Genomic DNA, 68,789 nt, shown 5'->3' with positions numbered 1-68,789 from the left:
CTGGAGGAAAAGATTGATAATTTTCAGCAAACATCGAGCAAAGAAATACAAGATTTAAAACTTAAGAAAGCAGAGATGCAAAATGCAGTAACTGAAATAAAAAATTAATTAGAAGAAATCAATAGCAGAATACAGAAGGCAGAAGTACGGATAAGCAAGGGGGAGGACAGGTTAGCGGAAATCACTGATGCAGAACAAAAAAGAGAAAAGGTTGAAAAGAAATGAAGACAGTCTCAGAGAACTCTGGGACAATGTTAAGCATACCAACATGCATGTTATAGGGGTGTCGAAGGAGAAGAGAGAGAGAAAGGGTCAGAAAAAATATTTTAAAATAGCTGAAAACTTCCCTAACACGGGAAAGGAATCACTCACTCAAATCCAGGAAGCACAATGAGTACCATATAAAATAAACTGAAGGAGAAAAACCCTGAAACATATTAATCAAACTGACCAAAATTAAAGACAGGAAAATATTGAAAGCAGCTAGGGAAAAGAAACAAATAACATACAAGGGAACCCCAATAAGGTTATCAGCAGATTTATCAACAGATACTCTGCCATCCAGAGGGGAGTGGCATGATATACTTAACATGATGAAAGGAAAAAACCTCCAACCAAGATTATGTTACCCAGCAAGACTTTTATTCAGATTTGAAGGAAACATCAAAAGCTTTACAGACAAGCAAAAACTAAGAGAATTCAGCACCATTAAACCAGCTTTACAACAAATATTAAAGGACTTTCTCTAGGCAGAAAAGAAAAGGCCACAGCTAGAAACAAAAATAAAATGGCAAAGGTCACCAGTAAAGGCATATGCACAATAAATGTAGGAAGTCATCCATACATAAATAATGCTACCAAAATCAGAAATCGTGATGAGGTTACCAATGCAGGATACTGAAGATGCACTTGCAATTAAGACACCGACAACTTTAAATAATCTCACGTGTATGTGTATATATATATATATATATATATATATATAGGCTCTTATATCAAAACTTCAGGTTAACTGCAAGCCAAAAATCTACAATAGATACACACAAATAAAAATAAACTCAAATACAACACTAAAGATAGTCATCAAACCACAAGAGGAGAGAAGAGAAGGGAAGGAATAAAGACCAACAAAAACGAATCCAAAATAGTTAATAAAATGGCAATAAGAACATACATATCGATAATTACCTTAAGTCTTAATGGACTAAATGTCCCAACCAAAAGACGTAGACTGGCTGATTGGATACAAAAACAAGACCCATATATATGCTGTCTTCAAGAGACCCATTTCACTTTAGGGACACATACAAATTGAAAGTGAGAGGATGGAAGGAAATATTCCATGCAAACGGGAATCAAAAGAAAGCTGGAGTAGCAATACTCATATCAGGCAAAACAGACCTTAAAATGAAGAATATTTTAAGTGACAAGGAAGGACATTATATGATGATGAAAGGATCAATCCAAGAAGAAGATATAACAATTTTAAATATCTATGCACCCAACATAGGATCACCTCAATATATAAGACAACTGCTAACAACCTTAAAAGGAGAAATGGACAATAACACAATAATAGTGGGGGACTTAACACCCCACTTACGGCAATGGACAGATCATCCAGACAGAAAATCAATAAGGAAACACAGGCCCTGAATGAAGCATTAGATCAGATGGACTTGATATTTATAGGACATTCCATCCAAAAGCAACAGAATACACATTCTTCTCAAGTGCACATGGAACATTCTTTAGGCTTGATCACATTCTGGGCCACAAATCAAGCCCTGGTAACTTTGAGAAAATTGAAATCATATCACACATCTTTTCCAACCACATCGCTATATGACTGGAAATCAACAACAAGAAAAAAGCTGCAAAATACACAAATACTTGGAGACTAAACCATATGCTACTAAACAACCAATGGATCACTGAAGAAATCAAAGAGAAAATTAACAAATATCTAGAGGCAAAAGACAACAAAAATACAACACTCCAAAACCTATGGGATGCAGCAAAAGCAGTTCTAAGAGGAAAGTTTATAGCAATACAAGCCTACCTCAGGAAACAAGAAAAAGCTCAAATAAACAACTCAACTTTACATCTAAAGCAGCTAGAGAGAGAAGAACAGACAAGATATAAAGTTATCAGAAGGAAAGAAATCATGAAGATCAGATCAATGAAATAGAAACAAAGAAAACCATAGAAAAGATCAATGAAACTGAAAGCTTGTTCTTTGAAAAGGTCAACAAAATTGAAAAACCCTTAGCCAGACTACATAGACACAATGGAGTATTACTCAGCCATTGAAAGGAAATAATGGCATTTCAGCAACATGGATAGACCTAGAAATTGTCATGTTAAGTGAAGTTAGTCAGACAGTTAGACACCAGCATCATATGCTATCATTTACATGTGGAATCTAAAAAAAGGACACAATGAACTTCTTTGCATAACAGATAGTGACTCACAGACTTCAAAAGACTTAATGGTTTCCAAATGAGACAGGTTGGGGGTGGGGGATGGGCTGGGGTTTTGGGATGGAAATGCTATAAAACCAAGTTGCGATAATCATTGTACAACCATAAATGTAATAAAATTCATTGAGCAATAATAATAAAAAAAAGCCTAAGAGGTTGTGCTAAAGGAGACAATAGTGGACAGCATGGAAGTGGGGTACGTTGAAGATGATTTTGGTCTATAGATCAACTCTCTGATGCCAAAGTTTTTTGTGGACACTGTTGAGGCATTTATTAGATCTTTGTCCCCTCTTGCCACTTTCCTACCCTTTCTTGTTGGTTTGATAGTCTCTTTCAGGGTTCTGCTCACCCCATTCCTCTCAGGCTGGTGAGGGCCTCCAGTTTATCCTTGTAATGGTTGGCTTTAGCACAGGCTTGCTACAGTCCACAGGCTCAGTGGTGCTCTGTTCACATGTTCCATCCTCCACATCCCATGATGAGACAAGTATCCAGTGTTAAGTGAGCTGTGTTCAGGAAGCACTGCAGTAGCTGGGAGGATTTAGCATATGAACAAGTCCAGTGGCAACTGGATGGAGGTCCAGGAATCAGAGCAGTGCAGAGTTTGAGCCCTTCATACATAGTACATGTGTTGCTTCTCTTTATAAGACTAACCTATGTATCTACACTGTTTTTGTTGTTGTTGTTGTTGTTGTTTTTAAGGCCCGCACCCACAGCACATGGAGGTTCCTGGTCTAGGGGTTGAATCAGAACTGTAGCCTCCGGCCTATACCATAGCCATAGCAACACCAGATCCTAACCGTTACTGCGACCTACAGGGCAACATGGGATCTTTAACCCACTGAGCGAGTCTGGGGATTGAACCCACATCCTCATGGATCCTAGTTGGGTTCGTTATTGCTGAGCCCAAGGGGAACTCCTACACTGTAATTTTTTGGTCACACTCACGGCATGTGGAAGTTCCTGGGCCAGGGATCCAAGCCAGCCACAGCATTTACCTGAGCTGCTGCAGTGACAATGATGGATCGTTAACTTGCTGTGCCACAAGGGAACTACTACACTGTATTTTATTTTCTTGTTTTTTTTGGGGGGGGGGAACCACACCTGTGGCATATGGAAATTCCCAGGCTAGGGGTCAAATTGGAGCTGCAGCTGCCAGCCTACACCACAGCTACAGCAGCCAGATGCAAGCCGAGTCTGCGACCTCTACCACAGCTCACAGCAACACCAAATCCTTAACCCACTGAGCAAGGCCAGGGATTGAACCTGATTCCTCATGGATTCTATTTGGGTTCTTAACCCACTGAGCCACAGAGGAACTCCTTTTTTCATTTTTTTTAGAGAATACCTCTGATAAGATATAATTCACATACCAAAAATTCACCCTTTTAAAGTATAGAATTAAGTGGGGTTTTTTTTAGCATATTCAGAGTTGTCCAATCATTGCTACTAATTCCAAAACATTTTCGTCACCCTGAAAAATAACCTATGCCCCAAACAGTTACTCCCCATTCCCTGCTGACTCTGGAAACTACTTAACTATTTCTAGGTATTTTCCTATTCTGAGCACTCCATATAAATCAAATCATAAAATATGTGGCCTTTTGTGCCTGGTTTCTTTCAATTAACATGTTTTCAAGGTTCATCCATGTTCTAGCATATATCAATAGTTCACTATTATGGCTGAATGATATTCCACTGTATGGATATATCACATTTTATGTATTTATTCAGCAGTGATAGACATTTGGGTTTTCACTTTTTGGCTATTATAAATAATGCTGCAATGAAGGTTCATATCGAAGATTTTGTGTACATAGGTTTTCAGTCCTCTCGGATGTACATACCTGGGAGTAGCATTAGTCGGTCATATAATAAATCTGTAGGGTGTTCCCATTGTGGCGCAGCAGAAATTAATCCAACTAAGTATCCATGAGGATATGGGTTCGATCCCTGGCCTTGCTCAGTGGGTCAGGGATCCAGCATTGCTGTGAGGGGCTGTGTGGATTGCAGATTTGGCTCAGATCTGGCATGACTGAGGCTGTGGTGTAGGCCAGCAGCTGTAGCTCTGATTCAACCCCTAGCCTGGGAACTTCCATATGCTGTGGGTGAGGCCCTAAAAAGCAAAAAAAAAAAAAAAAAGAATTAAATACGTAAATAAATCTGTAAACTTTGAGGAACTGCCAAACTCCTCCAAAGTGATTGCACAGTTTTACAGTCCCAGGAGCAGTGCGTGAGAGTTCCAATTTTACCACATTCTCACCACACTTGTACTGTGTTTGTGGTGTTTATCTATCCTAGTGGGTATGAACTGGTATCTCATTGTTTTGATTTGCACTTCCATAATGACTGATGTAAGATGTTGAATATCTTTTCCTGTGTTCATTGGCCATTTGTTTTATTTTCTTTGAAGAATTGTCTGCTAGATTCTTTGTCCATGTTTTGTCTTTTTATTTACTTTTAAGAGTTCTCTATAATTCTGGATATAGGCCCCTCAACAGATACATGATTTACAAATATTTTCTCCCATTCAGTGGATTATCTTTTCACTTTTTTTTTTTTTTTTTTTTTTTTTTGGTCTTTTTGTCTTTTTAGGGCCGCAGTGGTGACATATGGAGGTTCCCAGGCTAGGGTCAAATCGGAGCTGTAGCAGCTGACCTAAACCATAGCCACAGCAACGTGGGATCCGAGCCGTGTGTGCGACCTATACCACAGCTCACAGCAACACTAGATCCTTAACCCACTGGATGAGGCCAGGGATGGAACCTGCAACCCCATGGTTCCTAGTTGGGTTTGTTTCTGCTGTGCCACAATGGGAACTCCTTTTTCACTTTCTTGATGGTGTTCTCATTTGATGCACACAAGTATTTACTTGTAATGAAGTCCAATTTTTCTGTTTTTTCCCTTATATTTGCTTGTGGTTTTAGTGTTTTCTAAGAAAACACTGCTTAATCCAGGGTTATGAATATTTAGTGCTTTGTTTTCTTTTTCTTTTTAGGGCTGCACCCACAGCATATGGAGGTTCCCAGGCTAGGGGGCTGAATTGGAGCTGTAGCTGCTGGCCTATGCCACAGTGACAGCAACACCAGATCTGAGCCACGTCTGCAATCTGCCCCACAGCTCATGGCAATGCTGGATCCTTAACCCACTGAACGAGGCCAGGGATCAAACCTGCGTCCTCAGGGATACTAGTCAGATTTGTTTCTGCTGAGCCACAATGGGGACTCTAGTACTTTGTTTTCTAAGAGTTTTATGCCCACGCTATAATTTTAACATTCTCTTTAGAGATGCCCAAAGACTTTCCTGCCAAGAAGAAACTCAAGAATCCATCGTATTCTTCATTTGCAGCTAGAATAATGTAACTCCCCACCTCAGAGTTCCTACTTTTACTATTTTTTTTATCTACTTCCTGGTGGAAAAAGTGGGCTAAGAAATTCAAATTTAAGTGTAGTAGCTTAGGAAAATATGCAGAGCTTGTGCTATGTGCTGGGGGCACAAGTGAGATCCCCAGTGCCTGCAAAGAGCCTGCAGGGAGTTGGGGGGCACAATCAGAAACAGGAAACTACACAGTCATCAGCACTGTCATGAGTGGTCCCTGTTAATGCAATGGGGTTGGACTGGAGGGGAGACTCCAAAACCCAAAGCAAAGGCCCAAAGTTGACAAGAAAATATGTTCTGAGAACTACAAATATCTCACTGCGACTAGGTGTTGATCAGGGGGAGGAGTAAGTGAACAGAAAAACAAGAAATGTTCAAGATAAACAGATGTTCCAGTGAAAAGTTAGCCAGAAAGTTAAAAGCACCTCCCATGTCCAAAGCACTGTGCTAGATGCTCTGGACACAAAGGGAAAGCCCTGTTCCTATAGCCTGTGGCTCAGACTGAAGAAGTTCAGAATGATGACGCTTGCCATCCCTGTTTGATGTTAGTGTAATTTCACTTCCCACAACTATAAGACCAACTCTTTGATAAACTTGGCCTTTCAGTTTATCAAGCCCTAATAGAAGAAAAATATATTTTTGCTTGTTTGTTTGCTTTCTCTATTTATTTGAGATAGCATTGATTTATAACATTGTGTAGGTTTCATGTGTATAGCATTATGTTTCTACTTCTGTAATAACTACCATTTTTTATAAATAACTACATATTTTTCCTGTTTGGTTTGTTCATTATAAGTTTTTTATATTCCACATGAGTGAAATTGTAGTATTTGTCCTTCTTGTGACTTATTTCATGCAGCATTATACCAAGGTCCATCCATGTTGTCACAGATGGCAAGATTTCATCTTAATAATGGCTGAGTAGTAGTCTTTTGTATATATGTACCCCATCTTTCTTTTATTTCTTGCTTTTTAGGGCCACGCCTGTGGCATGTGGGAATTCCCAGGCTAGGAGTCAAACTGGAGTACCACATCTTTATCCTCATCTTTGATGGACATTTAAATTGTTTCCATATCTTGGCTACTTTAAATAATGCCACACTGAGCATGGGGGGTTGGTTTAGTGTTTTTGTATTCTTTGGATAAATACTGAGAAGTAGCATAGATGGATCTTGTGGTGGTTCACTTCCTAACTTTTTGAGAAATCTCTATACTGTCTTTCACAGTGGCTATACCAATTTACATTCCTACTAACAGTGTATAAGGGTTCCCTTTTCTCCACATCCTTGCCAACACTGTTATTTCTTGCCTTTGCTAAAAGCCATTCTGACAGATGTGAAGTGATAGCTCATTGTGGTTGATTTATATTTCCCTAATAACTAGTGATGCTGAACATCTTTCCATGTGTCTGTTTGCCATCTGTGAGTTGTCTTTGGAAAGATGTCTATTCAGCTCCTCTGCCTATTTTTTAATGGGTTATTTGTTTTTTCTTTTAATTGAGTTATACAATCAGAAACAGGAAACTACAGGGTCATCAGCACTGTGATGAGTGGTCCCTCTTTATATATTAACCCCTTGTCAGATATATCATTTGCCAGTATCTTCTCCCATTCAGTAGGTTGTCTTTCATTGATGGTTTCTGTTGCTGTGTAGAAGCTTCCTAGTTTGATATGTAATCCTATTTATTTTTGCTTTTGTTTCCCTTGCCTGAGGAGACATATTTAGAAAAATATTGCTAAGACTGACTTAAAAGAGTATATTACCTATGTCTTCTAGTTTTATGGTTTCAGGTTTTAAACATTCATATCTTTAACCCATGTTGAGTTAATTTTTGTGTATGATGTGAGATGGTGCTAGTTTCATTTTTTGCACGTAGCTGTCCAGTTTTCCCAGCACCATTTACTGGAGACATTATGTTCTTAAGAAAATTTAAGTTTAACTTTTTAAGCAGCAAAGAGGCTTGGAAACATTATGAAGTATCTAAGTTACTTATTTAAAGGGTTTCTAAAAGACAGGTTGAATCCAAGTCTATCATTAAAAAAAAAAAAAAAAAAAGTATATCCATGTTCCAGGAAAGATTTAAGATAGCTAAACTGTTACTATTTTATGTTCTTTTTTTAAAATTCTTTTTTGGTTGTGCCCACAGCATATGGAAGTTCCTGGGCCAGGCACTGTATCTGAGCTGCAGCTGTGGCAACTCCAGATCCTTAATCTACTGTGGCAGGCTGGGGATTGAACCCGTGCCATCTTAGAGACAATGCTAGATCCTTATCCTGCTGCACCATAGCAGGAACTCCAAAGGAATGGTGACTTTTATTTTTGACCATGTCCATGCATGTGGAACTTCCTGGGCCAGGGATTGAATCTGTGCCACAGCAGCAACAGCGCCAGATCCTTAAACTTTAGGCCACCAGGGAACTCCACTATGTTAAGTTCTGATGTAAATTTTAGACCAAAAAAATAAGTCTTCATCAGAGCAAAAGAAATGCCTCTTATGGTCAAATATTATGAAAGGAAAATAAAAAGTTATAGAAATGAAAATTTTGGTATCTGAATCATCTATAAGCAAGAGTGTACCAGAGGTCCTGTTGTGGCTCAGTGGCAGCGAACCAGACTAGTATCCATGAGTTTGCGGGTTAATCCCTGGTCTCACTCAAAGGTTAAGGATCTGGTGTTGCCGTGAGCTGCAGTGCAGGTTGCAGACACGGCTCAGATACTGCATTGCTGTGGCTGTGGTATAAGCCGGCGGCTACAGCTCCCATTTGACCTCTAGCCTGGGAACTTCCATGTGCTGCAGGTTCAGCCCTAAAAAGAAAAGAGTGTACCTTACTTCTGCATGGAAAATAGAAATTATGTTTAGATTTTACTAATATAATTATGCAAATGATTATAGGAATACAAGGACACACATTCTTTATTCTTTTTCTGAATTAGTGTTAAGGCTGTAGACACCTAGAAAGGAGTGAGTGGACCCTCTTATAAAGGCCTCAAATTTCTTATGAAAGAAAATTATGTAAATAATGAAAACTTAATTAAAGGAGGAGAAAATAATCATATAACCACTCAATGTCCATATATATCTTTACTACATACAAGGACCATTTTTACATTTTTGATCCTCACAATCACCCTACAAGGCAGCCAGGTTTCAGTTTTTCATTCTAATGAAGTATTTTCTCCATAAACACTGAAGAATGCCAAGAAAATTTTGCTCTTGGACCCTAGATTCTGTGTATTTTAAGAATAAACAGAAGTTTTTTAAAAAGCTGTTTTTCTGAGTTAGTTTCAGAAACTGTATTGAACTTTTTTTTTTTTCATAGTCCATCCTTTACAAAGAAGATAAGAAATTTCTGAAGTCCACCTTTGGATTCTTTTCGGATTCACTCTGACTAAGCAACATTTTTAGTTGAGAGAAGCGTTTCTTTGTTTTGTTCACATTCTTTGAGGAACTAATAGGTGTTGACTGTCCAGATGTAGGTGTTCTGAAAAGAAACATAAAGCCACATTTAGGGGTGCTAACAAATGACAGTTCTTCCTGCTTAGCCTAGGTGCCTGCTGCTAGAATCATTTTCCACTCTTCAATAATAATTATGGCCATATATGAGCAGTGGCTGTACCCAGCACAGTCATTCCCATTCTGTAAAAAAAATCTCCTCACTAAACAGGCTACAGGCAACATTTAGGAGATATAATGGGTTGGTTTTATCACACCTGAAAGAGAAAGCTGAAGACAAAGTGTCATAGGTCTGAATTCCCTATAATTCTGACATCAAAATTCATGACAATTCTAAGCAAAGACTTTAAAAACATATTTCTTCACAGCTCAAGACCACGTACGTCCCTTCTCAAACGTGAAGAACCTCAACCTACACGTACAGGTACCGTTCCATTCTATCTTACCCCTCTTGAACAGGGCAGATATTTTGTATGACTGATTGTATATTTCAATGCTTTTTACCAGTGCTAAGCACAGAGGAGGCCTTCTAAAAATATCTACTGAATAAATGATGCTCCATCTGGTGTGTGTGTATTTATGCCTCATTCTATTTCATTCCCTCCAATTGTGTGCTATCCCCCCAAACAATATTTGGGGCTTGTCAGTCTCATCCTTCTTCTGACTCCCCATCTGTACAAAAAATGCGAAATGTTTTTCTCATTCCTGCATAAATCTAAGAAGCAGTCTGGTCTAAATGTAAGTGAATTATTTTAAATATGCCATGTTTTCTTTTGTCTGCATGTGTCTAATAAAGTGGAAACTTCCATGATGAATTCCTATCATACCAAGAATCAAAAATAATTAAGAATATAGAGAAAAGTGGACTTGAAATTTTAAATGTCAAACCCAATATAAAAACCTCATTTTGGTAAGCAGAAATAATTTAGTCCTTACTGAATTTTGTTATTTTCACTAAAACTGCCAGACTCTTTTGTAACAAAATGTTTAAAAATTCCTTTCACAGTTTCTATGGAGTTAAATTTACTGATTAGCATAGTGAATAAAATATTGAGGATTACTAAAAATAAAACATGTGCCTAGTCACAGCATTAACTTAGTATCATTTCACAAATCCCTATTCAGTTAGAATTCCATAGGAATTTCTGGTAGAGGAAATGGGCAAGAACAAAGGTTTAGAGCAAGAAAGTAAACTGTGAGTGGTTCAGTTTTGTTGATACATAGGATGAATTAGGGCAAGTAAGACAGGTAGACAGATTGGTGCCAGGTAGTGGGGGCTGGAAATCCATTCTGGAGCATTTGTTCCATATGCTACAGAGTGAGGTGCTAAAGGCTTCTAATCAGAACTGTGCTTATAAAAAATATCACACTAGCAGGGCTTGACACTAGAAGCAGGAAGACCCAGAAAATGATTGTAGTAGTCCTGGCAAAGGTGAATAAAGACCAGAACAGATAGCAGCAACAAGGAGAAAAAGGAAAGAACACAGACACCCTGGAATTAGGATGCATAGAAACTGGAGACTAGGTGGACCAGGACTGAGGGAGTGGGACTGTCAACTCCACACACTGCTTCAGGTCAGGATGTCTAGAAGGGAATGTTCATTTACAGAGTAAGGAATAAGGAGGATGGGCAGGTCTGTGTAGTTGGTTACGGGAACAGGTTGGGGGGCTGAAATGGATATATTTAACAGGTTGCTGGGAACAGGCCCAGGGAGAGGTTGGAAGTAGAGGAAGACCCTGGAAGTCACATGCAGAGATGACTTCCGCAACTGCATGGTAATTTCAGGGAATGCATATTAAACAGAGAAATCAGAACTCAAAGGTTAACACTGGCAATTTAAATAGCTTAATGGATTGAGATACCTGAAATTCAAAGCTGGGCTCTTGCCTTTGGAACCAGACATAACAGGATTTAGATTTGCAGAGCTTAGAGTCTTTCTCTCTGGGGTCTTCAGGCTGAGTTTACTTGCAGGAGTGGAAGGATTGCTCTTGAATGCTGATAGAGAGCTTCTACTTTTACCATGATGCTTGACTGTTCTGTTGCATGTTTTACAAGTAATCAGCTGCCATAAAAAAGAAAGAGTGGTGGGTCTAATTTCTCTTATAATTTAACCTGAAATAGTCTGAGTTCTTATAAATTTTTTTTTTTTTTTTTGTCTTTTTTTTGTTGTTGTTGTTGTTGTTGTTATTGTTGCTATTTCTTGGGCCGCTCCCACGGCATATGGAGGTTCCCAGGCTAGGGGTTGAATCGGAGCTGTAGCCACCAGCCTACGCCAGAGCCACAGCAACGCGGGATCCGAGCCGCGTCTGCAACCTACACCACAGCTCACGGCAACGCCGGATCGTTAACCCACTGAGCAAGGGCAGGGATCGAACCCGCAACCTCATGGTTCCTAGTCGGATTCGTTAACCACTGCGCCACGACGGGAACTCCTGAGTTCTTATAAATTTAATCCAATAAACTGCATATTCATTAAATTCATATAACATAAGGGACTAAACCAGGGAGCTTACAATCTAGGAGCAGGAATGAAAAAAGACAAAATTTTAAAGAAAATCTTCAATAGAAAGTTAATGACTAGAGTTCCCACTGTGGCATAGTGAGATCAGCAGCAACTCTGCAATGCCAGGATGCAGGTTTGAGCCTCAGCCGAGCAGAGTGGGTTAAAGGAACCAGTGTTGCCACAGCTGTGACATAGGTTGCAACTACAGCTCAGATCTGACCCTTGACCCAGGAACTTCACTTGCCACAGGGTAGCCAAAAAAAAAAAGGGTTAACAACTTTTTTAGGAGTTTCCTGGTAGCCTACCAGGTCAAAGATCCAGTGTTGTCACTACTGTGGCATGGGTTCAATTCCTGGTCCAGGGACTTTTGCATGCCACAAGTGCAGCCAAAAAAAAAAAAAAAGTTAATGTCTAAACATTTGTAAAATGTAGAATTCTGGATCCTTAACCCACTGAGCGAGGCCAGGGATCAAACCTGAGTCCTCATGGATACTAGTTGGGTTTGTTACTGCTGAGCCACGATGGGAACTCCTAAAACACCTTTTAAAAGATGACAGAGTCTCTACTTTCTTGATGTGAAACTGTGTTCAGGGGAATGGAGGAGACTGGGGATGATAACCCTTTAACATCTGGGAGGATGTTCTTTATAACAGCAGCAGACATTTCATACTCTTTGTAGACAAACTCCAAGCCTTTTCCCTATAAAATATGGCAAAATATCACTGAAACTTAATCGACTCCTTCAAACCCTTAGTGATTCTGTAAATACAGGTCTAAAGTAATTTATAAAACCAATTAAATGAATGCTTACATTCTCATACCTCTTCACTTCATTAACTATAAAAATTGACTTACTTTTTGGGATTCATTTTTACAGACATTTTATAGCTAAGTGCTATCTTCTACAAACCCGACTCCATGCACAGGATTCAGCCCAGGCCTCAAACTAGTTTAGCTGAGAATACTCTGTATTCATGAGAGGGTAAAGACGCATTTATAGAGGTCCATGTAAGTTACTTCATATTTTATATAGATGAAACAGTCAATTTTATGAAAAAAGCAAAATCCACTTACCTGCCCAATACTGATAAACTCCTAAATATGGCAGTTCTAATCCAGGTTATTACTGATTATAGTCTTGGGCCATACATAATCTGCCATAATGTCTAGTGTGCCAAGCACAGTGCCTGGTAGTAAGTAAGCACTTGAATAGCTGATAAATGTTAACATGTATTCGATTTTGGTTGTTTTATTCCACTTTACATCCCCGGTACATAGGATTGTTTGGCATAAGATAGATCCTCAGTAAATGTTTGATGAAGGAACATAAGATGCAATTACCTTTGTTGGGCATAAATTTAAATACATACTCTGACATGGAGGTGGGTGCCTGAGTAAGTGACACTAGTACCTAATACATAAAGCTCTTGCCTTATGTATACCTAATACATACTGCTATTTCAAGAAAAGGACCATCACCTGAGAAAACTTAGCGGTAACTGCAATTCAGGTGACATCACACTGGTGAGCCTAAGAGATCCTCAAATTTGTGAAAATATAATTGTGTTCAACAATAATATTTGGGGAGTTCCCATCGTGGCGCAGAGGAAATGAATCCATTTAGGACATGAGGTTTCAGGTTCAATTCCTTGCCTCGCTCAGTGGGTTGAGGATCTGGTGTTACCATGAGCTATGGTGTAGGTTGCAGATGTGGCTTGGACCCCACATTGCTGTGGCTGTGGCAGCCGTAGCTCCAATTCAACCCCTAGCCTGGGAACCTCCATATGCCTTGGGTGTGGCCCTAAAAAGCAAAAACAAAACAAAACAAGGGCAACAGAAAGTTCATGAAGTTTGGTTTTAGGTAACTGTGAAAAACAAAAATAAGCTATACTCTTTATGTAACAGTAATCAAAGAAATCTTATGGGAGTTCCAGCTGTGGCATGGTAGGTTAAGAATCCAAATGCAGTGACTCAGGTTGCTGTAAAGGCTTGGGTTTGATTCCTGGCCCAGCACAGTGGGTTAAAGGATTTGGTGTTGCCACATCTGTGGCGTAGGTCACAGCTGGGGCTCGGAGTCAGTCCCTGGCCTATGAACTTCCATATGTCTCAGGTGCAGCTGTTAAAAAAACACAAACCTTGGAGTTCCTCTTATGGCTCAGTGGTTAAAGAACCCGAGCAGGATCCATGAGGACACGGGTTCCATCCCTGGCCTCACTCAGTGGGTTAAGGATCTGGCATTGCTGTGACCTGTGGTATAGGTTGCAGATGTGGCTCAGATCCTGCATTGCTGCACCTATGCTGTAAGCCGGCAGCTGTACCTCTGATTTGACCCCCAAACCGGGAATTTCCATATGCCATGGGTGCAGCCCTTAAAAAAAAAAAATCTTATGTATATATTTTGACAGTCTAAATATACTACTGTAAACCTCTGAGTTATATTCAGGCTAATTCTTAACCTCACCTTAAGTGAAAGAAAATTCACTTCATTTATACATAATGGAATTGAAATCTTACCAATACACTTTTGGATTCTTTGTACTTTTCCAGAATTTTTGCTTCTTTAAAACTGAGTGTATAATTTCTTGCTTCTCGATTAAGAAGTTTCTGTATTTTGGGTGTCAGTTTGGGCTTGGGCTTGAGGCGCACTCTAGACTTATCTGGAACCAGCAACTGGAAACAGTATGGACATGTTCCTTCAAAAGTGCTTTTATCATCTAAAATTATACAAATGAAATTCATGATTCAGCAAATCAGAATATTCTGTTACCTCAGTCAATGTTATAAATGCAAACAAGTACATTATTTAACATGAGAAAATGTACATTTTCCTTAAGCTAACTCAAAAATGAGTTTATAAAGATGAATGGGCAATAATTCATTTTACAAAACATAATTCTGTTCATTCACTCCTTTGAGCAACAGATAGGTAAGTCCTCACTCATTGCTACATGTTTTATTACTTGCTACCAAGTTAAAAAAAGGCAGTATGTCTTGGAGTTTCCGTCATGGCTCAGCCATAACAAACCCGAGTAGTATGCCAGTTTGATCCCTGGTCTTGCTTGGTGGGTTAATAATCTGGCGTTGCCAAACACTGTGGTATAGGTTGAAGATGCAGCTTGGATCTGGCATTGCTGTGGCTGTGGTGTAGGCTGGCAGCTATAGCTCTGATTTGACCCCTAGCCTGGGAACTTCCATATGCCTTGAGTGAGGCCCTAAAAAAATTAAAAAAAAAAAAAAAAGGTGGTATCTTACCAACTATACAGACACATTTATCACAAAAATAACAAAATATACTTTCACTTTTCTTTTTTAAACAATTAGCACAAGAGTTCCTGTCGTGGCTCAGCAGAAACAAATCTGACTAGCATCCATGAGGATGCAGTTTCCATCCCTGGCCTCGCTTGGTGGGTTAAGGATCTGGCGAAGCTGTGAGCTGTGGTGTAGGTCGTAGACAGGGCTTGGATCTGGTGTTGCTGTGGCTGTGGTGTAGGCCAGCAGCTACAGCTCTGAGTAGACACCTACCCTGGGAACCTCCATATGCCACGGATGCGGCCCTAAAAAGGCAAAAAAAAAAAAAAAAAAAAATGCAATTAGCACAGTTTCATGGTTCATGAGCTGGGCTTTGTCTGCAGGTATTTCTCTCAGTACAAGGTAACAGGACAAGAGACTTGCCCCAAATCCTTCATGCAATCAAGAAAGCATTCACTGACCATCTACCATGCTAGACTGTGGAGACATAAATTTGGAAGTAAAGGAGTCGCTATCTTTATAGAAATTTTGTTTCTAGGGAGCCCTAAGCAAATGGAGACTGTAAGAACTGTAATAAAGTATGACTAAAATATCCTGGAAATTATTAAACTCTGCATGGACTTGCCAGAAATACTTCAAAGAGGCTTAACAACAAAAGTCCAGATAGGGAGTTCCCTGGTGGCACAGTGGGTGAAGGATCAGGTGGTGTCACTGCTATGGTGCTTCAATCCTTGGTCTGGGAACTTCTGCATGCCACAGCGGGGCCAGGAAAAAAAAAAGTCATAAAAGGGCTTTCAGGGGAGTTCCTGCTGTGGTGCATGGGTTCAGAATCCAACTGCAGTGGCTCTGGTCTCTGTGGAGCCATGGGTTCAGTCCCTAGCCTGGCACAGTGGTTTAAAGGATCCCAGTGGTATAGGTCACCACTGAAGCCCGAATTCAGTCCCTGGCCCAGGAACTTCCATATGCTATGGATGTGGCCATAAAATTTTTAATTTAAAATTTTGTTAAAAAAAAGGGCTTGGAGTTTCTGTTGTGGCTCAGTGGTAATGAACCTGACTAGTACCAAGAAGATTCAGTCGATCTCTGGCCTCACTTAGTGGGTTAAGGATCCTGAGGTGCTGTGGCTGTGGTGTAGGCTGGCAGTTACAGCTCCTATTTGACCCCCAGCCTGGGAATCTCCATATGCCTTGGGTGAGGCCCTAAAAAAGCAAAAAAAAAAAAATCTAAATAATACAGAAATAAGGGCATTCAGGTACAAGTGCAGAGAAAAAGGAAGCCTCATTATTTAGGGAAAGGTGAGGTGTAAAGGTGACCCAGCTGAAGAGGAAGGTGGGCACACTATCTGTTAGTAAATATTTACTGGTGAGCACCATGCTAAATGCCAGGGATACAACAGCGCTACAATAAGTTAAGGACCATGCTTGTAACTTAGCACTGCCAAAAGTAAAATTCACTTATATTTATTGACTGTTAAGTGCGAGGCACTGATTTGGGTTTGGGAGACACTGAACAGTGAGTGAACAAAGGACAATTCATGGAGAGAGACAATAAATACAAAAACACCAAATGTTAAGTGCTGAGAAAAAAGACAGGAAAGGGAATGCAGACTGGCAACGGATTTGATATAGTCTTAAATCAGGGTATCAGGGAAGGCCTCCTGGGGTGGTATTTTCTTTATTTTTTTCGTCTTTTTAGGGCCCCGCCCTGGGCACATGGAGGTTCCCAGGCTAGTGGTCGATTCAGAGTTACAGCTGCCGGCCTACACTACAGCCACAAGAACTTGGGATCTGAGCTGCGACTGTGGCCTACACCACAGCTCACAGCAACGCTAGATCGTCAACCCACTGAGTGGGGCCAGGGATCAAATCTTTGTCCTTATGGATACTAGTCGGGTTCCTTAACCACTGAGCCATAACAGGAACTCCCTACGATGATATTTTCAAGAGATCAGAAGGAAGTGAGGGAGGCATCCAAGCAGATATGTGAGGTAAGAGTTCCAGGTAGAAGGAAAAGCCACTGCAAAGGCCCTGAAATGGCATAGGGGCGATAGTGGTTGGAGTTTAGTGAACGAAAGGGAGAGCAGGTCTGAGAATTAATGTGAACCTATGACATAGGTCCCTGTGGTCCTTTCAAAAGATTTTCACTTTTACTCCGAGAATGGGCAGTCATTTCATTTCAGAGTTTGCAGTGGAGAAGTGACATGATCTAGACTAGGTTTTTATTAGGTTGACTCTGGCTGCTGGACTGGGAATGGACGGTAGAAACACATGGGAGCTGTTGGCAATAATCAGGAGACTGATGGCTTAGACCAGGGCGGATGTGGAGAGAAGTGGATGGATGTGGAGAGAAAGGCTAGATAAAGGGTGTATTTTTGTTGTTGTTGTTGTTTTTAGGGCCACACCTATACCATATGGAAGTTCTGAGGCTAAGGGTCGAATCAGAGCTACAGCTGTCAGCCTATGCCACAGCCACAGCAATTCAGGATCTGAGCCGCGTCTGCGACCTACACCACAGCTCATGGCAACACCAGATCCTTAACCCACTGAAGGAAGCCAGGGATCAAACCCGAATCCTCATGGATTCTAGTTGGAGTCGTTAACCACTGAGCCATGAAGGAAACTCATGATATTGGGTGTATTTAAAGCCAATGGTAAAGCTCAAGTTTTAGCTTAATGTGAGATTCAAAAAAAGTTGTCAAGAAGGCATCTGGGACATTCCCGTTGTGGCTCAGCAGGTTAAGAGCCCAACATGGTATCCATGAGGACGTAGGTTTGATTCCTGGCCTCACTCAATGGGTTAAGGATCCAGTATTGAGTGTAGGCTGCAGATGGGGCTTGGATTTGGTGGATTTGGTGTTGCCATGGCTGTGGCTTGCGGGGACAGCTGCATCTCCAATTCTACCCCTGGCCCCTCAGAAGTTCCATATGCCTCAGGTGCTGTAGTAAAAAAGGGGGAAGAAAAAAAGGCATCTGGATGAGTCTAGGATTCCACAGAGTGGTCTAGATTGGGGATATGAATTTGGAAGACCTCAGTATTCAGAGTTTAAAAGCCATGAGACTGGATGAAATATTGTCACCAAGGAATTGAGTGTAGCTAGAAAAGATGCCCAAAGGTTGAGTCCTTGGGAACTCCAACATTTGTAAGTTGGGGAAATCAGCAGGAAGGAGAGGTATTGGCTAAAGAAGTAGGAGGTGAACTTTGTAATGACCTGGAAGCCAAGTGAGGAAACTATTTCAAGTAGACTGATCAAAGCGTCAAGTGCTGCTAACAGGTCAGGAAAACTAAGGCACGTTAAGCAATTTGGATTTTTTTTTTTTTTTTTTTTTTTTGCGAAACTGAGACGCCTGGCCGAGGCGGGATAGGAGGTTGTGATGGCAGAGAATGGATCAGATTTTTTTTGGACCATTCTGAGCGCTGTGCAGAATGGAGGGGAGCGAGGCGACGCAAGCCTGACCCATAACGAACGGGCGTCCTCCCTACCGTGTGACGAACTGTAGGCCCAGCTGCAAAAGAGAAAGAGACTCATAAGGGACTAGTTCACACCCTCTCGCCTCCCGCTTCCCCGTCCTCTTTCCCTCTCTTACAGGAGATAGCGGGCCTGGCCCGGGCAGCTATCTTGTAGTTTCCATGCCGCAGCCTCAAGGTAGTGCTTCTGCCTCATCGTCACCGCCAATTCCACATCTCTGATACGCAGGGACGCAAAGAGACTCCGGAAGCCGGCTGGAAACTTTGACGTCAGGATCCGAGCTCCCTCTGGAAACAGGCGCCCTCAGCTGAAGGGTTCCGGTTCCTTTGCGTCCGGTCCCCTGCGCTGGCCCGCCCTCCCTGCGCCGGGCCCGCCTCCAGGTCCCTAGCGGTCCTCGCTGGCCAGGCGCGGATCGCTTAGTACAAGAGGCTGTGCGGAGCAGCTTGATTGGGCCGGGGTGGCTAGGTTGAAAGCCGAGTCTGACGCCTGCTTCTGGTCTTTATCTGATTGATAGCCTCCTCTCATACCGGTGGTCATTTCCTCAACCGCCATCGCCCCCTAGATTTTCAAGCCCGGGCACTGACTTGCACCCGGGTAGGCGGAAGCGAGGCCCGCAAGGGGGCAGCTGCGAGAAGCGCGGTTTCTGGTCTCCAGTCCAGCCTGCTCTGGGCAGGTGCACTAGCGAGCTTATTTTATTTTATTTTTTCCTGCTTTTTTTTCTTTTTTTTTTCTTTTTGCCATTTCTTGGGCCGCTCCCGCGGCATATGGAGGTTCCCAGGCTAGGGGTCGAATCGGAGCTGTAGCCACCGGCCTACGCCAGAGCCACAGCAACGCAGAATCCGAGCCGCGTCTGCCACCTACACCACAGCTCGCCGCAACGCCGGATCGTTAACCCACTGAGCAAGGGCAGGGATCGAACCTGCAACCTCATGGTTCCCAGTCAGATTCGTTAACCACTGCGCCACCACGGGAACTCCCCCATCCTACTTCTGTGAGGTGATCAGCATTAACAGTTGGGTGTCTCCTCCTTCTATGTCCTTACACACATAAGCACATGTACAAATGTATAAATATCCTCAGTTTCCACATACACACAACAACAACAACAACAAAAGATACCGGGAGTTCCCATTTTAGCACAGTGGAAACAAATCAGTGGGTTAAGGATCCTGCATTACCATGAGCTGTGGTGTAAGTCTCAGACATGGCCTGGATCTCATGTTGCTGTGGCTCTGGGATAGGCTGGCAGCTGTAGCTTCGATTTGACCCCTAGCCTGGGAACTTCCATATGCCTCCGGTGTGGCCCTAAAAAGCAAAAGACAAATAAACAAACACCCCCCCAAGATACACACAAAAAAAGAAAACCAAAAATAGAATGGTTTACTACTCTTACATTTTTCCTTAACAATAGGTCACAGACATCTCTCCAGGTCAGTTTATGTAGTTTTCAATAAGCTTTTAAAGAGCTGACAATATTACAAAATGTAATGAGCTGTAATTTATTTAACCACTTCCTGTTGATGAACATTTAATTTTTTTTCAGTGATTTGCTAGTTCAAATAGTGAAGCAGCAAAACTCACGAATGCTTTTTATTTCTTTTCTCTAAATTCCTAAAAGATAAATTACTGAGGGAAACAATATCCACATTTTAATTTGCTGGATCATCCAAAAAAGATTGTAGCAATTCACATTCCCAGTATCAATGTCTGAAAAAGCTGATTCGAATTGGATCCGTGAAAATGTAAAGATCATTAGTTCACTTATCAGTGGAATCAAGCCTCTATTTATTTCTTATGGCTTGCATTTTCTTTTGTGAAATGAAATCTTCATTAAATTGTTTATCAATTTCTAGGAGATCTTTGTATTTTAGAGGAAATTCATCCTCTTCTTGTCATTTATAAAGCAATGTTTCCTTACTTTATCTCTCTCTTTTTTTTTTTTTTTTTTTTTGCTTTTTTAGGGCTGCACCCGAGGCATATGGAGGCATATGGAATCGGAGCTACAGCTGCCAGCCTACACCACAGCCACAGCAATGCAGGACCTGAGCTTCACCTGAGACCTACACCACAGCTCACAGCAACACCAGATCCTTAACCCACTGAGCTAGGCCAGGGATCAAACCCATATCCTCAGCCTTCATCCTTGACTTCCCCCACCAGCCTGCCCTGCGCCCAGTCTTACTCCTTCTCAGCCTCACCGAGGCCCACTGCTGCTTCCTCTTCCCACCCCATGTAGCCACGCCGTCCACAGGGTCTGCCGTCAACCCCTCAGGAGCAAATCATGTCTCTGCCCACTTCTCCTGACGCCCTGGAGATCCTCTCTTCTTTTGCATACACCCCTACGTTGGTCCTCTACGTTCATTTCCTACCTCCTCTCTCCCTATCCATCCTTCACAGGGCAGACAAAGTAGTCTTCTTAAAATGTAAATCATTTGGGGGGACATGGAGCATCCCTGCTCCGAATTCTCTTCAAGCTCCTCCTTGCACTTGGCACACAAGCTCCTAGCAGTGCTCTCCAGGGCCCCATGTGGTGGTCACTGCCCCACCTTGAACCTCACCTTGTCTCACCCTCCTACACTCATACTGCTCCTCACATTAATCTTCTTTCTCTCTCTCATTCAACATGTCCTGCTCAGACCTGCCCCAGGGCCTTGGCTTTGAAAGAGGATCCTTCCCATGGGGGCTTTCCTTCTCATTCAATCTTGGCTCTCAAAGAAGCCTTCTTAAACCACCCCAATAAAGAACGGGTGGCCAGCCCCACCCACCAAGTCACTCTCTGCCATAGCTAGTTGTCATAACCTCACCATGTGAAATTGCCTTATTCATTCACAGTTTACCTGTTTACCTGTTCTCCTCCTGAATGCCTTGGCATCAAGGCTTTGTCTGTCCTTTTTGTTGCTCCCCACATGGACCGCAGTCCAGGGCATGGCAACAGAGCAGGGGCTCAATAAGAAATTGCTGCAAAATCGTAAGGGGTTGAAGGGGTTGAAAATCAAACTAGACTGGCCATGAGTTAACAGTTGGTGGCAGTGCATTTATGTTCATCTATTTTAAAGTTTTTATTATGGAAAATCTCAAACATATACAAAATAACAAACCTTCTTCTATCCATCACACAGCAACTCTTGGCATCCTAGCATTCGTGTTTCATCTCTACCCCTCCCTACTCCCCTTCAATTGCAATAATAATTGTAAATTCTTTAAGGCAAAAATGTACCTATGCTGAAATGTACATAGCTTAAAGTTACAATTTACAAAATGAATATGCTCCCATCAAGACACAGAGTAATTTCCAACCCCCTGGAAAATGAATCACGCTCTATCAAGATTCCCATCACCCCAGAAGTCCCCCTAGTGATCTTTCCCAGTCACCCACCCTTCAAAGAGGCCACTACTTCCCTTCTCTCCTTCCTCCTCCCCTCCTCCTCCTTCTTCCCATGTATTAGTTTTACCTTTCCAGAACTTCATACAAATAGAATCATACACTTCTCACATAAATGAGTTATAGCCTTTTCAAATTTCCTTTTTTTTGGTCGTTTCAGGGTCGCACCTGTGGCATGTGGAGGTTCACAGGCTAGGGGTCTAATTGGAACTATAGCCGATGGCCTACACCACAGCCACAACAACGTGGGATTCCGAGGTGCGTCTGCAACCTACACAACAGCTCACAGCAACGCTGGATCCTTAACGCACTGAGCAAAGCCAGGGATTGAACCCTCAACCTCATGGTTCCTAGTCGAATTCATTTCTGCTGTACCACAATGGGAACTCCTCGAATTTCACATTAATGGAATGAAACATCATATACTCCTTTACTATTTTTATTGCTGAGTAGTATTCCATTTTATGATTATACCACACTTTGTTTATTCACTCACCTGTTGAAGGACACTGAGCTGCTTCCAGTTTTTATTTTTTATAGATAGAGCTGTGATTAACATTGTTATACAAGTCTTTTTGTTACCTGGTTTTCACTTTTCCTGGGTAAGTTACGGAGAGTAGAATTTCTTGGTCAAATGAACATATTTAATTTTATAACAAATGACCAAATATTTTTCAAAGTATTTGGACTATTTTGAATTCTCATCAAGAAAGTATGAGAGTTCCACTTGCTCCGCATCTTTGTTAATATTTGGTGTTGTCAGTCTTTTAACTTTTAAACCATTGTAGTGGATGTGGAGTGGTATCTCTGTGGTTGTGATATTCACTTGACTGTAAATAATGATATTGAGCACTTTTTTGTGGTCATTTGCAATGTGGGAGAAATTCGGTAGCTCCAGCACCATTTGTTGTAAAGAATTGCCTTTTCCCATTTAATTTATGTTAATTCCTTTGTCAGAAGCAGCTGATCACATAATTGTGTCTATTTGTGGACTTTTTAGTCTGTTGTATAGGTTTATTTGTCTATCCTTATGTAGATACCATACTATCTTTACTGCCTTAACTTTGTAATAAAACTTGAAGTCAGGTAGTATAAATTTTCCAGCTTTGTTCTACTTTTCCAAAATTATTTTGGCTATTCCAGATCCTTTGCTTTTCCATATGCATTTTACAATTGTCCTGTAAATTTCTAAAGGAAGTTCACTGACATTTAATTGAACCTATAGATCATTTTGTGGACAACTGGCATCTTAACAATATCTAATCTATATATCCATAAATGTACTATATTTGGGGGTTTTTTTGGGGGGGGCTGCACTTGGGGCATATGGATGTTCCCAGGCTAGGGGTCAATTCAGAGCTATAGCTGCCAGCCCACACCACAGCCACATCAACGCAGGATCCAAGCTGCACCTTTGACCTATGATGCAGCTCACGGCAATGCTGGATCCCCAACCCACTGAAGGAGGCCAGGGATGGAACCTGCAACCTCATGGTTCCTGTTTTCTGCTGTGCCATGATGGGAACTCCAGAAATGTAGTATATATCTCCATTTATTTAAGTCTTCTTTAATTTACCTTTGCAATATTTTGTTGTTTTCAGTGTACAGGGCTTACATATCTTTTATAAAATTTATTCCAAATATTTTATGCTTTTAATGGTGTTATGAGATTATTTTTTAAATTCACTGTCCCAATATTTGCTGTTAGTATGTAGATATACTATTGATTTAAATATATTGACTTAGTTAAGCTCACATGTTAGTTTACAAGTGATATCTTAGTTAAACACATGTATTATATTTAGAAAGTTTATTTTTGTAGTTGATTCCTTACAATTTTCTATACAAATTTTCATGCCATGTGCAAATAGGAGTATATATAGTTCTTCCTTTTCTTTTTTTTTTTTTGTCTTTTTGCTATTTCTTGGGCTGCTTCTGCGGCACATGGAGGTTTCCAGGCTAGGGGTCTAATCCAAGCTGTAGCCGCTGGCCTAGGCCAGAGCCACAGCAACACGGAATCCGAGCCGCATCTGTAACCTACACCACAGCTCATGGCAACGCCGGGTCGTTAACCCACTGAGCAAGGGCAGGGATTGAACCTACAACCTCATGGTTCCTAGTCAGATTCGTTAAGCACTGCACCACGACGGGAACTCCAGTTCTTCCTTTTCAATCTGAGTGCATTGTGCTTCTTTTTTTCCCCTTATTGAACTGGCAAAGACCTCCAATAAATAGAAGTGTCAAGGGCAGAGAAACTCGATTTCTTTCCAGTATTAGGGGAAGAGTATTTAGTGTTTCGCCATTAATAATTAATTAGTTGTGCGAGTTCCTGTTGTGGCTCAGTGGAAATGAACATGACTAGTATCCACAAGGATTTGGGTTTGATTCCTGGCCCTGCTCAGTGGGTTAAAATATCCAACATTGCCTTGAGCTGCGGTATGGGTCACAGACTCAGCTTGGATTTGGCATTGCTATGTCTGTGGCATAGGCCAGCAGCTGTAGCTCCAATTCAACCCCTAGCCTGGGAACGTCCATATGCCATGGGTGTGGGCCTGAAAAAGCAAAAAAAAAAAAAAAGAATTAATTAGTTGTAGATTTTTTTCACAGATACTTGCAATCAAATTGAGTAAATTATTGTTCCTAGTTTGCTCAGAGTTAAAACTTTTTTTTTCATAATGAATGGGTATTGAATTTTGTCAGATGCTTTCTTTGAGGTTGTCAGCTTTTTTTTTTATTAAATAAATATGGTAGGTTACATTGATTGGTCTTTGTATTCCTGGGATAAACCCCATTTTCATGATGAATTTATATATTGTTGGATTTGATTTACTGATACTTTGTGAATAATTTTTATATTCATATTCTATAAGGTCTTTGGTATCAGAGTCATGCTGTTCCCATAAAACAAGTTAGAAAGTGTGCCTTTTTCCTTTGTGTTCTGAAAAAGTTTGTGTAAGATTGGTTTTATTTCTTCCGTAAATGTTTGATAGAATTAACTAGTGAAACTTTCTTAGGATGGGGTTTCTCTAGGGGTTTTGATAATAAACTCAATTTCATTAATAAATATAAATCTACTTAGATATTCCACTTTTTGTGTTAGTTTTGGTAAATTTTATATATATAGGGCTTTTAGGGCTGCACCTGCGGCATATGGAGGTTCCCAGGCTAAGGGTGTAATTGGAGGTATAGCTGCTGGCCTATGCCACAGCCACGGCAATGCCAGATACAAGCAGTGTCTGCGATCTACACCACAGCTCACGGCAACGCCGGATTCTTAACCCAGTGAGCGAGGGCAGGGATCGAACCGGCAACCTCATGGTTCCTAGTTGATTCGTTTCTGCTGTACCATGACGGGAACTCCTGGTATTTTTAAGTTATTTGTTAAAGGGTCTTTTTTAGGTAAAAAGGAAAAGGCAAAAGTATAAATAAGAAAATATATGAAAGAAAAAATCTCACTGGTAAAGACGAATATAGTAAAGCCAGTGGACCAGCTCCCTAAAAAACTAGTATGAAAGTTAAATGACAAAATTATGAAAATCAGCTCTACCTGCAGTAAGTAGTTAAGGGATACTCAAAATTAAAATATGTAAAATAAGGCATCAAAAACACAAAACGTGATGATTGTAGAGTGACAGTTTAGTGCTTTTTAAAATGCATTCAAAGTTAAGGACTATCAGCTTAAAATAAACAACTATATATATAAGTTGGTATTTGTGAACCTCATGGTAGCCACAAACCAAAAAACCTACAATAGGTATGCAAAAAAATAAAGAGAAAGCAATTCAAAATAACACTAAAGAAAATCATAAAAGAAGAAATAAAGAGAAGAAAGGGACAGGGAAGAACCACAAAGACTACCAGAAAACATTAACAAGATGGCAATAAGTACAGGCCTATCAATGATCACTTTAAATGTAAATGAACTGAATGCTCCAATTAAAAAATGTAGGGTGGCTGAATATATTAAAAAAAAAATTACCCACCTATATGCTACCAACAAGAGACTCTCTTCACGTCTAAAGATGCACAGACCAGGAGTGCCCATTGTTGTGCAGCAGAGATGAATCCAACTAGCATACATGAGGATGCGTGTTCAATCCCTGGCCTCTCTCAGTGGGTCAGAGATCGGGCATTGTCATGAGCTGTGGTGTAGGTTGCAGATGCTGCTCAGATCCCTAGTTGCTGTGGCTGTGGTGTAGGCCAGAAGCTGCGGCTCCAATTAGACCCTTAGCCTGGGAACTTTTCTGGCCCCAAAAAGCAAAACAAAACAAAGCAAGAAAATAAAATAAAAAGATACATACAGACTGAAAATGAGGAGTTGGACAAAGATATTCCATGCAAATGAAAATAAACAGAATGTTAAGGTAGTAATACTCATATCAAACAAAGTAGATTTTAAAGCAAAGTATGTAACTAAAAACAAAGAAAAACATTATATAATGATAAAGGGATAAACACAGGAAGGGGATATAATATTCATAAACACATATGCGCATAGGAGCCCTTAAATATACAAAGCAGATATTAACAAACATAAAGGAAGAAATTGACAATACTGCAATAATAGTAGGGGAATTTAGCACCCCACTTACATCAATGGAGAGATCATCCACTCATCCAATAAGGAAAATTGGCCTTAAATGTACAAAATACTAGATGGAATACATAGGTATATAGAGACCATTCCATCCAAACCCAGACAAAGACACTATATAAAAAGTTACAGACCAATATCCCTGATGAATATATATGCAAAAATCCTTAACAAAATATTAGCAAAATGAATTCAATAATGCATTAAAAGGGGGAGTTCCCATATGGTTCAGTGGGTTAAGGACCCAATATTGTCACTGCAGTGGCTCAGGTTGCTACTGTGGTGAGGATTTGATCCCTGGCCCAAGGACTTCACATGCCAGGTGGATGCAGCCAAAAGAAATACATTAAAAGGATCATACACCATGATCACCTGGGATTTATTCCAGGGATACAAGGATACTTTAAATATTTGCAAATCCATCAATGTGATACACTACATTGACAAAATGATAAAAATCATATGATCATCTCAATAGTTGCAGAAAAGTCTTTTTTTTTTTTTTTTTGGTGGTTGTAAGGGCCACAACTGTGGCATATGGAGGTTCCCAGGCTAGAGTTGAATTGGAGATGTAGCTGCTGGCCTACACCACAGCCACAGCAATGCCAGATCTGAGCCATATCTGTGACCTATGCCACAGCTCAAGGCAATGCTGGATTCTTAACCCCCTGAGTGAGGCCAGGGATAGAAACTGTGTCCTCATGGATACTAGTCAGATTTGTTTCCCCTGAGCAATGACAGGAACTCTCAGAAAAATCTTTTTTTTTTTTTTTTTTTTTTTTTTTGTCTTTTTGCCATTTCTTGGGCCGCTCCCGCGGCATATGGGAGGTTCTCAGGCTAGGCGTCTAATTGGAGCTGCAGCTGCCAGCCTACGCCAGAGCCACAGCAACGCAGGATCCGAGCCACGTCTGCAACCTACACCACAGCTCACGGCAATGCCAGATCATTAACCCACTGAGCAAGGGCAGGGATTGAACCCACAACCTCATGGTTCCTAGTCGGATTCGTTAACCACTGCACCATGATGGGAACTCTCCTGAAAAATCTTTTGAAAAATTCAACTTATTATAAAAATGCTCAACAAAGTGGGTATAGAGGGAACATACTGAAGTTGATACAAACAGATAGATATACCAGGCTCATGGATTGGAAGTATTAATACTGTTTGTTTATTTACTTTCCAGGGCTGCATCCAAGGCATATGGAGGTTTCCAGGCTAGGGATCCAGTTGGAGCTACTGCCAGCCTGTGCCACAGCTGCAGCAATGCCAGATCTGAGCTGCGTCTGTGACCTATACCACAGTTCACGGCAGTGCCAGATCCTTAAGTCACTGAGCGAGGCCAGTGATTGAACCTGAATCTTCATGGATCCTAGTCGGGGTTTGTTAACCGCTGAGCCACGACAGGAACTCCGCTTTAATACTGTTTAAATGACCATACTACCCAAGGCGTCTATAGATTCCATGTAGTCCCCATCAAAATACCAAAGGCATTTTTCAACAGATCTAAATCAAGCAATCCTAAAATTTATATGAATCCACAAAAGGTCCCAAATAGCCAAAGAAATATTGAGAAAGAACAAAAGTGGAGATGTCATGTTCTCTGATCCCAAACCATACTACTAAGCTATGGTAATCAAAACAGTAAGGTATAGCACAAAAGCAGACACATAGATCATTGAAACAGAATAGAGAGTCCAGAAACAAACCCATGCTTATATGGACAATTAACCTATGACACAGGGGGCAAAAATATAAAATGGGAAAAATATAGTTTCTCCAATAAATGGTATTGGGAAAACTGGACAGCTACATTCAAAAGAACTAGACCACTTTCTTTTACCATATATAAAAATAAACTCAAAATGGATTAAAAACTTAAATGTAAGACTTGAAACCATAAAATTTATAGGAAAAACCATAGGTAGTATGCACTTGATGTCAGTCATAGCAATTTTTTTTTCTTTTTTTCCTATGGCCCCACCTGTGGCATATGGAAATTTTCAGACTAAGGGTCAAATTAGAGCTGCAGCTGTAGGCCTACACCACAGCCATGGTAATACCATATCTGAGCCACATTTGCAACCTATGCTGAAGCTTGTGGCAACTCTGGGTCCTTAACCCACTGTGCAAGACCTGGGATCAAATTTGCATCCTCATGGACAATATGTCAGGTTCTTAACCCACTGAGCCACAGTGGGAACTCCACAATATATTTTTTTTGATGTGTTTCCTCAGATAATGATGACAAAAGCAAAAATCACCACAACCACCATCAAACAACCAAAAAACCCCAAATGAGACTACATCAAACTAAAAAGCTTTTGCACAGTGAAAAAAACCATCAACAAAACAAAAAGACAAACTACTGAATGGAAAGAGATATTTGCAAATGATATGTCTGTTAAGGGGCTAATGTCCAAAATATATAACGAACTCATGCAACTCAAAAAAACCAACCAACCAAACAAACAAACCACAAGCCAATTAAAAAATGGGGGGGGGGGCACAGTCTTTAGGGCATTACTGTGTTGTGACTCTCCTTTGCCTGGCAAAGCAACAAAGCTATTTTCTTTTCTCCTTCAACGCCCCCCAAAAAATGTCAGAAAATAAAAAGTGAGCAAAGGGTCTGAATAGACATATTTCCAAAAGAGACATACAGGTGGCTAACAGGCATATATAAAGATGTGCAACATCATTAGTCGTCAGGCAAATGCAAATAAGAACCACAAGAAGGTATCACTTTGCATCTGTCAGAAAGGCTATTATCCAAAAGATAAATAAAAATTGTTGGTGAGGATGTGGAGAAAAGAGAACCCTTGTGCACTGTTGGTAGATATGTAAATTTATACACAGGTTGCAGATGTGGCTGGGGTCCTGCATTGCTGTGGCTATGGTGCAGACCAGCTCTGATTCAACCCCTAGCCTGGGAATTTCCATATGCCACGGGTATGGCCCTAAAATGCAAAAAAACAAAAAATGAAAAACACTGAAAATCAAATCGCTATGTTGTACACTTGAAACTAATATAATTTTGGAAGCAATTATATTCGATAAAAAAATGCATATAAAGCTATTCAGATATTCCATTTCTTTTTGTATACTTTTGGTAAGTTTTTTATTTTAAGCAATTTGTCTATTTCATCTACATCATCAAATTTATTGGCATAAAATTATTTGTAATATTATCTTAGTATGTTTTTCATGTCTGTGAGATCGGTAGTGATATACCCTCTTTCATCTTTGATATTGTGGTTCTGTCCTGGGTAAGAATCAAGTAACTTCAAGCCATTCTGTCCCTCCACTGACCGTAACTATAAAACCTGCACAGAATGCATAGGGCACCTATAGAAAGACCGAAAAGTGAATAGTAGCAGGCTGAATGGAGAAGACAACTTGAAGTACCAGTGCAGTAGATGTGAGTTCACCATTTTTGTTCCTTTGGTGTTTACTAGCAGGAATGCAATGCAGGCTGAGATGCACGTAGAAGATCCAGGGGAAGCCCTTTAGTTCTGGCTGGTTATCAGGAAAATTCTAACATCCAGAGACAGGTGTGAAATTCTCCATGTTTTTTTTTTTTTTCCTCTCTCTCCATTTTCTTGAGCCCCAGCCTTTCCTTGGTGACAGCAGTAAAGGTCACAACAGGAACCAGGAAGGAGCCATAACTGAGGAAGGGGAATATTCCTCCCCAATTTGACAGATCCCTCTTGCTTCTTTACCCTCTCTTTCTGTCTTCTGCCACTTTGGCCCAAGATGGGAGCAGTTGCAGAACACAGTGATGTAACTTTCTGGCCATTGTGAATCAAAAGGGGATATTGTAGGGAATGGGAAAGTATTGGGGAGCTTATGGAGAGAGAGGCACTCTTTCTTAATTTTGTGGAAAAATCCCATAGATTTGTACATGAACTTCTGTATTCACCACTGGGCTACGCATGCATGGGTCTGATCCGGATACCTGTAACTTTTTTATTTTATTTTATTTTTTGTCTTTTGTCTTTTAGGGCCACACCCATGGCATATGGACGTTCCCAGGCTAGGGGTCTAATAGTAGCTGTAGATGCCAACCTATACTACAGCCACAGCAACGACAGATCCGAGCCATGTCTGCGACCTACACCACAGCTCGTGGCAACACTGGATCCTTAACCCACTTAGTGAGGCCTGGGATCGAACCCACAACCTCATGGTTTCTAGTTGGATTCATTTCTGCTGTGCCAAGATGGGAATTCCAGGATTCCTGTAACTTTGAGAACTGAACCAGGTTCTGGATGACCACTGAGTGGTACGTATTCAGGATCTATCCAAATGGCACTGCGAGGGCTTTGAAAACTGAATTTACATTTGAACCGCAAAACTTGGAAGGCAGATTTAATTTGCAGCCTGAACAGAAGCAGGCCTATTGCCTAAGAAAAAATATGTATATTCTCCTGCAAGAGCAGGGTCTTAAAAACTTTCATTATGATTGGGGGTTTACTTATTTCTCCCTTCTGTTAGTTTTGCTTAAGGTTATTTTGAAGCACTGTTGTTGGATACCTAAAACTGTAATTGTATGTTGTCCTGATGGTTTGACCCTTTTTTTAAACCAAAGTATAGTTGGTGTACAATATTATATAAAGGGAGTTTCCACTGCAGCACAGTAGAAACGAATCCTACTAGTTACCATGAGGTTGCGGGTTCAATCCCTGGCCTCGCTCAGTGGGCTAATGATCTGGCGTTGCCATGAGCTATGGTGTAAGTCACAGACACGGCTCGGATCTGGCATTGCTGTGGCTGTGGTGCAGGCTGGCGGCTGTGGTGCAGGCTGTCAGCTGTAGCTGCAATTTGACCCCTAGCCTGGGAACCTCCATATGCCACGGGTGTGGCCTTAAAAAATATTATATAAGTGAAAGGTGTATAATACAATGGTTCACAATTTTTAAAGATTATACTCCACTTATAGTTATTATAAAATATTGACTGTATTCCCTGTGTTGTACAATATATCCTTATGGCTTATTTTATATGAAATAGTTTGTACCTCTTAACCCCCATCCATATATTTCCCCTCCCCATTCTCTCTCCCTATGGGTAACCGCCAGTTTGTTCTTTCTCTCTGTGAATCTGTTTCTTTTCGGTTATACTCATGTGTTAGTTGTATTTTTTAGATTCTACACATAAGCAATATCATACAGTATTTGTTTTTTGTTTTTTGTTTTTTTTCTGTCTGGATTGTCCTTTTGATCATTACTCAATTCACCTCTTTATTTCTAATAATATTGTCTTAAAGTCAGTTTTTTTTTCAAATGTTGATATAGTCAGTTTTGATTTCTTTTGGGGCCGTACAAACACATAACATTCATTGCATCATCTTGATCACTTTTATGTTCAGTAGTGCTAAGTGTATTCACATTGTTGTGCTCTAAGACCTCTAGGATTGTTTCATCTTGGAACTGAAACTCTCTACCCATTATATACTAATATCCCCTCCCCCTCGCCTCAGCTCTTGGAAACTACCTTTCTACTTTCTGTTTCTGTGGTTTTTGACTGCTTAAGATACTTCAGGTGAGTTCAATCATACAGTATTTTGCCCTGTTGTGACTGGCTTATTTCATTTCACCTAATGTCCTTGATGTCCGTCCATGTTTTAGCATGTGACAGGATTTCCATCTTTTTAAGGGTTGCATAATATTCCACCATATGTATATACCAGATTTCTTTATCCATTTATCAATGGATACTTGGGTTGCTTGCATCTCTTGGCTACTTTAAATAATCCTGCAATGGGCATGGGTGTGTAAATATCTCTTCAAGATCTTGCTTTGAATTCTTTTGGTTATATACCAAGAAGTGGAATAGGTGGATCATATGGTAATTATATTTTAAATTTCTTGAGGTATGGTATTACTGTTTTCCATATGTTGCACCATTTTATAGTCCCACCAACACAAGGGTTCCAATTTCTCCCCATCTTCACCAACACTTATCATTTTTTTTTAATAGTGGCTATCTTTTTTTTTTTTTTTCTTTTGTCTTTTTGTTGTTGTTGTTGTTGCTATTTCTTGGGCCACTCCCACGGCATATGGAGGTTCCCAGGCTAGGGGTTCAATTGGAGCTGTAGCCACCGGCCTACGCCAGAGCCACAGCAAAGCGGGATCCGAGCCGCGTCTGCAACCTACACCACAGCTCACGGCAACGCCGGATTGTTAACCCACTGAGCAAGGGCAGGGACCGAACCCGCAACCTCATGGTTCCTAGTCGGATTCGTTAACCACTGTGCCACGACGGGAACTCCAATAGTGGCTATCTTAATGGATGTGTGGTGATAGCTCATTGCCTTTCTCTTACAACTAGTGCTATTGAACATTTTTTCATATGTTTTTGGCCACTTCAGATTTCTTTTTGTGTGTGTGTGTCTTCTTATTCTTTTTGCTTTTATTTAAGATTTTAATTTTTTCTATTACAGTTGATTTACATACTTCAGATTTCTAGTTGTTTTTTTTTTTTTTTTTCTTGTCTTTTTAGGGCCACACCTGTGGCATATGGAGGTTCCCAGGCTAGGGGTTGAATCAGAGCTGTAGCTGCTGGCCTATGCTATAGCCACAGCAATGCCAGATCTGGCTGTGTCCGTGACCTACAATGCAGCTCATGGCAATGCTGGATCCTAACTCACTGAGCGAGGCTGGGGATCAAACCTGTGTCCTCCTGGATGCTAGTCAGATTCGTTTCTGCTATGCCATGATGGGAACTCCTTTTTTTTTTTTTCAGATTTCTTATTCTTTTTCTTTGCATAGTGTATCTCTTTCCATCCTTTTACTTTTAACCTATTTGTGTCTTTGTATTTAAAGTCTTTTTTTTTGTAGGTAGTACAAAATTGGGTCTTATTTTGTTTTAATCCAGTCTGACAATCTCTGTCATTTAATTGGCCTGCCTAATGTATTTACAGTTAATGTAATCAAAGATACTGGGATGTGACATCTTGGAGGGGTCAAAGGGCAGGCAGCATAATGGCCCCTTGAAGATATCCATACCCTAATCTTCAGAACATGTCCATATGTTACTTTATATGGCAAGAGGTATTTCACAGATGGGATTAAGTTTACTGATCTTAAAATGGGAAGATGGTCCTGGATAATCTGAGTGTTCCCAATCTAATCACACGATTCCTTAGAAGCAGAGAACCTTTCTGGGCTATGTCAGAGAGATGAGAGCATGAAGAGTGTAAAAGGCATTCAGCCTTCAGCTTTGAAGATGCATAAAGGAAACTTCAAGTCAAGGAAAGTGGCAGTGGCCTGTAGGGACCAGGAATGACCTTCAGGCTGACAGCCAGCAAGAAGGCAGGAAACTCAGTCCTATAACTGCAAGGAACTCAATTCTGTCTAAAACCTGAATGACCCAGAAATGGATTCTCCCCTACCTTCTCTAAAAAGGATTGCAGACTGTCAACGGGTTGATTTTGATCTAGTGAGACCTTCACAGGATTTCTGACCTCTAGAACTGCAAGATAATGAATCTGCATTGGCTTAGGTCATTAAGCTTGTGTTAATTTGTTCTGGCAGCAACAGAAAACTAATATAACACTTATTTTGGGGTTCATCCTCTCCATAGATTCCTCCCTGCATTTCCCCCCTGAGTTTCCAGTGCATCTAAGGGCCACAAACTCTATTTTGTGTCCCTTTCAAGCCAGTCAGGCTGCAGCTCTCTTTACCTGAAGCTGCTCATGGTTTAGGGGTTGCCCTCAGGTAAAAATCCACAACCTTACAAATCTTTACAATTTCCATTCGTCTTTCAAGGGTGGTCTCCTCTCCAGTTTCTGTCTTCAAAATTTGGGTCCATTTCCAAGACCTTCAAATAATGTCTTAAATGTTTTGCTCATATTTTATGATTGTTATCTTCAGGAAGATCTGTCCACCATTACCAAAAGCTAGAACATCATTACACTCTTCAGCATACTTTTATGTTTGCAATTTTCTATAAATAAAAGGAAACAAAAAAGGATTTTGTGGGATGTCTAAATTTTTCTCTATCTCATTAATTCGAAGGCTAAAAATGAGTTGCCTTACATGAACATGGCACTTAAAATACGATAAAATGGGTAAAAAGGAAAGTTTTCAAAAGTTTTGATATGGCAGAGGTGGGGGAAAACCCTAATCTTAAATTGTTAACGAGGGAAGGGTTGTTGTTGGTTTGACCCACCACATGCAGTTCCTCACAGTCACCAGCAGGGGGAAAAAGTAGTTTTCTGTTTTTGATTGGTCCTGGCGCCTCACCGCTGATCCCTAACCAAAGGGAAAGAAGGGAAGAGCGCCCGGGAAATCGCGGTCAGTGCACCGAGGGAACTAACCTACAGCGGTCATTCGGAACCCAGGAACCGGCGAAACAGAATACACATATTCCCAGCAGCGTTGTCCTTTCAGGCGCACGGGATAAGTTGGCTGGAACTCCCTGCTGACCGCTCGGCTCGGGCGTGTAGGGCTGCAGCAGCGCAAAGCCTGCTTCTAAGCGGCTGCAGCGGCTCGGGCTGGAGGGGAACACAGGTGCGGCCGCGTGCCACTCCGCGGGTGACCAGGTGAGCCAGTGCTGGAGTCCAAGTGGGAGCCAGGTGAGTATACGCCCGGGTCCGCCGGTGGCCAGGTGAGCCTGCTCCAGGGTCCGCGACGGAGTCAGGTGAGCCCGCCGTCCAGCGACTCTAGGGTCTCGGTCAGAGTTGGGTCATAGGACTCAAGGAGCCAGTGGGCAAAATGGGTTGAAGCGGACAGCGAAGCCGGCTGCTGATTTAGGATACCGGCCTGGGCACAGTTGCGTCCTCCAGGGCGGGGGTCAGGAGGCCAGAAAGGACATTCTTTTGCTAGGTGGGTTCATAGTGTTAAGCCATAAAAATAAACCATGCTTCTGAGATGATGTGTGTGGGAGGAGGGGGAGCGTGGTTTCCTTAGCGCTGAACGTTAATCTTTTCCTCCAGGACCTTGACTAACCTGTGTATTTTGTGACCACCCGTAGACCCTGGGTCTGTGTCCCAGAGTAACTGCATGGGCACATGATGAGCTACCGCCAGAAACAACCGCCACTTTAGGGGTCTTTAAGATCGAAAGTCAGTGGATGCTGAAGCAGTGAGAGATTGGAAACGGAAAGCAAAGAACAGAAAGATGAGGAGCAAAGATATGGGAAGTCAAGAAAAGGAACCGCATGAAAACAGCTGAGTGGACCCCACAGCTGGGTGGGTGCGCAGGTTTAGCAAGAGGAGCGCTGCCCAGGGTTGGGGTCTGTGAGAACCTGACCCTGAACAGATGACTGGAATCAGAGGAGGTCATTGGTTAGGAACTCACTGGTTATCGTGGCAGGAGTAGAAACGTATGCGGCCATATAGGCAACAAGTTTTCTTCTGACAAATGGTCAAATGATAAGGTGTACACATTTAATTGGGTTAGGAGATAAATTGCCAGATACTGTGGTTTTCTACACCCTGATGAACATTCAAAGAGGAATCTCTGGAAAAACCTTTAGTGTAAATAAATAGACTTTAGGATTAAAGTGTTGGAAAACAGCACAACAAATTATTTATTACTCTAAGTCATAATAATACTGCGTGTAGCGGCAGTAGTGCTCTAATTATACTTAAAATTATTTCAAGAAATGTGTCCTTTTTAAGATAGCTAATTGCTACTTTAAAATAGACTGGAATATAAAATATTCTAATCATTTGAAATATATGCAAAAGTCAAATAAAATGTTTGCCAAACCCTACATAAAAATGAGTGAAATAATCATATAGCCAAGTTCAGCTACTTTTCAGAACTATATTTTGCAGCTCTTTCCCCATCCTTGAATGTGAGGGTTGGGGGCTATTTGTCTCTGCAGATTTGATCTCTATGTCCCAGTCAGGTCTGCACTATCTGACTGTGCTTCCCACTTCTCCACTTACAGTCCTAGGGTCCTCCTGAGAACATCTGTTAAAAAAAAGAAAAAACCCAAAAAACCAAAACCCACTCTTTTTTTTGCCACATCCAAGTGTATGGAAGTTCCTGGGCCAGTGATTGAATCTGTGCCTCAGCTGTGACCTATGCCAGAGCTACGACCTATGCCACAGCTGTGGCCACACCAGATCCTTAACCCAGTGGGCTGGTGAACCCATTACCCGAGCTGCTGCGGTCAGATTCTTAAACCACAGCAGGAACTCAACACTCTTGTGCTTTAAAATTTGTCTATTTGCTTGGCGTTAAAAAAAAAAAAAAATGGAATAGAGAGGAAAGGCTTATGAATCAGCCTCAATTACTGGAGAAGGGATCACTTGACTGACTGGGAAATGAGAAATTGGGGGTGTGTGGGAAGATATGGTGACCCCGTCTGAACTTTACATACTATTTTTTTCCTAAATAGTGAAGAGTTCAGAATAGACATTCAAGCTTAGTTTTGGCTGAAAGACCTTAAAAGTATTTTTCTCAGGCATGGTTTATATGGGTGTATTAAGGATCACTTTCTCACAGGCCCTAATGGACTGATACCTAGGACCTTAGAGGCAAGGTACTTGTCCCTAAACCTTTACCTTGAATCTTTCATATATTTTATATGGCTCTACTGGAACTTAGTGATCAATCAGAATATGGGAAATTAGTTATATATATATATATATTTATTTATTTATTTATTTTAAAATAAGAACTGTTGTGCGGTAGGGTGTGTGATTCCTTCTGTTGGTTGTTTGCATTTGAGCCTATGCCCACTGGAAAAACAAAATAACTCTTGCTGCAGTAAGATAGAGGTCTATTTTTAATGTGTAATATGCCAAAAGAGGGCAGTCTTTGGCTGGTGTGGTAGCTCCTCTATCTCACCAGTAACCTAATCTTCTCTCTTTCTGCTATCCTCAGTGTGTAGCTTCCATCATCCAGGGAGCCTCGTGATTGCAAGATGACTGCTGAAGTACCAGCCATAACACCCACATTCTAGGCAGAAACAAGGAGGAAAGGGAGAAGGGCAGAGGGCTCTTGGTAGCTGAGTAAGATTCAACAACTTCCACTCTTTAGTCACAAGTACCTTGTCTCTGTATATTTTGTGGTATATTGTCTGTAAAGATGACTGCTAGTAATTCTTGATGTTCATATCACTTTTCCCACTGGGAAGGGAAGTCTGTTTCTTTTCTCCTTGAGTGGAGGCTGACCTTGTGACTTGCTTTGACAAATAGAATGCAATGGAAGGCCTGACTAGGGCTTGCTGTTTCTTTTTACCCTCTTGAGATCCAGCTGTTGTGTAAAGAGACTTGGACTAGACTACTGACTAAAAAACAACTGATGGAAGAGAGGCCTGGCCTGTTCCCAGCTAGTGAGGCATCAGTTATGTACATTAGTCCATCTTGGGTGTACCAGCAGCAGTTGAGCTTCAGTGGACATCATGGGGCACATAAGAACCACCCAGCTAAGCTCTGCCAACCTATAGAACTGTCCAAAATAATCATCATCCCTGAACTGTGTGGAAACACACTCACTTGGTCCCCTGCCTCCAAATGCCAGGATGGTCAAGAAGTGAGATTCAGTAGTTGGGCCCTTGGCTGCACTGGACACTGTAAGAAGGTGGTTATTGCAGAGGAAGGGGTTGGCTGTCCCAGTTGCAGAGGGGAGGGAGCAGTTGTCCACAGTTGCCAGTTGTGGGGTGGCAGCTTGGGACAGAAAAGGCACCCTGTAAGGCCTTCCAATGCATTCTACGTGTCAAAGCAAGTCACAAGGTCAGTCTCCACTCAAGGCTTGGGACCTCAGGAGCAAGATCTGATGGGATTGTTACTCTCAGACTTTGTATTAATGGTATTGGATCACCCACTTGGGCTGTGCTCCTGTGTTGGACCTTGACCCTCTTCCTCTGCTCCAGAGTTTCTGTCCTGTGTGACCTCAAGCTGCCCCAGGCGCCTCTCTGTGCACATTGTGAGCTGGCAGCTCCCTGCTGCTGTCAGGTTGCCTGGGTCCTATTCTCAGAGAGGAGGTCTGATTGATTCAGGTCTCCAGCCAGCTAGGGCTCTGCAGAGGCAATGCTGTGCTCTGGGCTGGCTGCATATCCCTTCCGCCTAATTCCTTTATCCCTTATCCAGTCAGCCCTGTTGGGAGAGGGCCATGGCCCTTGAACTCTAGAAGAACTGCATTAAGTCCTAGCTACATTCCTTTCTGGCTGTATAACTTTGAGCAGGCTTTATTCCTCTGCCTCAGTTTTCTCATCTGTAAAATGGGGTTAATGGTACCCCGTTTTATAGGGTTATTGTGAAAATTTAAGAGAGACTGCATGTAAAATCTAGTGTATGCTCAATAAATGGCAGTCATTACTGTTATTGTTTTATTTTAATTTACATAAGCAACCACGTGCTCTCTTTGTGGAATCCATGAAATTGAAAAGTTAGCTATCAGGGATTCTCTTGTGATCTAATGATTAAGGATCTGGTTTGGATTACTGCTGTGGTGCATGTTCCATTCCTAGACCCGGAACTTCCGCATGCCATGAGTATGGCCTTCCCCCCACCAAAGAAGATAAAAGAAGTTAGGGAGTTCCACTGTGGCTCAGCGGGCTATGAACCTGACTAGCATCCATGAGGATACAGGTTTGATCCCTGGCCTCACGCAGTGGGTTAAGGATCCGGCATTGCCGTGAACTGTGGAGTAGGTCGCAGATACAGCTTGGATCCAGCATTGCTGTGGCTGTGGTGTAGGCCATCAGTTGCAGCTCCAATTCGACCCCTAGCCTGGGAACTTCCATATGTTGCAGGTGTGGCTCTAAAAAGCAAAAAAAAGAAAAGTTAGTTATCAATCAAGTGATGCCATCCCATAGACGTTTGTCATAAAACAAGAATCCTTTCTCACTGAAAAGTTTATTTTCAAAGGCGTTACTACATTTGTTTTTCATTTTTTTATTTTTGGTCTTTTTTTTTTTTTTTTTTTTTTTTAGGGTCGTACCTGAGGCATTTGGAGGTTCCCAGGCAAGGGGTCTAATTGGAGCTGTAGCTGCCAGCCTATACCACAGCCACAGCAACATGGGATCCGAGCCGCGTCTGTGACCTACACCACATCTCACGGCAACACCAGATCCTTAATCCACTGAGCAAGGGCCAGGGATCGAACCCTAGTCCTTATGGATGCTAGTCAAGTTTGCTAACTGCTGAGCCACGATGCAAACTCCCCATTACTACATTTAAAAGATTCTTAAAAAAAAAAATTTATGGCCGTACCTATGGCATATGGAGTTCCTGGGCCAGGGATTGAATCCAAGCCAAGGGCAACACCAGATCCTTTAACCCACTGTGATGTCCAGGGATCAAACCCACACCTCCACAGTGGCCTGAGCCACAGCAGTTGGATTCCTAACCCACTGGGCCACAGAGGAATCTCCTAAAAGCGTCTGTAAACATACTACAAAATTTTTTTTTTTTTAGTGCCGCACTTGCTCCATATGAATGTTCCCGGACTAGGGGTCAAATCAGATGTGTAGCCGCTGGCCCATGACACAGCCACAGCCACGCCAGCTCTGAGCCCAATCTGTGACCTACACTACAGCTCACAGCAGCGCCAGATCCTTCGCCCACTGAGCAAGGTCGGGGATTGAACCTGCATCCCCATGGATACTAGTCAGATTTGTTTCCACTGAGCCAGGATGGGAACTCCTAAAAATACTGCAAAACTTTTTAAAAACCATGTAGAGAAAATCATGTAATGAGATGCCAAAGGTAACCCACAGTCTATCCATGTGGTATGTACTTGGTTTCGCTCTGTCACAGGTGAGTGGTGAGGTTGGAAGCGAGGGGTGTTTGTTCTTCTGCGTTCTGTGTCATGTGATCCCCCCTCCCATGCTGCCTTTGGGTGGGACTTAGCCTGCTCTCGTGGGACAAAGGCAGCTTGAGAGAAAAACCAGTAATGCCTGGGTGCTTTTAAAGACACATTTTGAATTTGTTTAAGCCTGTGACTTAACCAAAGATAAGTGTGGTCTTCCATGTGGGGAGGGTTTTAAAAATATTATAAAGGAGATTTTCTCATAATTGCCTATATAATAGCTATGAGCAGGGATATTGCCAGTTGTTGATGCATTTTTTGATATTTCTTTTGTAGCTGTTTATAGTGAGGACAGATTTGCCACTCTGCTTATGATGTACCTTTAAAATTACTGCTTGCATTTTATATTACTTCCATAAAGAAAAATTCCTCAAGGAGGACTTTTTGCCCTTCCTAGACTATATAAATGTAAGTATCACTATAATTCTTTAAGTTGGACACACCTTTACTTGGTTATGACATTTCTTTTTATAACACCTGAGGGTTAGATGGTATCACACATAGAAACTGATGATTGATTTTGTGAGCTTGAGGTTGCCATGGGCTCTATAACCACCAAGCAGAGTATACACTCACATCTTAGGACCATATATTGATATGATGTAAGGAAAAAATTGCCTTTGCTAAAGCAATTAGTTTTTACTTATTTATAAGCTAATCTACTCTTATCATGTTCAGACAACCCAGGAAGGTATAAGAACTCTCTCCCTCTGCCTGAGGTAGGCAACCACTAAGAGTATCTCATTCTCCAATTAGCAATTATCCGTGTATTAACAAACATACGCATGTGTGATCTGTTTCCATTTTAACATAAATGGTGTGATGCTGTATGTATCGTTATGATATATATATATATTTTTACTTATCATCAGGCTAGGAATGTCTTCCTTCTTCCTTCTTTCCTCCCTCCCTCCCTCTCTTTCTTGCTTTGTAGGGCTTCACCCGTGGCATGTGGAAGTTCCTGGCTAGGGGTTGAACTGGAGTTGCAGCTGCCAGCCTATGCCACAGCCACAGCAATGCCAGATCCTTAACCCACTGATCAAGGCCAGGGATCGAACCTGCATCCTCATGGATACTAGTTGGGTTCGTTACCACCGAGCCACAGCAGGAACTCCCCAGGAATGTGTTTCCATTGCAGCATATATAGCTCCATTTCATTCTTTATTACTGCTCCTTAGTATCCTTTGAATGGCAGGACCATGACTGACCCATCCTACATGATGATCATTTCCAAGTATGACCTACTTAACTGGAATCCTTTTAGGGTTATTAAAACAATTTTAATAGACTTCAGTTTTTTATAATAGTTTTAGAGACACAGCAAAATGGAGCAGAACGTGCAAAGATTTTCCTTATAACCCCTGCCCTCACCCTCCCTCCCATGTTATCAACATCCCCCACCAGAGCAGGACATTTATTACCAATGGATGAACCTACATTGATACATCATTATCCCTGAAGTTTGTAATTTATATTGAGGTTCATTCTTGGTGTTATACATTTTGTGGGTTTTGACAAATATGTAATGACGTGTATCCACCTTTGTGGGGTCATACAGAATAGTCTCATGGCCCTAAAAATCCTTTGTTCTCCTAGTCATTCCCCCTACCCTTCCATCTCTAGCCAAGACTGAGGGTTTTACTGTATTCATAGTTTTTGCCTTTTCTAGAATGTCATATACAGAAGTCCTCCTTATTTGTAGGAGATATGTTCCAAGACCCCCAGTAGATATCTAAAACCATGAATACTACCGAATCTTATATATACTAGGTTTTCTCCTATACGGATGGATGGGTAGCATATGCAGCATGGATACATTAGTCCATGGGATGATTCATGTCCTGGGCAGGGCAGAGCAGGAAGGCTTAAAATTCTATCATGCTGCTCAGAATGGTGCACAATTGAAAACTCCAACTCAGTTGGATAAAATACCAAGGAGTGCTACATCCTTTGGTAAGGGTGTATTTAATTTTGTAAAAAAAAAAAAAAAAAGCCAAACTGGGAGTTCCTGTGGTGGTGCAGTGGTTAACGAATCTGACTGGTAACCATAAGGTTGTAGGTTTGATCCCTGCCCTTGCTCAGTGGGTTAACGATCAGGCGTAGCTGTGAGCTGTGGTGTAGGTCGCAGACGAGGCTCGGATCCTGCGCTGCTGTGGCTCTGGCGTAGGCCAGCGGCTATAGCTGCGATTGGACCCCTACCCTGGGAACCTCCATATGCCGCAGGAGCAGCCCAAGAAAAGGCAAAAAGACAAAAAAAAAAAAAAAAAAAAAAAAAAAAAAGCCAAATTACCTTCCAAATTGGGTGTACCATTTTGCATTCCCACAAGTAATGAATGAGCTTTTCTGTTCTGCCACACACCCTTGCCAATATTAGGTGTTTCAGTGTTAGATTTTGACCATTTTAATAAGCCTTTAGTAGTATCTCATTGTTGTTTTAATTTAGTTCCTAAGGACATAAGATGATGTCCTTAAGATTCCCTAAGATGATGTTGAGCATCTTTTCATATGCTTAATTGCCTTGTCAATAACTTCTTTGGTGAATTATCTGCCCACATCTTTTGCTTATTTTTTTAAATTGGATTGTTTGTTTTCTTACTGTTGAGTGTTAAGTGTTCTCTTTAACAGGACCATCAGATATATCTTTGGCAAAAATTTTCTCCCAGTCTGAGGCTTGTCTTGATTAGAATTTTTTTTTAATTACTAAAAAAATCATGTCCATTGTAGCAAGTGTTACAAAGCAGAGATGTATTAAGAAAAACTCAATAATTTTCTCTTTGCCTCTAATAATTGTACCCTTAGAGGTAATTAATCTGAACAGTTTGATTTGTAGCCTTTTGCCTCTTTTTCTTTGCTTATGTGTGTTCGTGTGTATGTGTGTATGTGTTTATGGAAATGTATGTGGATTTTTTCCTTATATTTTTGTTGAAGAATAAGCATCTTCTCTGTACATTTCTGCATAGTTTTCTTTTATCCCCTCCCTCTGGTATATTTACCACTGGTATATTTGCAGGCAAATGTGTGTAAATATAACTTGTACTTTTTCATGGCTGTGTAGTATTCCTCAGTACAGATATTTTAATTAAGTCAGCCTTTCCTCTAGTGTGGATATTAAGGATGTTTTTGGTTTTATTTTCATTTTTCCATTGCAAACAATGCTGGTGCTTTTATTCTTGTAGGATTACTTTCCTGAAGTGGGACTCTGGGGTCAAAGGTGATATATATTTCTAGTTTTATTGAATATTGCCAGAATATTTTCCAAAAGATTGTAAAGAATCAGACCCTCACCAGCAATATATGAGAAGTTCATTTCCCCACACCTCATCAGTGCCGGATGTTAGCAGTCTTCAAAACATTTATCCATCTGTTGGTATTACTTTTTTTTTTTTTTTTTTTGCTATTTCTTGGGGCGCTCCTGCCACATATGGAGGTTCCCAGGCTAGGGGTTGAATCGGAGCTGCAGCCACCGGCCTCTGCCAGAGCCACAGCAACACGGGATCCGAGCCGCGTCTGCAACCTATACCACAGCTCAGGGCAACGCCAGATTGTTAACCCACTGAGCAAGGGCAGGGACTGAACCCGCAACCTCATGGTTCCTAGTCGGATTCGTTAACCACTGCGCCATGACGGGAACTCCTGTTGGTACTCCTTTCATTTGCATTGTTTTTTACAACTAGTGGCCCTGGGTAGCTCATTACACGCATGCGGGTTGGTTGTTCATATCCTTCACCCATGTGGTTAATGTGTTTAAAATGTGGTGACGTTTTCAAGGCTGGAGTAGGACACAGCAGAACAGAGCAGGCAGTGCAGGCACAAGATTTGTGGAGGACAGAGGTTGGAGTCCTGTCCTCTGGGCAGCTGCCATCATCAAAGGATGGTAATACCCACCATTAGCATCTTCTATACCCATCAATGTGTTTCTGGGTCACACCTAGGGCCATACCTAGAACCTAGGGGGGCATGCCTTCAGGGGCTGTGTTTACATGGTGAATGGACAATGGGGGGAGGGGGGAGGAGTGAGATTCCCACTGGCTCCCACGACTGTGCCTCTAGAGCTGTGCATTGCCGGGCCCCTGGTCCTGTTTTGCAGGGCTGCACCATGACCTCCATGTGAATGTCCGTTTGCCATCCTTTCAGACTCCAAGGTGGAGTTACTAAACTTTGATTTTCAAAGCCAAGTATAGTGACTGGCCCATAATTGGGCCTCCTTAATGTTGGTTGATTGAATAAAAGTATCCACAAGAGCTGGTAGATCTCAGAAGGTGGTGGGGGAAGGTGGTGGCGGTGGCATGTGTGTCTGTGTATAAATATCAGAGCTTAGAACCAGCCTTTGGGTCAGGGCTGCTGCCAGCAAGCTCAGCCTGGGCATGGAGGCGACGTCCCCAGCAAGCTGGAAACTGCTCCCCCTTTTTAACCCACTTCCATCTAAGATAGTGGCCCCTAAGGCCCTTCTCTGTTGTCCCCTCTCTTTCTGACTTTATGGAGGTGTCACTGTCCTTTCCTGAGTACTCCTTCCCATCCATAGCTCTAGGGATTTTCGTTCACAAGGTCAAGGATTATGTTAGATGGAGCCAGTTATCCCACAGAATATTTCCCCCAGGGAATGTGCATCTGCAGACCAATCACTGACTTATGTGTGGTTTGAAAGGAACTGGCCAGACCCCAAAGACAGAGCTCAGGACAATCACGACCAGCTATGAATGAAAAAGGAGCTAAGGGTGTGTATGCGCGTGGGGATGGGGGAGGGGGAGGCAAGGTCAGCAGGGTGGGGATTTTATTCATTTATTAATTTTCTTCCATTCATCCATACAACAGTTTTTAAACAGATTCAGGATTCTCAACCCCCCCCCCCTTTTTCAGGGTCGCACCCGAGGCATATGGAGGTTCCCAGGCTAGGGGGGAGCTTCATCAGTTCTCTCAGACCACTAAGTTCCTTGGTTCTTTGCCCGCAGTCTCAGAGAAGGAAAGATACCCTAGAAGCTTCTGACTTCTTAAAGGACTATTACCACATTATAATTACTCCCCCCCCCCACCAAAGCTAATTAAAGCACCCATGAAGCATTAAAATTTACTTCGTTGGGTTGAGTCATGAGGGAATGGCAAGAAGGCCGGGGATAGAAGTGCCTGTTGCCAGAAGCACATGAATGCCAGGTGAAGATTAGAAAAACCTTATGAGAAAGATAAAAGGCAGCGTTTTCACTTTGAACTCAAAAAACATCCATCCTGCACAGAGTAAGTGGCTGGAGTTAAACTCAACAAAAACTTTTGCACAGAATTCGGAGCAATAATTAGAGGCATTTAGAGCTGTGGGGGCTTTTGAGCAGGTGCAGAATACATCTACCCTCAGGGCATTCTTGTACATTTATACCAGGGTTTTGTCATGTTTTCCTACCCTAAACCTAAATGTCCTCTTGATCATCATTTGATAGGAAAGGGACTTGCAGGGTACCCAAGTCAGAGGCCAGGAACCCCTTGTGTGACTGTGGGTGAAGCTGGAGCTGGTGCAGCTCTGAAGTCAGGAAAGGAGGCTGTGAATGGAAGGAGGGTCTTTTCTCTCCAAGGAGGGGCCGTGACTTCCATCCTGAGGTTTTCAGAAAGTCCTTACCTTCTCAGAGGTTGGCTCTGACTGTGACTCTTCTCACAGAGGTCATCATTTCCTTAGGATGTGCCAACTTTTTCTCAACTCTCAGTAACACCTTGACTATGCACCTTTGAGTTCACGTTTCCTGGATTAATAAATGCCAATCCTTTACATCCACATATCCTGTGCCTTTGAACAGAAATCATTCCAGAAACATAACATGTTTTGTCCTTATACTGAATGGACTCTTTTGTTTTAGGGGTGGAAAGGGGCCCCAGCACTGCTGTCAATTAATTCCCTAGGAAGGAGCACACGTGGGCTCAGAAGATTTCCAAGTATTGGGCTCTTATCCATCGTGCCTCCTCACAGAAGTGCCAAGGAGAATGTGAGGCTGCAGACCTAGAGGCAATTTAATGTGGTTGCTTTTTTTTAAATTAATGAGTTACAATCGGAAGCAGTCTTTCCCCATGACGAACACCATTTTCTTAAATGCCAGGAAACCACTTTTTCCTTTTTCTCTGCCGTTATCCACGTCCTTTGATTTTCCAGCGATATCCTGAACACTGTCTCTTGTTTATGCCTCTCTGACCTGGTGCCACTCTTCACCCTACCTCCCTGATACTGAAGTGGCTAAAATATGCTGGAGAGACATCCCTCATCATCTTCAGGTTTTATCCCAGGCTCACCTTCTGAGCTGAGTGCACTTTTGCCACCCTAACCCTTGACTACAGTTCCTCCACAACTTCCTCCGTATTTCATTTTTTCGCTGAATTCCAAGCACAGGAAATATTTGAAAATTGGAGCTTTAGTGTTCTGAGGCTGAAAGTTTTGTTGAGTGCTGTGCCAGTCATTCGGCTGTTGTCTCTTAGCTGCAGACCCATTCTGTTCTGGGTGTTGGGGCAGGGACTCTGCAAAACTTTCTGCCTTTTCCCTACTGACACCCAGTTAGGCTCTGCCAATAGGGGGCGCTAGATGGAAAGACCAAGGCTGCAGGAGGAAGTGGACCTGCTCTAGACCCCTTCTCCCAGGGCTTGTGGCTCCTGTGAACATCACCCCAAGAACAGTTGGTCACCCTGGCCGTGACAATTCCTCCCATGGAGGCAGCTGGATCCTGTTATTATTTGTTTGTTTGTTTGTTTATTTATTTATTTATTTATTTATTTATTTATTTATGTTGTCTTTTTAAGGGCCTCACCCGAGGCATCTGGAGGGTCCCAGGCTATGGGTCCAATGGGAGCTGTAGCCGCTGACCTATGCTGCAGCCACAGCAATGCCAGATCCTTAACCCACTTAGTAAGGCCAGGGATTGAACTTGAGTCCTCATGGATACTAGTTAGATTTGTTTCCACTGAGCCATGATGGGAACTCCTGGATCCTGTTATTTGATCCTGTTTGTAGTTTTTTTCAACACTTGCAAAGCCAAACTCAGGCCCCTCAGTGAGACTCCAGCACCAGTTACCCAGTGTCTTTTTCTGGAGCTCTCAGTTCAAGGGACACTGGAACCTCCACCCAAACTCAGAGACCTCAGCACTAACTGGTCAATACCCCCTTCTCAGAGTTTTGGGTCCCAGGTCTGGATCAAATCCTTCTCTGAGCAGCTCGGTCCCAGGTCTGGATCGAATCCTTCTCTGAGCTGCTCGGTCCCAGGTCTGGATCGAATCCTTCTCTGAGCAGCTCAAAAATACCAGCATCAGTGGAAACAGCTTGCTCTCCTGTGTCTGAGGAAACCAGCCTGCCCTTGCTCCAGAATTTTGCCATGAAATGTCTCATGAAGTGATATTCTTTATATTAATTTTTCTTTTTTTTTTTTTTTTTAGGGTCCCACATGCGGCATATGGAAGTTCCTGGGTTAGGGGTCGAATCAGAGCTACAGCTGCTATCTTACGCTACAGCCACAGCAACACAGGATCCGAGCCACATCTGATACCTACACCACAGCTCACCGCAATGCTGGATCCTTAACCCACTGAGCAAGGCCAGGGATCCAACCCACATCCTCATGGATGCTAGTCTAGGTTCATTACCGTTAAGCCACGGTGGAAGCTCCTAATATTCCTTAATAGCATTTTATTTTCTGAATAATGGCTTGGACCATAATGAAATCATTGAGGTAAGAGTGACGGATAGAAAAAAAAAATTGGCTTAAGCTCTTTTCTTGCTCAGGGGGCACCCCACCTTTGGTCGAGCTGTAGACTCATTTGCTGTCTTTAGGCAAACCCCTGGTTCAGTAGTGACCATTGCATATAGCTGCACAAATTCAATGCTGTCCTGAAAGGTCTCATTCTTAGCGCGTTAGTTCATGCTTTGCAAACAGCTGGTGAAAATGTGACACCTTTGAGAACTTGGAGAAGATTAGATTTCTTCCCAGGCACCAAAAGTTAATTTCTTTTTTCTATTAAAATGGGTGCCTGTAACATTAGAATATGCAAAGAGTCAATGTGTCCTTTTTTCCTGCTTCAAATCAGAGACAAGCACTCCACTTATGAGGAAACTGGCTACAAAGCAATGATACAAAGACTCATTTCATCAGCCCTATACAACTGCTTGAGAAAGAGTACTTTGAAATGCATTTATCTGAGAACACCTCGGGGTTGTCCAACAATTCCAAGGTCTGATGATTCCCGTCATGACTCACTTTGAAATGGACAAGTCAACCTTTGAAATGGACAAGTCAACCTTTAGAAATATATAGCGCAGCCAGACATACTTGTCCATTGAAATCTTTGCCTTTGTCTGAGAACTGAGCCCATCTTTCCCAGAAAAGCCTCTCTCTCCAGAGCAGGGCAGTGGTCAATGGCTTTCACAGTGAGAGGCTGAACCTGTTGAGAATTTGATTCATGGTCCTCTCTGATCTTTGATGTTCTGGACACTGATGCCTTCTCTTGGTTAGCTCACTTTCTAGCAGAGTCTGAGATCAGGGCTTTTCCGGCAGACAGTTTATTTGGGAGGTGATTCTAGGAGAAGAGAGAGTGAGTCAGAGAGGACTGGAGGTTCTTCTTTGGTTAGAGCACTCGATTCTATTTGCACGCCTCTCAGAGCTGTATGCCAGACACCAGAGACCACTGTATTCTTCCACTGGCTCCTGTTGCCTGTTGGCTGAAGGCTGCCTGGGCCTCTTCCCTGTCTTGCATTTCTGGGCTGCAGGTGGAGTGGGGTGATGTGGGAATGTGGAAAGTTGCAGCCTAAGCTGGTGGACCTGTCTCAGCTGTGGCTCCAATTAGATGCACGAGATGGACACGGTCCCCAGGGGTGAGCAGCTGGCTTTGTGGCTAGACTACCTCAGATTGGATCCCTAGCTCCAAGGCTAATTAGCCATGAGGTCCTTTCCTTTCCTTTCCTTTCCTTTCCTTTCCTTTCCTTTCCTTTCCGCTCCGCTCCTCTCCTCTCCTCTCCTCTCCTTTCCTTTCCTTTCCATGGCTTCCCGCGTGGCATATGATGTTCCTGGGCCAGGGATTGAATCTGAGCCACCGTTGTGGCAATGCCAGACCCTTAACACTACACTGAGCTGGGGGATTGAATCCATGCCTCAGCCTGAGCTACTGAAGTCAGATTCTTAACTCATAGCACCACAATAGGAACTCCAGCTGTGAGTTTTTTTTTTTTTTTTTTTTTTTTTTTGGTCTTTTTAGGGTGGCACCCATGCATAGGGAAGTTCCCAGGCTAGGGGTCAAATTGGAGCTGCACCTTCTGGCCTACCTATACCAGCCACAGCAAAGTGGGATCTGAGCTATGTCTGTGACCTATACCACAGCCAATGGCAATGCCGGATCGCCAACCCACTGAGCGAGGCCAGGGATCAAACCTGCTTCCTTGTGGTTACTTGTTGGATTCTTTACTGCTAAGCCACGATGGGAACTCCCAGCCATGAGATCTTGTTCTTGGTCATCACCTTCTTCATCAGGTAGTATTATCCTCTTGGGGATAATAATAGCACTCTACCTCATGGAGGGTTGTGCTCAGTATGGTTACCCAACAACAGTCTCCTAGTCTAAATTTTTTTTTTCCTTGTCTTTTTTTCTTTATGGCTTCACCTGCAGCATATGGATGTTCCCAGGCTAGGGGTCCAGTTGGAACTGTAGCCACCGGCCTATGCCACAGCCACAGCAACATGGAATCTGAGCCGCATCTGTGACCTACACCACAGCTCATGGCAATGCCGGATCCTTAACTCACTGAGCGAGGCCAGGGTTCGAACCCACATCCTCATGGATGCTAGTCAGGTTTGCTAACCGCTGAGCCGCTATGGGAATGCCTCCTAGTTTAAATTGTGTCCAGAGTTCCCTTTCCTCTTTCAGAGTGAATACAACCTCTCTGTGCTTCTGTATTTTTCTCAGGAAATGTGGAACCCTTTGTCAGAACACACTGAGGAAGCACGCCTTCTCTCTCCTGCTTTGTACCTCAGGGTCTTGCAGCTTAGCTGTCTCTCCAAGGACTCGTACAGGGTCTCCCTTCTCCTTTTTCTGTCCCTCTGCTTCTCTGCTTTCCTGCCCTGTTTGTCCTCTGGGTGCAGAGAGGCTGCAGAGCTCAAGCCCTCAGTGTGAGGTCCTGCTGTTGGCGGCACCCTTGTGGGGCAGTGTCACCTTGTACTTTCTTCAAAAATTCACTGTGACCCGCACTACTTTCTTGCAAGTGCTGATGTAAACGTTTCTCTGCCAGAATCTGGTAACATTCTAATACTGCCAGGACTTAGATTAGTGTTGACACTTTTGTTGACCTTCTAAAGACAGATAAGCTGAAGTGGTTCAGCTAATGCCAGCTTGCAGGAGCCTAACTTTCCATATTGACTGCAACCACCCTTGAGCTTACTTACTGTTAGGAAAAAAAAAAAAAAAACACGTCATGTCTTCTGGCAAACAGGGATGTTTTTCAGATATTAAGAGTTACATAAAAATTAAGCTACTATATATATAATTTTATTCCTTGGCTGCCAGGACACTCTGAGTTAAATTGTATATTCCAGTGTAGCAATTATATTTCACTGCTGTTTTCTGATATTGCCATCTTTTCCCCTGGATATTTAATTCTTATTTTGATTGACCTAATATATAGATCTTAGTATCATAAGCTGACTTAAATCCTATTAGAAGCAGTGTGTAAGTAGAAAATGGTGAATGAATTATTAAAAGTGCTCTCAGTAAAACATAGTCATTGTTGGCTCTTTGGTCTTTCTGAGTATAGCACCTTTCTTTTTGTTGTTGTTTTTTTGGTTTTTGCCATTTCTTGGGCCGCTCTCTCGGCATATGGAGGTTCCCAGGCTAGGGGTCGAATCGGAACTATAGCTGCCGGCCTACCTATGCCACAGCCACAGCAACATGGAATCCGAGTTGTGTCTGCAAACTACACCACAGCTCACAGCAACACCGGAGCCCCAACCCACTGAGCAAAGCCAGGGATTGAACCCGCAACCTCATGGTTCCTAGTTGGATTCGTTAACCACTGAGCCACGGCAGGAACTCCAGTATAGCACCTTTCAAAGTCAGGATTTGTAAAGCCTGTTACACAAGATGTGGTAGTTACCATTCTATTAATTGTTTAATAATTTGGAAGAGATGTGGTATTTTAGTTAGGATGTTTGGGGTTGCAGGTTACTGAAAATCCTATCTAATGCATGGGTTTAAACATTAGAAGGGATTCACTGAGTCTTGTGACCCAAGTGATTTATGGGTTTCAGGCGTGGTTTGATCAGGGTTTTCCTTGTGACTCTATTTCTCTTAGTTTCTGTCAGCGTGCTTGCCTCTGTGTTGGCTTTTTCTTGAGGCTGGATTTCCTTGTCAGGGGTGGGGGCTGCCAGCTGCCTCTGATAAGGGCCCTGTGCTTTATTCTGTTTGGGCCACACTCTGCTGGAGCCCATTCCTGAACTGAACATCACAGCAAGAGGAATAGGGGTACTCTGATTGGGTTGAATAGTCAGGCTCTGCCTGCAGCTGCTATGCCATATGAAGTTTTCAGGGGCTGCAGAGTAGGGTAGGGTGGAGTGGCAGACAGAGAGGGAGGTTTATTGCTCTCTCCATCTGACAGAGCCAATGAAAAGAGAACAAGGGGCGGACTTGGACCTACTATCTGAAGAGCTACTCTAAAACAGTGTGTCTATGTATTTATTTGGGATGGACAATACCAGGTGTGCCTTGGTGGGTCTTATAAGTTTTATCAGAACACTCTCACTCTTTTTGTGGCCTTGAAAGAATTTGCCTTGGATGCATCTAGAATGGGGCAGGTGGAAAACTCTGAAATTATATTCCTTATTATGTAACATGTCTTTACCAGACATTTGCAGTTTTAGAGGGTCTGTCAACCAGTCAACAACAGATTTGAGATGTGGGTTTAGTGCATCAGGGGAGAGGTGGGTTCCATGTGTCCAGCGAGTAGACTGGTGCTTGGTTCAATTGTCCACTATTTGCTTTACAGGCAAAAGGTCATTAGAGGAATTAATACACTTCTGCAAAGAGAGCTCAAAAAGGGTTCTGGATACTTTTCTTCTTAATTAACTAAGGAATATTCCACTTCTTTTTAGAAATAATATGTTTTCTTTCCCAGTTCCTATATTCTCCTATATCTGGTTATAATTTATGTCTGAGGTAAGATTCAGAATTTACAGGACAGAAGCAACCCTGTGAGTGCACATGCAGGTACACATACACCTCCATGCAGAAATGACTGTTTGCTTTACTTCAGCATCTTTTTCTTGCTGGACTAAGGGTAGGATAGTAGCCTCTGTTAAAGACCTGTCCCTGGAGGAGCACCGTGGCTTTCAATTTCCCTCATAGAGCTATAGTTTAGCCATATGCTGCAGCACACTCATATGTGCTTTTGGGTTTGAGAGTAAAATGACCCGGGGTGGAAGGGCAGGTATGTTGGCTGAGGATGGAACCTGCCCCAGAAGAGAAGCTGTACCATTTCTGTATGCTGACTCAGAGGCCCTGAGAGTCTGTTTGCTGCCAGGTGAGGCCAAGGTGCCTGCATCTCACTGGGACTTGGAGTGAGGCACAAACCTTGGTGGCTTTGTCCTCTGTGAGCAAATCCAGGCCAAGGTGGCCCCAGGCTCTCTCCATAACAGGATGGGTGTGCATATCCTAGGTGTTGTTGTCATCTTTTCAGTAATTACTGTCAACTGCCTAACACCTCTCCCCACCAGTCTTCACCTCTCCCTAAAAAAGCAGACATGAGGAAATTGAAAAGGCCATTTGTTGAATCCAGTGTGTTTTGGCTGATGATACAAGACAACCGAGTGAACAGACTGTTTCTTGCCCTGAGACACACTGCTGCAGGCCCACGTAGATAAAAGCCAACCCTGGCCAAATGGAGCTAGCTGGTGGAAGTGTGTGCAGGTGCTTGTGTGAGCTTAGTTGTGGGGGTGTCCTGGAGAACAAGGGGAGGCCTGAGAAAGGCAGGTCGGGGCTGGGGGATCAGATCCCACAGAGGAATCACCCTCAAAGCAAGTGGTCAACCATTCAATCTACAAGGTGGCTCTCGATTGACTGGGCTGAGACATGACCTGACTATTTTTTTTTAATCAATTTTGTTTTCATTTTTAAAAAGTTTTATTGAGGTATGGTTTATTTACAATGTTGTTATAGTTTCTACTGTACAGCAAAGTTACTCATTTATACTTATACATACATTCCCTTTCTTGTATTATCTTCTATCATGATGACCTGACTCTTGATTTAAGCTCTGGTTCTTGGGACCCAGCATGATACTCAGAGCCCTGAGACAGAAGCCCCACCTTATGAATATTGAGAACAGTGGGATTTCTAGAAAGACTCCCCCGTAGTAGGGAAATCTGTTTGGGAGAGCAATTTCAAACTTAGCACAGTCTGGTCTCTAAGCAAAATCCTGGAAGACTGTTCAAAGGCTGTGGAATACACCTGCGGTTCCACCTGCCGGGGATTAAACTGGGAAGGAGGGCAAGGCTGTTCCCTGGACCCCCAACTGGTCCCAGCACCCTGCAGAGTTGCTTTTACCTAATTGCTGTCTCAAGGTCAGGCTATCACCCTGATGTTGATGAGGGCATTCACTGTGTGACTCAGTCTTTGCTTTATGGGCACCCTCAGGAGAAATGTGACCTACTTGAGGAACAGGAAATTGGCACTTCTCAGCACGGGACTTATTTTTATCTTAAGGACACTGTGAATCAGGTAGGCTTCTTGCAGTGTTGGAAGTTTCTTAAAGCCAAATGTGAGTATTCAACCTGTATAGGGTTTTTAGTGTACTTTTTCTTCTTTACTAATTCCTAGCCCCATTTGACTCCTTTATCCTTATTCTATTCCTTTTTTTTTCCACCTATTTTTTGCTTATGTTACTTTGATGCATTTTATGTATCCTTTTAGATTGTGTTCCAGTGGTGCACAGATAGAGCCTTTGAGGTTGTTAAATAATCAGTAATTTTATGAGCCCCTTGTTAAACAGTTGATTGCTCGAAATCCACCATAGTGGGAATATTTATACCACAGATATAGGCAGACACTACAAAATAGGTCTTTCTTTTTCTTCTTTCAGGTTACTAGTTTATCAGTATGCTATCATTTCTGTCTTATCTAGAAAAGATGGAGTCTTTTTTTTTTCTTCTTCTTTTTCTGCTGCATCCACAGCTTATGGAAGTTCCTGGGCCAGGGATTGAATCCCAGCCAGAGCTGCAATCTACACCACAGCTGCAGCAACACTGGATCTTTAACCCACTGCATTGGGTTGGGGATTGAACTGGCACTGCCACAGAGACAAGCAGGATCATTAACTTGCTGTGCCACAGTGGGAATTCCTAGGAAAGATGGAGTCTTAATAAATATGTTTTTTAGGCCCTAGAGATGATCATACTAAGTAGAGTGGGTCGGATAGGGACAAATATTGTATGTTACTTATATGTGGAATCTTTAAAAAATCATACAAACGAAGTTGTTTACAAAACAGAAATAGACTGACAGAGAAAACAAACTTATGATTACCAAAGAGGAGGGATAAATTAGGAATTTGGGATTAGCAGATACATATTACTATATATAAATGATTTATTATTTTATACATAATATTTTATGTATAAATACTACATATAAAATAGATAAACAAGGACCTACTGTATAGCACAAGAAACTATATTAAATATTTTATAATAAACTATAATGGAAAAGAATCTGAAAAAGAATACAGACACACACACATATATAAAAATAAATCATTTTGCTGTACACCAGAAACTATTACCAGATTGTAAATCTACTATATACTTGATAATTGAAATTGAAAAAAAATTAAGTGTTTTTAAAAAATACTATGAAATTATCTGTCTTATTTAAATATTGTATATAATATTGTCTTATTTTTTTTGTGTGTGTTTTCAGGGCCGAATAGGCAGCATATGGGAATTCCCAGGCTAGGGGTCTGCCACAGCCACAGCAGTGTGGGATCTGAACCGTGTCTGCGACCTATACTAGAGCTCATGGCAACGCCGCATCCTTAACTCACTGAGAAAGGCCAAGGATCGAACTCCTGTCCTCACGGATACCAGTCAGGTTCGTTACTGCCATGCCATGACGGGAACTCCCTAATATTAAATCTTAAGAACAGTGACACTGTTTGGGGTTTCAAGGGTAAATAAATTTATGAGACTGTTTTTTATGGATGGCAAGAGAAAAATGGGATTCATCCAAAATGTGCCTTCTAGTCAACTTGGTTGTTGTGCAGCTGTTCTGTAATGGAGAATATTTATGCGTGTGGATATGGTGACAGCTGTTTACATTTCTGTTTGTCACATGTTAAGTCGTATGCTGGCTAGAGCTAAGATTTTGGTAAATCCAGCAGTATTAGAAGAAAGTTCATATCCCATCCAATGTGCGATGGTTGCTAAGGGACCATTCAATGCAAATTAGAAGTAATAACAGCTCTGGTTTAAAAGGGCAGAGAATTAGGGCTGGGAAGGGAAAATGACTCCCTGCAGAGGACAAGGGTTTGGCAGTGACAAATGTGGACGCTTGTTCAATCTGGGGACAGTGAACCAGGGAGCGGCATGGACAGTGCAGGGATGAGGAAAGCCGCATCAGTCCTGGCAGGGGCCCCGGGCTCCTCTGGTCACGGCTTGCCTCAGAATAAGTGCAAAGAGCTGCAGAAAGCATGTTTGTTATCCAGGGTTGGCAGGCCAGCTAACTGAAAACTTCAGCAAAAACACAAAAGAAAAAGATCTCTGACAGTAAAACAGCAATTCCCAGGCCACAACAATGATCCTGAGGACATGCTGAAAAGTCCCCTAAATCTGAAGATCACCCCAAAGGCATCACAGCAGGACCCTTATTCAACTGCGGGAGAGCAATGCAATGCGAATGGACTGCCAGGCCCTGGGTGGTGCTAATGGACCTTGGCCTTGTATGAGCCTGTTTCATCTCTTCTGGCAGAGATGGCAGAAGTCACTCACCCAAGGTGCTCTGTGACCAAGAGAAGGAGCAGGATCTGAGCCTCTCCTCTCAACAATCAAATGGAAAGATTTGTGTGGATGGTGATTGTCTGAAATGCAGTGATCAGGGAATGGGCGTACGTGTAGAGGGAGGGTGTCAGCAACGTGGGAACGGTAAGAGAGAGAGGCCAGGGGGAGGTTGAAGGGTGGGGACAGGACAGGGTCCAGTTCCCAGCTCAGGAGACCTATAGCCTTGAACCAGAGTGAGACAAAACCTATCTAGAAAACCTAACAACCTGCTCTCCACCCTCCAAATAGCACCTTACATTCAGGCTGTCTAGGAGCCTCCGTACTGTTACAGGGTGTGCAATGCAAGGGTTACGCTGGGTTGGGACAGTTTCTAGCAGGCACCATGCTGAACTGCATGTCTGGAGTCATGACCTATAATCCCAGGGAAGGATTGTCATCATATAGAAGACCTCATTGAGAGAGTTCCCTTTGTGGCGAAGTGGAAACAACTATGACTAGTATCCATGAGAACACAGGTTTGATCCCTGGCCTCACTCAGTGGGTTAAGGATCTGGCATCTCTGTGAGCTGTGGTGTGGGTCTTGGACCCTCTTGGTTCTGGTGTTGCTATAGGCTCACAGCTACAGTTCTGATTTGACCCCTAGCCTGGTGACTTCCATGTGCTATGGGTGCAGCCCTAGAAAGACCAAAAAAAAAAAAAAAAAAAAAAAAAAGAAGAAGAAGAAGACCTATTGAGCACGGGGTTGGGGCAGAGATTCAAAGATCCCAAGATAGTCAGGGACAAACCCATAAAAATCCCTGAGCTAAACCTTAAGGGGGGAAAAAGGGAACCTCTGTCATTGGAACAGAGTAAGTACTGAAAATTTGGATGAGCACAGCCGTGGTTCTTCTGTGTGAACTCTGTCTGTCTGTCCTGCAGACCATTACTTCTCACCAAAGAGCACCAGGCACCATGCACTTTACCAGCTGATGAAAATTTTTGTGGATTGGAGTTTCTGCTGTGGCGCAATGAGATTGACAGCGTCTTAGGAGCATTGGGTCACAGGTTCGATGCCTCACACTGTGGGTTAAGGATCCGGTTTTGGAACTTCTGGGATCTGATCCCTGGCATGGGAACTCCATATGCCGCAGGGTGGCCAAAAATGAAAAAAAAAAAAAAATCTTTTTGGATTGCTGGTCAGGTCGTTATAGATTAAACCACTACACAGGAATCCTGACATTGTCTGTGTGCAGATGCAGGTTTGATCCCTGTCCTCGCTGGTGTTGCCGCAAGCTGCAGTTGTAGATCGCAGATGTGGCTCAGATCTCGCATGGCTGTGGCTGTGGCATAGGCTGGCAGCTGCAATTCTCATTCGACTCCTGGCCTAGGAACCTCCATATGCCACTGGTGTGACCTTTAAAAAAAAAAAGGAAAAAGAAAACCACCACACAAACACACCTGGGGCTAGACCTTGTTTGTTTGAGGAGCTCTTGGCTGCTCATTGGACAGAACCCTGACTTTTGCTGGGTGACTGGTGTTTCCGGATCCAACAGCACTGAAGGCAAATGAGCTGCAGGGTGGCAGCACCCTCTCCCAAGCTCCCACAGGACCCATGTCTTCACCAGTATTTTTGTTTTTTTTCTCTCTCTCTCTTTTTCTTGGTTGAGCATACAACATGTGGGAGTTCCCGGGCCAGGCATTGAACCCTCAACACAGCAGCGACCCAAGCTGCTGAGGTGACAGTGCCGGCTCCTTAACCCACTGCACTGTGAAGGAACTCCAGTTTTCTCTCTAGGAAAAAGTTTTATGAGATATAACTTACATGCCATAAAATTCAATCTAAGTGTGTGCAATTCAACGGTGTGAGTATATTTAAAGAGTTGTACACATCCGACAATCTAATTTTAGAACATTTCCGGAGTTCCCGTCGTGGTGCAGTGGTTAACGAATCCGACTAGGAACCATGAGGTTGCGGGTTCGGTCCCTGCCCTTGCTCAGTGGGTTAACGATCCGGCGTTGCCGTGAGCTGTGGTGTAGGTTGCAGACGCGGCTCGGATTCCGCGTTGCTGTGGCTCTGGCGTAGGCCAGTGGCTACAGCTCAGATTCGACCCCTAGCCTGGGAACCTCCATATGCCGCGGGAGCGGCCCAAGAAATAGCAAAAAGACAAAAAATAAATAAATAATTAAATAGAACATTTCCATCATCCCCCAAAAGAAACCTCTTGCCCATTTGTATTCACACCCCATTCTTACACCCCAGGCCCAGGCAACCACTAATCTACTTTCTGTCTGAACAGTTTTATATGAGGATGAAACAAGAGATGTTTTGCAAACACGGCATCTGCCCTGCACCTGGGATGAAGCAAAACACAGAGAAGTTGACTATTTTTTGCACAGTCTCATAAAAATAAAAGATTCAGTAACTTTAATGTGTTCTAATTTAATGTGTTAAAAGATGCGATAACCTTCTGCTTATTGTCTTGGAACATCTTTTTCTATTGAAAGATCAGTTCTGAATTGTTAGCTGACTTGAAAGTCCAAACTTGCCTATTGCTAAGTGATTGCAGAGCTGCCCTAGAGAATGCAGGGTACATGCCTAGATTTTTTATTTGTTACTATTTTCTTTGTCTCCGAAATTCTTGCTGTTGATTTAACTCATTCTTGGGTGCTCCTAGAGTATGAGCTACTTTACGAAGGAGACTTTATGAGGAGGCTGGCACAGTATTTGAACTTCTCCAAACCAGGAAGCCAGGATGTCACAGTTGCATTTGAATCTTGCCATATTTCTTTCTTTTCTTTTTTTTTTTAGGTTTTCTTGAAGTATAGTTGATTTGCAATGTTGTGATAATTTCTGCTGTGCAACAAAGTGATTCAGTTATACATGTATACACATCCATTCTCTTTCAGATTCTTTTTCTACATAGATTATCACAGAACATTGGGTAGTGTTCTCTGTACTATACAGCAGGTCCCCATTGACCATCCATTCCACATCCTTTGGTGTGTATATGCCAACCCCAAACACACAGTCTATCTATCCCTCCCCCCAACCTGTCTCTTTTGGTAACCATAGGTTTTTCAAGGTCTGTGAGTCTGTTTCTATTTTGCAAATAAGTTTATTTGTATCCTTTTTTTTTTTTAGATTCCACATATAAGTGGTATCGTATGATGTTTGTCTTTCATGGACTAACTTCACTTAGTATAATAATTTCTAGGTCCATCCATGTTCCTGCAAATGGCATTATTTCATTCTTTTTTATGGCTGAGTAATATTCCATTGTTGCATTTTTATTCATTTCTCTATTGATGGACATTTAGGTTGCTTCCAGGTTTGGCTCTTGTAAATAGTGCTGCAATGAACATTAGGGTATATGTACCTTTTCAAATTATGGCTTTCTTTGGATAGATGCCCAGGAGTGGGAGCACTGGATCATATGGTAGTTTTCTTTTTAGTTTTTTGAGGGAACTCTATACTATTTTCCATAGAGGTTGCACCAATTTACTTTCCCATCAACAGTGTAAGAGGGTCTCTTTTCTTCATACCCTCTCCAGCATTTATTGTGCGTAGACTTTTTTCTTTTCTTCTTTCTTTCTTTTTTTTTTTTTTTTTTTTTTTTTTGGTCTTTTTAGGGCTGCACCCACGGCATATGGAAGTTCCTAGACTAGGGATTGAATTGGAGCTACAGCTGCCAGCCTATGCCATAGCTCAGGGAAATGCCAGATCCTTACCCCCACTGAGCGAGGTCAGGTATCAAACTCTGATCCTCATGGGTACTAGTCAGGTTTGTTTCCACTGAGCTACAATGGGAACTCCCCTCTCCTCCTATGGTTTCCTCCTTTCTCTCCTGATTTATCAAGTTTCCCCTCTGCTGGACTGTTTGCATCAGAATGGATGCACACTTGCTGCATTTTTTTTCCATTTACAGAAACCCTCTCTTGGACCTGGCTTTCCCTCCAGATACTGCCTATCACCTCTGAGTCCCTTTTCAGAGAATCCTGGGATGGAATTATCTAAGGTAGCCATCCCTATCTCTTCTTCATTTCCCTCCTGAACTCACTTTGGGGCAGGGCTTTGTATCTGCCACTCCACCAGAATGGCCCATGGTGTTGTTACCAGTGACCTCATGTGGCTGATCCCGTAGTTAACCCTCTCACAGCTTTTCAGTTGCATTTGACATGTTGATGATCCATGCCTTCCTGAAACACTTTCTTCTCCTGGCCCCTGGAACAGCTCTGTCCCTTCGCTCTTTATCTGCCTCATTGGTCCTTTCTATTTGCTCTGCATTGTAGGCTACTTCTCTTCATATCCCCCACATATCTACATGTTGGAGAGTCCTAAGGCTTGCTTCTCCACTTCTCTCTTCTCTGCCTGGGACACCCTTCAGGTGGTGTCATGCAGGATGGTAGATATTCTAAATACTATTTCTTCTGACTTCCAATTTGTGTCTCCAACCCTCCCATTCTAAACCTATGGGAGTTCAAGAGAACTGTTCATGAAGATGCTAGACATGTGAGAGAGGCCCCTGGGTCCTGTCCTTGGACCTCTTCTCTTTGCACTCCCCTCCCTGGGTGGTCTTATGCAGTCTTACAGCTTTGTTTTAATGAAGTCCAGCTTATCAGTTTTTTATTTCATAAATCATGCTCTGGAATTGCATCTAAAAACTCATCACCAACACAACATTGTAAATCAACTCTAATTTATTTTAAAAAGGAAAAAATGCTGAATAAAAACTCATCCCCAACCCATGGTCACTATTAATTTTCTCATATACTTTCTTTTAGAAGTTTTATGGTTTGGTATTTTCCTTTTTTTTTCTTTTTTCTTTTATCCTTTTTTTTCGGGCTGCACCTCTGGCATATGGAAGTTTCCAGGCTAGAGGTTGAACTGGAGCTGCAGTTGCCAGCCTACACCACAGCCACAGCAGTGTGGGATCCAAGCTGTGTCTGTGACCTACACCACAGCTCTTAGAAATGACGGATCTTTAATCCACTAAGTGGTGCCAAGGGTTGAACCCGCATCCTTGTGGATACTAGTCAGGTTCATTTCTGCTGAGTCATGATGGGAACTCCTGTATTTTATGTTTTGATCTGTCATCCATTTTGAGTTAGTTTTTTTGGTGAAAGGTGTAAGGAAGTCTGTGTCTAAGTTTATGTTTTGTTTCTGGACATCCAGTTGTTCTAGCACAATTTGTTGAAAAGTGTTCTTCCTCCACTTGATTGACATTGCTTCTTTGTAAAAGATCAGTTGACTATATTTGTTTAGACTTATTTCTGGGCTCTCTATTCTGCTCCATGTGTCATGACTTTATTTTATTTTTTTTTCATTTTTTTATTACTCAAATGAATTTATCACATCTGTAGTTGTATAATGATCATAACAATCTGATTTCACAGGATTTCCATCCCACAGCCCAAGCACATCCTCCCACCCCCCAAACTGTCTCCTCTGGAGACCATAAGTTTTTCAATGTCTGTGAGTCAGCATCTGTTCTGCAAGGAAGTTCCGTCTGTCCTTTTTTCAGATTCCACATGTCAGTGAAAGCATTTGATGTTGATGTCTCATTGTATGGCTGACATGTGTCATGACTTTAAATATGACTGCTGAGGTACTTCAGTCTGTATGTCTAGCCCAGACGTCTCCCCTGAAGTCCAGGCATATGTATCCACTGCCTCCCTGTATCTTCACTCAAATGCCCAACAGACATTGCAAAACTGAACATGTCCAAAGGTAATGTGATATCCTTCTCCACCCCCCAATCTGCTTCTCCCATCTCCATGGCAACTCCATCTTTCCTGTTGCTCTGGTCAAAAATCTTGACTTCTCTCATACTTCTCATCAAATAGATCAGGAGATTCTGTGGTTCCACTAGTTTAAAATACATCAAGAATCTAACCATTTCTCATCATCTACATTGCTACCATGCTGGTACAAGCCACCATCATCCCTTGCCTGGGTCACTGAAATAGCCTCCTAATTGTTCTCCGTGCTCATGCCTTTGCTTTTCCCTGTAGTGTAGTATCCACAGAGCAGCTAGAGGAATCCTGTTAAAGTGAGATCATTTCACTCTTCTGCATAGGTCCCTCCAGTGGCTTTCCAGGGAATTCAGAGTCACCTCCAAAGACCTTATAGTAGACCATATGGTCTTTTACTACTTGTTCTAATATGGTGACCTCCCACTGCTCCCTCTGGTTCACTCTGCTCCGGCTACCCCGGCCTCCTTCCTGTTATTTAAACATCCTATACAGGTTCCTGCCCAGGGCCTTTGCACCAGTCCCTCTGCGTGGCACATTCTTCCCCAAGATATCCACAGGGCCTACTTCAGAGCTTTGCTCAAATGTTACCTTCCTCACGAAGCCTTCATGGAATAACCCTTTTAAAAATCACCCTTGCCACTGGCTCTTTTTTTATCCCCATTACCTTGCACAATCCCTTCTCCCTTCCCTGCTGACTTATAATTTACTTGTTTGTAAGTTCCACGAAGATAGGGGTTTATATCTTTGCTGTATTCCTAGTACCTTGAGCTGTGTCTGTTTTATAGCTGCTTGCTGATAATTGTTGAAAGAAGGGGCGCCTATCATGTCATTCTCTGGTTGGGTGTCCGCATGAGCATCATGCTGCTTAGTCAGGAGGGTAAAAACCTACGAGAGGAGTTTCTGTTGTGGCTCAGCAGGTTACAAACCCAACTAGCATCCATGAGGATGTGGGTTTGATCCCTGGCCTCACTCGGTGGGTTAAGGTTCTGGCGTTGCCCTGAGCTGTGGTGTAAGTCGAAGATATGGCTCACCATGAGCTGTGGTGTAGGTCGAAGATGTGGCTCGGATCCCACGTTGCTATGGCTGTGGTGTAGACCAGCAGCTGCAGCTCTGATATGACCCCTAGCCTGGGAACTTCCATGTGGCCCAGATGCCCCCCCAAAAAAACCCCAGAAAAATTAATTTCCTGAAAACATTGCTGGTGTTGCTCCAAGTTTCGTTAGAACAAAATTTAAATCACTAGTCTAATTTTTGGTGCACAGAAACACATGGAGTGTCCCCAAGCCCTGATCTCAAGCTCCCTGCTGTTTGGCTTCCACAGGGACATTCTACCCATAACCAGAGATGCCGCACTGGCCTGAGCTCGCATGGTATGCTGCTCAGCCCTGGGTTTGAGAGTTAAATCCTAGCATTTTAGGGCTAAAAGTCATGAATCAGTTCAGTTCTTTAAGATGCACAAGATGAGGGAAGCTCAGAGAGGTGGGTGGTTTGGTCAGGATCACACAGCAAGTTGTGGGTTGTGGTAGGCAGAATAATGGCTTGGAAGGAAGATGTCCACTTCCTTGTCTCCAGAACCTGTAACTGCGTTCCTTTATTTGGTAAATGAGACGCTTCAGAGGTGATTAAATTAAGGATTTGAGATGCAGAGAATATTCTGGAGTATCTAGATGTAATCACAAGGGCCCTTCTAAGTGAAAGGCAGAAGGTTAGGTGTCAAAGAGGGAGATGTGACTATGGAAGACAAGGTCAGAGTGATGCAACCATGGGCCAGGGGATGCAGGTGACATCCAGAAGCTGAAAAGAGGCAAGGAAACAAATTCGCCCTTATCAGCTTCAGAGGGAATGCAGCTCTGCCAATACCTTGATTTTAGCCCCAGGAGGCGCATGGCAAACTTCTGACTTCCAGAACTGAAAGACGGTAAATCTGTGTGGTTTTTTGGCATATGGAGTTTCCCAGGCCAGGGGTTGAATCAAAGCTGTAGCTGCCAACCTATGCCACAGCCACAGCAACAAGGGACCTAAGCTGCGTCTGTGACCTACATCACAGTTCACAGCAACACCAGATCCTTAATCCACTGAGCAAGGCCAGGGATCGAACCCACATCCTCATGGATCCTAGTCGGGTTTGTTAACCACTGAGTCACAAAGGGAACTCCCAAATCTGTGTGGTTTTAAGTCATTCAGTTAGCGGTATTTTGTTCACAGCAGCAGTAGGAAATGAATTGAGTGGTCAAGCCCGCATTAACGTACCTGTCTCCTGACTCCTATTCCCATGGCCTCCTGCCATGGTTCTGAACTGGGAATGGAGCCTAGTGATTGCTTCAGCAGGTAGAAAGCCCCAGGCCCTGGCATGAGTCCTATGCTGTGACAGAGGCCTGGCAGGTGATCGAGGGTCCATTGGGTGGGAAGCCTCTTCCCAAAAGGTATGTCCAGTGCGGGTATGATTCAGAAGGACAGCTGCCAGGGTTTTGAGACCTAGAGTCCAGGGTACTCAGTGGTTGAGAGCTGGGGAGCACTTAGGGCTCTGTGCTTAGGGGGTATTGGGACCTTGGACTTGGGGTCAGGAGACCCCCTGGAGTCGGGCTGTGGGCCTTTGTTCAGCACTGGACAATGCTCCTGGGTTGGATCCAGGACAGGAACACATGAGGTGTATGGGCGAGAGGGCTCGACCTACAGGGATGCATGAAGTCACCAGTGTCAAAGGCAGCAGCTGGGACTTGGGGGATGAAATAGTCAGCAGCTGGCCTCTCAGCTCGGGGCAACACAGATCCTTAATCCACTGAGCAAGGCCAGGGATCGAACCCACATCCCTGGTGGGGAGGCTGGATGGCCTGAATCACTTCCCTTCCTGGTTGGAACTGCTCTAAGGACTGAGGTGGGGCTGCTGGGGGTGGAGGGAAGGAGCATCAATGAGGTCAGCTTTGAGGAGTTGAACGAATTAGGGGCAGTGGAATGAGATGGAGGCTGACATTTCCTACCATTCTCACAGAGGAATTTTTTTTTTTACTTGTAAGTTCATTCTATCTATCTATCTATCAATCTATCTATCTATCTATCTATCTATCATCTATGTCTTTTTTTAGGCTCACACCTGCAGCATATGGAAGTTCCCAGGCTAGGGGTCCAGTTGGAGCTGCAGCTGCTGGCTTATGCCACAGCCATAGCAACACAGAATCTGAGCTGTGTCTATGACCTACACCACAGCTCACGGCAATGCCAGATCCTTCACCCACTGAGCGAGGCCAACGATTGACCCCACATTCTCATGGATACTAATCAGTTTCCTTACCACTGAGCTACAATGGGAACTCCATGGGAACGTTTTTTAAAATTAAAGTATAGTTGATTTACAATATTGGGCCTATTTCTGCTGTACAGAAAAGTGATCCAGTCATACGTATATATAATTCCCTTTCTGATATAGTTCCCTGTGCTATAGAGCAGGACCTCATTGCTTATCCATTCTAAATGTAATAGTTTTCATCTGCTAACCCCAAACTCCCAGGGGAACCTACTCGTTCCCCTTCGCCCTTGGCCACCTCATGTCTGCTCTCTATGTCTGAGTCTGTTTCTGTTTTGTAGATGGGCTCATTTGTGCCATATTTTATTTTCCACATATAAGTGATATCATATGGTATTTGTCTTTCTCTTTCAGACTTACTTTACTTTAGTATGAGAATCTCTAGTTGCATCCATGTTGCTGCGAATGGCATTATTTCGTTCTTTTTTTAAGGAGGAGTGGTATTCTGTGTGTATATATACCACATCTTCTGATCCATTCATCTGTCAATAGACTTTTAGGTTGTTTTCATGTCTTGGCTGTTGTGATTAGAGCCCCTCAGAGACTGTTTATAGTCACAACAATATACAGGTAACGCAGAGTCCTCCTATGGCTATAAAATAGGATTATCTTTCATTTAAAATGCCCAGGAGTTCCTGTCGTGGCTCAGTGGTTGACGAATCTGACTGGGAGCCATAAGGTTGCAGGTTCGATCCCTGGCCTTGATCAGTGCGTTGGGGATCTGGCGTTGCTGTGAGCTGTGGTGTAGGTCATAGACGTGGCTCAGATCCTTCATTGCTGTGGCTCTGGCATAGGCTGGGGGCTACAGCTCCAATTAGACCCCTAGCCTGGGAACTTCCATATGCCACGGGAGTGGCCCTAGAAAAGGCAAAAAGACCAAATAAATAAATTAATTAACTAATTAATTAAATAAATAACAATTTTAAAAAAATAAAATGCCCAAATTTCCAAAAGCTCAGTGGCTGCAACCTTGCCTAGATCCTAGGATAACCTGGGGAGCTTTGGAAAATCCTAGGGCCTGGTCCCATCCCAAGTGGGTCCCACTCCTGACTTGCCTTGCAGAGGCAGCCTGGTCACTAGGATTTGGAGAAGCCCTTAAGGGCCACTGCTGGTTTAATCTCCATGAGCTTACTGCCTGTTAATTGGATTTCTCCAAGTACCCCCAGCTGTGTCCAAGGCTCCCCCAGGCACATGCTCACTTGGACTTGGGGCAGGGCCCCCCACAGTTTCTGGCACAGCCTTCTCACCACAGTGTTGGGCCACTGCCTCCCCTCTGGAAACCTCGGCCTCAGGAGATGCTGCTCTCCATAAAGGTATGAGGCTGTTAGACAGGTCCTCTGTGAGTCTCAGAGAGCAGTGGGGATGGGACGGGGCACCAGGCCATCCTAAGTCCCCAGGGCAGTGGACCAGAAGCCACCAGAGAGCAACAGACAAGCCCTAAGGATGAGGTGGCTGAGAGGGCCTACAGGACCAGGCCTGCCCTCGGGGACCCTCCCAGGGCCACTCACTGCCCTGCCAAAAGGGCCAGCTTGTCCCCTGCCCGGGGTTGCTCTAGGTATCACCACCATTCATAGAGCCGACCCCACACCTGTCACCTAACTCTGAGGCCTGACTTGAGCCCCACCTCCAGCCCTAGGATGATCAACAGTGGGAAGAAAGGTCCACTCTCTAGTGGGGAACCTGCCCTCACCTACAGTCCCCTTTGGGCCTCCAAAGATATCAGATACAAATGGGCAACTTCAGCACTTTTAGGTACCTGGGCTTCAACCATACAGGTAAACTGTAGCCTGTAGATCAGCCTCCTCTGGTGGTGGGTGGCAAGCCCAATTCATGACTGTGTCTTCCTCACAACCTGAACCTTCTTTGTGGACCCCAGAAAACCACCATCCAAATGACCCAGACAGTTACAGGTGACAGTTCACAGCCTAAGTCCATACAGACAGTGGCTGTGTGTCTCCCAAAGAAACAGTCTTTGGAGCAGGGCCCCTTACTGTGAATACTAATGAGCTGCAAAAATGAATATTTCTATAGAATGAGAGAGAGAAAAAAAAAAACAAACACAAAAAGCAAACTTCAAATTTTAAAATGTTGAAAAATGCCCTAAATAGTACCAAATCCAGGAAAGTGACCTAATGAACAGCCTGATGGGAGTTCCCATTGTACTTCAGTGGGTTAAGAACCCAACATAGTGTCCATGAGGATGCGAGTTCGATCCCTGGCCTCCCTCAGTGGGTTAAGGATCCAGTGTTGCCATGAGCTATGGTGTAGGTTGCAGATGCGGTTTGGATCTGGCGTGGCTGTGGCTGTGGTGTAGGCTGGCAGCTGCAGCTCTGATTTGACCCCTAGCCTGGAAACCTCCATATGCTGCAGGTGCAGCCATAAAAAAAACAAAAACAAAAAGAAACAAAAACCCCAGCTCAACACATCTCTGCATTTTTTCCCTTAAATTTTTTTTGGTTGCATGATCTTTGATCACCTATCATTCTATAGGGAGAATAAAAACACAATATGTTCTATTTGAAATAATTTCAAATTCACTTAATTTCCTTGAGCAGGATTGATCAAAATGTACTTGATCTCAAGCCACAGGTTTCCTCAGGATAAGCTTATTAGATATTTTAGCATGGGATCTGTCATGGGATACACAAAATGTGAGACGTACTCAGTTTATGTCCCACAGACACAGAGATTCTGATACAAGTTTATCAAAAAAGAGAAAAGAGCACAGTGTGTTTATAATTGCATAAGCTTCTCTATTGAGACTATTCCTGATGGGAGAGAAAGGCCGTTCTGACTGGTGCCGATGAGAACTGTATCTTCTGCTTACAATTCTACACATCTCATGATTCAAGGAATTTTCCATAGAGCAGTTCCTGGGTGGATACATTTCTTTTTTTTTTTTAATTCTTTTTTAAAAAATTATAGTTGATTTACAATGTTCTGTCCATTTTTCCTGTACAGCAAAGTAACCTAGTTCTGGCTGAGTACAGTTCAAACATCGTTTCTCCTTCTCCCCACATTCTCCTGTCTCTGGGTGTCCCTGGGATGTACTCATTTATAATAGGGCCCTGGACCCTCAACCTTCATGGCCAGACAAGGGGAGTCTGCCTAGAGGGTGGTAGGACCCTTCCTGGGGAATCTTGTACCAGGGCAGTTGCCACTAACTTTGCTACTCCTGGGAGTGACCGCAGACCACTTAAATAGGTCCCACCACCCAAAGTACATCCCCACTCTCATTTCCCTTTCTGGAACCCCCAAATGCCATAGCCATTCCTCTGTCACCTGGCCTGAAGGAGAGCGTGATGTAGGGGAGTTTGGAGGGGACATACACAGGCAGTGATCTTAATAATGGTAAAATAGCTAACTTTAAAAATTTTACAGGAGTACTCTGGTGGCTCAGTGGTTTAAAGGTCTGGTATTGCCACTGCTGTGGTGTGGGTTTGATCCCTAGCCCAGGAACTTCCGCATGCCAAAAAAATGTTTTTTTTTTTT

General features: G+C 42.7%; 1 protein-coding gene across 3 annotated transcripts; it reads right to left on the bottom strand.

Annotated features, from left to right (window-relative positions):
- Window positions 1–8,921: 8,921 nt before the first annotated feature.
- Window positions 8,922–18,765, bottom strand: C6H18orf21 (chromosome 6 C18orf21 homolog). 3 transcript variants are annotated; one of them, XM_084964472.1, is made up of 6 exons: window positions 18,650–18,765; window positions 18,093–18,568; window positions 15,339–16,719; window positions 14,331–14,997; window positions 11,176–11,375; window positions 8,922–9,340 (listed from the first exon to the last, which is right to left on the bottom strand). In XM_084964472.1, the coding sequence occupies exons 4-6, from the start codon at window positions 14,553–14,555 to the stop codon at window positions 9,187–9,189; spliced, it is 579 nt and encodes a 192-aa protein (XP_084820598.1). In that variant the 5' UTR covers window positions 14,556–14,997; window positions 15,339–16,719; window positions 18,093–18,568; window positions 18,650–18,765; the 3' UTR covers window positions 8,922–9,186. The 3 variants fall into 3 exon arrangements, with proteins under 3 accessions (XP_084820598.1, XP_084820597.1, XP_003356458.1); XM_084964471.1 differs by lacking the exon at window positions 15,339–16,719 and having other exon boundaries at window positions 14,331–14,953; window positions 17,937–18,568; XM_003356410.4 differs by lacking the exon at window positions 15,339–16,719 and having other exon boundaries at window positions 14,331–14,530; window positions 18,546–18,568.
- Window positions 18,766–68,789: the final 50,024 nt, after the last annotated feature.

Source organism: Sus scrofa, chromosome 6 (assembly GCF_054392235.1).
Source record: "Sus scrofa isolate SSC_HxYL_T2T_F1_AM1 chromosome 6, Sscrofa_HxYL_maternal_Yorkshire_Landrace_v2.0, whole genome shotgun sequence".
In the NCBI taxonomy this organism is placed as follows: Eukaryota; Metazoa; Chordata; class Mammalia; order Artiodactyla; family Suidae; genus Sus; species Sus scrofa.
Note: the sequence above shows the minus strand (reverse complement) of the source record. Positions and strands in the feature narration are given on the sequence as shown.

What these genes read in the sequence shown, in the direction of transcription:
- C6H18orf21 (XM_003356410.4), bottom strand. Translation starts at nt 18,726, where the DNA reads ATGAGGCAGAAGCACTACCTTGAGGCTGCGGCATGGAAACTACAAGAT. An exon ending in GGCCAGGCCCGCTATCTCCT is followed by an intron (nt 18,569 to 18,649) that starts GTAAGAGAGGGA and finishes TCTCTTTTGCAG; the next exon opens with CTGGGCCTACAGTTCGTCAC. An exon ending in AGCCCAGCTTTGAATTTCAG is followed by an intron (nt 9,341 to 11,175) that starts GTATCTCAATCC and finishes GTTTCTTTTCAG; the next exon opens with AACACCTACATCTGGACAGT.